The 72,089-nt window shown below is 41.6% G+C and overlaps 1 protein-coding gene across 2 annotated transcripts; it reads right to left on the minus strand.

Annotated features, from left to right (window-relative positions):
- Nucleotides 1–14,161: 14,161 nt before the first annotated feature.
- Nucleotides 14,162–47,105, minus strand: LOC103301768 (phospholipid scramblase 4-like). Of its 2 annotated transcripts, XM_054726516.1 has the most exons (8): nucleotides 47,077–47,105; nucleotides 45,527–45,637; nucleotides 25,048–25,283; nucleotides 21,402–21,444; nucleotides 20,271–20,497; nucleotides 16,791–16,952; nucleotides 15,524–15,682; nucleotides 14,162–14,305 (listed from the first exon to the last, which is right to left on the minus strand). In XM_054726516.1, the coding sequence occupies exons 1-8, from the start codon at nucleotides 47,081–47,083 to the stop codon at nucleotides 14,258–14,260; spliced, it is 993 nt and encodes a 330-aa protein (XP_054582491.1). In that variant the 5' UTR covers nucleotides 47,084–47,105; the 3' UTR covers nucleotides 14,162–14,257. The 2 variants fall into 2 exon arrangements, with proteins under 2 accessions (XP_054582491.1, XP_054582492.1); XM_054726517.1 differs by lacking the exon at nucleotides 15,524–15,682.
- Between the last annotated feature and the right edge of the window lie 24,984 nt (nucleotides 47,106–72,089).

Genomic DNA, 72,089 nt, shown 5'->3' on the forward strand with positions numbered 1-72,089 from the left:
TCCTCCACCTGGTTCCCACCCTGCCCCAGCCTTCACCCTGCTAATCTCTGTGATCATAGGTAAAATCTTTGGTTAATCTCTTCCCGCTCCGCTTCCCTCTGAGATTCATTGGTTTGTTCCATACTCCATGCCTCTGATTCTATTTTATTCACCAGTTTTTTTGGCTCATTAGATTTCTTGTTTATTTTGATGTTTAGATGCAATTGTAGATAGATATGTATTTATTGCCTTTTTATTGTTTATATATTTCTTCTTCTTCTCCCCATCCTCCTCCTCCTCCTCTTCCTCCTCCTCTTCCTCCTCCTCTTCCTCCTCCTTTTCCTCCTCCTCCTCTTCTTCCTCCTCCTTCTCCTCCTTCTTCTTTTTCCTCTTTTCTTCAAGAATACTCTTCAACGTTTCATGTAATACTGGCTTGGTGGCGATGAATTCCTTTAGCTTTTTCTCGTTTGTGAAGCTCTTTATCTGACCTTCAATTCTAAATGAAAGCTTTGTTGGGTAGAGTAATCCTGGTTGTAGGTCCTTGCTATTCATCACTTTGAATATTTCTTGCCACTCCCTTCTCGTCTGCAAAGTTTCTGTTGAGCAATCAGCTGACATTTGCATGAGTGCTCCCTTGTAGTTTACTAACTGCTTTTCTCTTGCTGCTTTTAAGATTCTCTCTTTGTCTTTAACCCTTGGCATTTTAATTATGATGTGTCTTGGCGTGGGCCTCTTTGGTTCCTCTTGTTTGGGACCTTCTGAGCTTCCTGAACATGTAAATCTATTTCTTTCACCAGGTGCGGCGAGTTTTCTGTCATTATTTCTTCAAATAGGTTTTCAATATCTTGCTCTTTCTCTTCTTCTGGCACTCCAATAATGTGACTGTTGGTACGCTTGAAGTTGTCCCAGAGGCTCCTTACACTTTCTTCATATTTTTGGATTCTTTTTTCATTTTGCTCTTCTAATTGAGTGTTTTTTGCTTCCTCATATTCCACCTCATTATTTGATTAGCAGAATCCTCCACTCTACTGTTAAATCCCTGTAAATTATTCTTTATTGCAGATAGTGTATGCTTAATCTTTGACTGGTCCTTTTCCATGTCTTTGACTTTCTCCCTAAGATCCTTGAAAGTCTCATGAAGATCCTTGAGTAACCTTATAACCATGGTTTTGAACTGCGTATCCAAAAGTTTGCTTGCTTTCATTTCTTCCATTTTGGCTGCTTCCTTGTGTTTGTGTCTATGTACTAGGTAGAGCTGCTATGTCTCCTGGAATTGGTAGTGTGGCCTTGTGTAGTAGGTGTTCTGTAGGGCCCAGTGGCTCAGCCTCCCCAGTCACCTGAGCTGGGCACTCTAGGTGCAACCCTGTGTAGGCTATGTGCACAGTCTTGTAGTTAAGCCTTGACTGCTGTGTCACTGGGAGAAATTAATCTCTGGGCCAATTGGCTGTGAGGACCAGCTGCAGCTACTGTGGGAGAGCTTCTGTGCAGGAAATACCATATGGAACAGGATTTTATTCAGGGGGCTTTGGTGCTCACTGAGTCTCCCTCTTGAGTGTGCCACTTATGAATGTGTAGAATTGCAATCTGATATGGTCTGAAGCTGTCTACTGGGTGCCCTGGCTCTAGGGTCTCTGGGGAGGTGCAAAGTCAGCTACTGCCTGCGGCCATCCTGCAGGAGCTATTTGTATTGGGCTTGAAGATGCCCATGCGAGGCCCAGCTGTGAAGCACAGAAAGCTTATGCTAGTGCAGAGTCTTAGGCCTCTTTTTGATAGGTTTGGGGCACACCAACCCAGCTGCAGCTTGTTTGAGAGATTTTAGCCTGAGCAAGGACAGGCCATTCATCTGCAAAAGCTGCTGCAAACAGGTTGGATGGGGCTGAAAATTAAATTGGGTGGGATCTCAGGGAGTCATCAGGGCAGAGTAAACAGATATGGCTGCCAGTCAGCCCTGTGACAGAGGAGGTCCCAGCCCAGGAACAATGACTCTTGCGAGCACCTCAGTCTCTGAGAAAGCCACTCCTGAGTTCCTGACCCGATGTCAGGTAATTCAATTCCTCCTTGGATGTGTCTGGGTACCCTAGCCTAGCCCTGGGACTGGAGCTCAGAGGAAGCTGGGCCATGTAAGTCTGTGCATGGGCCCTTTAAGAGGAACACCTGGGTCTCCGGCAGCCTCTGAGTATCTCAGCTACAATTTCCTCTGGTATTTATAGTCCATGGTCATGGGAACTTCTTTTCCCAGCTCTGGGAGCCTGGGCTGGGGGTCTGGTATAGGGCTGGGATCCCTTGATCCTCATGGGTGGCCTTCGCAGAGATGATTGCCCTCCTGTTTAAAAAAAGTAGCAAATGTGGGTGCTGGTCCAGCCTGGTCTGCACCTTTGCCCCTCTTACCAATCTCAATGTGCTTTCTTATTTACTTCTCTAGTTGTATGACTTCCATTCAGCCAGCTTTCAGGTGGTTCTGAATTATGGTTGTTCTGTGTTTTAGTTGCAATTTTGATGTGGTTGTGGGAGGCAGTGAGTATAGGCATTTACCTGCCCCGCCATCTTGATTATCTCCTTCACCACACTATTGTCTTTGTCCATTGGTTACACATATCCTATCTAATAGAAGAGTAATATGCGAATTAACCATCACTCCGTGACAAAATGGCGGCACCCATAGCCACAAGATGGTGGTGCTCAGTGCTCTCAGCCCCGCTGGAGTCCCCCAGTCTGGCTGGGAGGCACTTGTACCCCCACACACCTATCCCCACTGCCAGCGGAGGCAGCCAGGGTGTCCGGCTGGGAGGCACCAGGTCCCCACACACTGATCCCCGCCGCCAGCAGAGGCAGCCCGGGGTGTCAGGCTGGGAGGTGCCTGGATTGTCCGGCCAGGGGTTGCGTGGGATGGGCCCACTCAGTAGCAGATCACGCCTGGCTGCTCTGCTGCCTCTGGAGTGTCTGGGGCTGAGCAGCGAGGCTGGAATGTTTGGGCCTATGGGCCTGGTCAGGGGTCGCGGGGACCAAGTGGACAGGTGGGATCTGCCCACTCCAGTGGCAGATCCAGCCTCACTGCTCCCCAGCCTCTGGCATATCTGGGCCTGTCAGCCCCTCCATGAGGCTGGATGCTGCATCCAGGGGATACACAAGTGGGAGGGGAGTTGACTCTGGGTCTTCTGGCACAGGGGGACTTGATGCTGTGTCCCAGTTTGTGCTGGCCCAGACTCTGACAGCAGGAAGTCCCACCCCCACAGAATCAGCCAGAATCAGCCACTGGTCAGACAGCTCTCAGTGGCCTGACAACCATCTGACAGCAGGGAGGAGGAAGTCCCACCCCTAGAGAGTTGGCCATTGGTCAGACAGCTCTCTGCCACCTGACAGCCAGGACTCTCATTCACCTGACAGCAGGGAGGTGGCACTACATCTAAACATCTACTATTGATACAAGGTAGCTCCGCAGCCGAAAGAAGCCGGCGTTATCGACAGAAAATGTCTGAAGACCAACGTGATTCTGATCTTGAAAGAAGGCAGCACCTGTGACAGAATGTATCTGAAGAGCAGCTATTGGAAAATGGTTGCTCTGAAGCCGAAAGAAGCCGGTGTCATCAACAGAAAATGTCTAAAGATCAACATGCCTCTGAACTTGAAAGAAGGTGGCAGTGTTGACAGAATATGTCCAAAGAACAGTCATCAACAAGTACTACCAATACTGGTAGGAACTGCCTTCTCAGCGAAAATGGAGTACATGAGGATGCAATTCTCGAACATAGTTGTGGTGGAATAACTGTTAGATGTCAATTTTGCCTATCACTAAATTTTTCTGATGAAAAACCATCTGATGGAAAATTTACTCGATGTTGTAGCAAAGGTAAAGTCTGTCCAAATGATATACATTTTCCAGAATACCCAGCATATTTAAAAAGATTAATGACAAACGAAGATTCTGACAGTAAAATTTTCTGGAAAATATTCGTTTCATAAATAGTTCTTTTGCTTTTGCTTCCATGGGTGCAAATATTGCATCACCATCAGGATATGGGCCATACTGTTTTAGAATACACGGACAAGTTTATCACTGTACTGGAACTTTACATCCTTCGGATGGTGTTTCTTGGAAGTTTGCTCAACTCTATATTTTGGATACAGCTGAAGTGACAAGTAAAAGATTAGCAATGCCAGAAAACCAGGGCGGCTCAGAACAACTCATGATCAATATCAACAACCTCAAGCATGAAATAAATGAATTAACAAAATTGTACCAGATGTTACATGAGGTAGAAAAGGAAGCCCAATCTGAAGCAGTAGCAAAAAGTATAGCTCACACGGAAGTAACTATGGCAATTAAATATGATCGTAACAGTGACCCAGGGAGATATAATTCTCCCCGTGTAACTGAGGTTGCTGTCATATTCAGAAACAAGGATGGAGAACCTCCTTTTGAAAGGGACTTGCTCATTCACTGTAAACCAGATCCCAGTAATCCAAATGCCACTAAAATGAAACAAATCAGTATCCTGTTTCCTACATTAGATGCAATGACATATCCTATTCTTTTTCCACATGGTGAAAAAGGCTGGGGAACAGATATTGCATTAAGACTCAGAGCCAACAGTGTACTCAACAATAATACTAGACAAAATGTAAGGACACGAGTCACACAAATGCAGTATTATGGATTTCATCTCTCTGTGAGGGACACGTTCAATCATATTTTAAATGCAGGAAAGTTAACTCAACAATTTATTGTGGATTCATATTAAAAAATGGAGGCCAATTAGATAAATTTTATTAAAGCAAACCAATCTAAGTTGAGAGTTGAAAAATATAGTGGTTTGATGGATTATCTCAAATCTAGATCTGAAAATGACAATGTGCTGAAAGGTAAAATGATAATACTTCCATCATCTTTTGAGGGTAGTCCCAGAAATATGCAGCAGCGACATCAGGATGCTATGGCAATTGTAACAAAGTATGGCAAGCCCAATAAATTCATAACCATGACATGCAACCCAAAATGGGCAGATATTACAAACAATTTACAAAGCTGGCAAAAAGTTGAAAACAGACCTGACTTGGTAGCCAGAGCTTTTAATATTAAGTTGAATGCTCTTTTAAATGATGTATGTAAGTTCCATTTATTTGGCAAAGTAATAGCTAAAATTCATGTCATTGAATTTCAGATACGTGGACTGCCTCATGCTCACATATTATTGATATTAGATAGTGAGTCCAAATTATGAACGGAAGATGACATTGACCGTATAGTTAAGGCAAAAATTCCGGATGAAGACCAGTATCCTCGACTTTTTCAAATTATAAAATCAAATATGGTACATGGACCATGTGGAATACAAAATCCAAATAGTCCATATATGGAAAATGGAAAATGTTCAAAGGGATATCCGAAAGAATTTCAAAATGCGACCATTGGAAATATTGACGGATATCCCAAATACAAACGAAGATCTGGTAGCACCATGTCTATTGGAAACAAAGTTGTCGATAACACTTGGATTGTCCCTTATAAGCCATATTTGTGCCTTAAATATAACTGTCATATAAATGTTGAAGTCTGTGCATCAATTAAAAGTGTCAAATATTTATTTAAATACACCAATAAAGGGCCCGATTGTGCAAATATTCAAATTTCTGAAAAAAATATTATCAATCATGACGAAGTACAGGACTTCATTGACTCCAGGTATGTGAGTGCTCCTGAGGCTGTTTGGAGACTTTTTGCAATGCGAATGCATGACCAATCTCATGCAATCACAAGATTAGCTATTCATTTGCCAAATGAACAAAATTTGTATTTTCATGCCAATGATTTTGCTGCAGTTTTAGATAGGGCTAAAAGGCATAACTCGACTTTGATGGCTTGGTTCTTATTGAATAGAGAAGATTCTGATGCTCATAATTATTATTATTGGGAGATTCCACAGCGTTATGTGTTTAATAATTCTTTGTGGACAAAACGCCAAAAGGGTGGGAATAAAGTATTAGGTAGACTGTTCACTGTGAGCTTTAGAGAACCAGAACGATATTACCTTAGACTTTTGCTTCTGCATGTAAAAGGTGCGATAAGTTTTGAGGATCTGCGAACTGTAGGAGGTGTAACTTATGATACATTTCATGAAGCTGCTAAACACCGAGGATTATTACTTGACGACACTATCTGGAAAGATGCGATTGACGATGCAATCATCCTTAATATGCCCAAACAACTATGGCAACTTGTTGCATACATATGTGTGTTTGGATGTCCTGCTGCAGACAAATTATGGGATGAGAATAAATCTCATTTTATTAAAGATTTCTGTTGGAAATTGCACTGAAGAGAAGGTGCCTGTGTGAACTGTGAAATGCATGCCCTTAACAAAATTCAGGAGGTATTCACATTGCATAGAATGAAATGTTCACATTTCAAACTTCCGGACTACCCTTTATTAATGAATGCAAATACATGTGTTGAATCGTAGGAGTGACAACAGGTAGCCTTTCAGACTATAACTTCAGCCATCGAAGATCAAACTGTACACTCCAAATGCTTTTTCTTGGGTGGTCCAGGTGGTAGTGGAAAAACATATCTGTATAAAGTTTTAATACATTATATTAGAGGTCATAGTGGTACTGTTTTACCCACAGTATCTACAGGAATTGCTGCAAATTTACTTCTTGGTGGAAGAACCTTTCATTCCCAATATAAATTACCAATTCCATTAAATGAAACTTCAATTTCTAGACTCGATATAAAGAGCGAAGTTGCTAAAACCACTAAAAAGGCCCAACTTCTTATTATTGACTAGAGGCCTGGTGCACAAAATTCGTGCATGGAAGGGTCGTGTCCCTCAGCCCAGCACGCACCCTCTCCAATCTGGGACCCCTCGAGGGATGTCCAACTACCCGTTTAAATGGGCAATCAGACATCCCTCTCACAATCCAGGACTGCTGGCTCCCAACTGCTCGCCTGCCTGCCTTCCTGATTGCCCCTAACCACTTCTGCCTGCCAGCCTGATCACCCCCTAACTGCTCCCCTGCCAGCCTGTTTGCCCCTAACTGCCATCCCCTGCAGGCCTGGTCACCCCTAACTGCCCTCCCCTGCAGTCCTAGTCCCCCCCCAACTGCTCTCCACTTCAGGCCTGGGTCCCCCCACAACTGGGTCCCCCCCTGCTTCCCTGCAGGCCTGGTTGTCCCCAACTTCCCTCCTCTGCCGGTCTGGACACCCCTAACTGCCCTTCCCTGCAGGCTTGATTGCCCCCAACTGCCCTCCCTTGCAGGCCTGGTCCCTCCCAACTGCCCTTGCCTCCTGGCCATCTTGTGTCCACATGGGGGCAGGATCTTTGACCACATGGGGGCAGCCATCTTGTGTTTTGGAGTGATGGTCAATCTGCATATTACTCTTTTATTAGATAGGATAAAGGCCTGGTGCATGGGTGAGGGCCAGCTGGTTTGCCCTGAAGGGTGTCCCAGATCAGGGTGGGGGTTCCCTTGGGGTGTGGGGCGGCCTGGGCGAGGGGCCTGTGGTGGTTTGCAGGCCGGCCACGCCCCTCTGTGACCCAAGCAGAGGCCCTGATATCTGGGATTTATTTATCTTCTACAATTGAAACTTTGTAGCCTGGAGTGGAGCCAAGCCTTCTGCTTGCTCCATGGTGGCAGCCATTTCTGTTGGGATTTATGTATCTTCTATAATTGAATCTTTGTAGCCTTGAGTGGAGGCCTAGGCCAGCAATGGCAGGTGGAAAGCTTGGCTTCCTCCATCGCCGGGGAAACCCAAGTCTCCCTCCTGCTCTCTGTGGCTGTAGCCATCTTGGTTGGGTTTATTTGCACATTCACTCCTGATTGGCTGGTGGGCGTGGCTTGTGGTGTAGCAGAGGTATGGTCAATTTGCATATTACTCTTTTGTTAGATAGGATGAACGTACCATGGCATCCAGTCATGCTATAAACACCATAGACAGATTACTAAGAGAAATTATGAATTTGAATGTTGTATTTGATGGGAAAATTCTCCTTCTTGGAGGGGATTTTTGACAATGTTTCAGTATTGTGCCACATGCTATGCGATCAGCCATAGTACAGATGAGTTTAAAGTACTGTAATATTTGGGGATGTTTCAGAAAGTTGTCTCTTAAAACAAATATGAGATCAGAGGATCCTGCTTATAGCGAATGGTTAATAAAACTTGGAGATGGCAAACTTGATAGCAGTTTTCATTTAGGAATGGATATTATTGAAATCCCCCATGAAATGATTTGTAATGGATCTGTTATTGAAGCTACCTTTGGAAATAGTATATCTATAGGTAATATTAAAAATATATCTAAACATGCAATTCTTTGTCCAAAAAATGAGCACGTTCAAAAATTAAATGAAGAAATTTTGGATATACTTGATGGAGATTTTCACACATATTTGAGTGATGATTCCATTGACTCAACAGATGATGCTAAAAAGGAAAATTTTCCCATTGAGTTTCTTAATAGTATTACTCCTTCAGGAATGCTCTGTCATAAATTAAAATTGAAAGTTGGTGCAATCATCATGCTTTTGAGAAATCTTAATAGTAAATGGGGTCTTTGTAATGGTACCAGATTTATTATCAAAAGATTGCGACCTAACATAATCGAAGCTGAAGTATTAACAGGATCTGCAGAGGGAGAGGGTGTTCTGATTCCAAGAATTGATTTGTCCTCATCTGACACTGGCCTCCCATTTAAATTAATTCGACGACAGTTTCCCATGATGCCAGCATTTGTGATGACCACTAATAAATCACAAGGACAAACTCTAGACAGAGTAGGAATATTCCTACCTGAACCCATTTTTGCACATGGTCAATTATATGTTGCTTTCTCTCGAGTTAGAAGAGCATGTGACGTTAAAAGTTAAAGTTGTAAATACTTCATCCCAAGGGAAATTAGTCAAGCACTCTGAAAGTGTTTTCACTGTTAATGTAGTATACAGGGAGATATTAGAATAAGTTTAATCAGTTTATCAGTCATAGTTTGCATCCATGTTGTTTTTATATCATATTTTTGCTATTTTCATGATGTTTTTATTTTTATGTCTTTGTTGTTCTTGTATCATTTTGTTATTGTTTATTAATAAATTCATATATTATTTTCATATACATTTTACTCATTTCCTTTCATCTATCATACTTCTATTATAGAGAAAGGGCAAATAGCAATAATAACATATTTCTTCTAATTAATTCCCTTTTAACCTTTTGCACTCGATGTCAAGTGTGACTCGACACAGTTAGCATCGGTAGCAGCTCGTATGTCGTATTGAATGTATCAATAATTTGAAATATAAAAAATATCCAAATAAATAAGTTTGTATGAAAAAAAAACTCCAGTTTTTTATTCTACTGCCGTGCTTTGTAAAATCTGGGGTATTTAAAAAATTAAATCCCGAGTAGAATAAAGGAATCGAGAAAAATGCAAGCAAGTGCAAAGGGTTAATGTACACAAATTTCATGCACCAGGCCACTGTGGGATCCCTGTGGGATCAGGCCTAAACAGGCAGTCGGACATCCCCCAAAGGGTCCCAGATTGGAGAGGGTGCAGGTTGGGCTGAGGGACCCTCCCTCCCCCAGTGCACGAATTTTGTGCACTGGGTCTCTAGTATGTATATAAATTCTTTGGTTAATCTCTATCTCTCCCCCCTCCGCTCCACACACATACCTCCCCTCTGGAATGTCAGTTTGTTCCATGCCTCCATAGCTCTGGACCTATTTTGTTGTTATATCCTTTGAAAATGACATTGATGGTTACCTCATGATGCAGTTGGGGGAGTTAATATACATTTGAAACAAAATAATTTTTACTTTATGCACTAATTCTTTAGTTTTGTGCTGCAATTACATACTTACTTGCTTTAGCCTTACTGAGGGATAGAGGATATCTTTTCATTTGTGTTCTTGAACACTTAGTGCAATGTCATACACATAGAAATGTTGTCATTCATTCCACAAATGTTGGTTGAGCACTGTTCATGTACCACTCTCCTGGGTTCTATGTTTACTATCCCAACTTGGCTTGATAAAATTTTGCTAAATTGACCCTCCAATTGTATTTACTATGCATTCAACTTTCAGATAAGCCTGAAAAATGCATCTTATTCCCCTTTAGTAGTGCCTGGAGGTTTACCTGGGCCTAGATTGTGTGATTAAATAGGACAGAATTATATTATACAGCACATGAGATGGTGCTAGTGACCCTGTTGTCCTACAATAGTGGCCTCTATTGTCCTACATTCCATTGAATACACATGTCCATTGTGGTCCTCAAAGATGTGTATTTTGTTTATTTTAAAGTGTGTCTCATTCATTAGTCTGAGAATCCCTGAGAATAGCAGCTATGTATTTTTTACCTTTGCTTTCCCCTCTGTCTTCAGAAATACTTCAGCAATGAATTAATGAATGCTCAATAAAGTAATTATTGATAAGGGGAAATAGTGGAGATGAGGGCAAAATTGACACCATTGTAATGAACTCAGTTATTAATTAAGTAACAGAAAAGGAGCAAAGGAAAGGCCAGATAATACAGGCATGCCATTTGTGCTAGGAAGCATTTGACAGTCTACAGGTCTGTTTGCCACAGATCCCAAGGGAAGGGATGGACAAAGAAAGAGTAGATGCATGCCCAATAAGTTCTAAATGATGAAGGGAAGGTGATTATCTGTCAGTCACACGTGGGAGCAGGTCATTGGCCAGAATAGGCTTGGCCACTGCAAGGGTGGGAAATCTGAGATACATAAGCTCCTAAGAAAGGGAGTTCTCTCTCTTGGCCCTCTTGTTGTAGGTGGTGTGCTCCCCTGCATTCATCCACATGGCCCACAGCCATGTGGACCCCACACACAAGAGACTGATGAACTAAAATTAGTCTGATACCCTCCTGGACTCAATTCCACCATAGAATGGAAACATTGGACATTGGCTTTGCTTTTAGCTCTGCTGAATCCCCAGCTGCACATTTTCCAGATCTGATAGGAAATGGGACTTTGAAAATCAAGGGATATAATTCCATACAAATAAAACTTTCTACCATGTATCATCCTCATGTGAGTATTTTTTATAGCAGCACCTCCCTTCTCAGCACCAAATTACTATCTTAATCCATTTGGGCTGCTGTTACAAAACTACTATAGACTGGTGGCTTAAACAACAAACTTTTATTTCTCACAGTTCTGGAGGCTAGTAAGCCCAAGATCAAGGTGCTGGCCTATCCCTCCTCCAAAGGGCCTATCTCCAAATACCATCACATTAGGGTAATTAATTCATAAATTTTGGAGGGAATATAAACATTCAGTTTATAGCAAAGACTTAATCACAAGTCCAAAAATAAGCTACTAGTGGCCCGGTGCACGAAATTTGTGCATGGGAGGGTGTGTCCCTCAGCCTGGCCTATACCTTCTCCAATCTGGGGCCCCTCAGAGGATGTCTGACTGCGGGTTTAGGCCTGATCCCACAACCGGCAGCCAAACATCCCTCTCACAATCCGGGACCGCTGGCTCCTTACCGCTCACTGCCTGCCTGATCCCCCTAACTGCTCTGCCTGCCGGCCTGCTCACCCCCAATTGCCCCCCTGCTGGCCTGCTTGCCCAGAACTGCCCACCCCACCCAGCTCCCAACTTCCCCCTGCCAGCTTGATCACTCCCAACTGCCCTCCCCTCCTGGCCTGATCGCCCCTAACTGCCTCTGCCTCAGCCCCGCCACCATGGCTTTGTCCGAAGGACGTCTGGAAGGTCTCCTGGTCTAATTAGCATATTACCCTTTTATTAGTATAGGTTATATTCATTTAAAAATCAAAAACAATATGAAGAAAACACACATTTCAGAAAATACTCTTCAAAATTAATCTGACCTATTTTACACAATAAAATATCATTAAGAAAGATAGAAATAATAATATGAACTGTAGTATAAAATATGACATTCTTTCTTAAAGAAAGAGGAATTATAGTAACTGTAAGATACAAGTTAATACCACAAAAACTTAGAACAAAAATTTAAAATGTCATATGGTAAAATTTTTTTATTTTTTATTATTTTTTTTAGTATTATACAGCAGGTCCTGCAATGGGGTATAAGCAAGTAAAAATGAAAAGTTTATATAAATTTTCTGAATACAATTTTATTTTCTACAGAAAATGTTAGACATTATTATAAGGAACAATATATATGTGTAAGAGTACAACTGCATTTTCAAATACAAGGTAATTAGTATTTTAGAAAGCAGAAGTTTTTCCATTTTTTTAAAAAGCTAGCAGTCATGCATAAAAATGAACATTACAAGAAAATGAGTAGACAATTTTTGCCATGAAAAGATGAATATAATTAAAAACGTAGTCAGCTTTCTTTCACTTCAGTAAGAATTGTGGATAAAGGCCCTAATATCAGAATAACCAATCCTAAGAGCGCTCGGCTTATTATTATTACTAGAGGCCAGGTGCACAAAATTTGTGCACGGGGGGAGGTGTGTCCCTCAGCCCAGCCTGCACCCTATCCAATCTGGGACCCCTCGAAGGATGTCCGACTGCCCAGGCCTAAACGGGCAGTCGGACATCCCTCTCACAATCCAGGACTGCTGGCTCCCAAAAGCTTACCTGCCTGCCTTCCTGATTGCCCCTAACCACTTCTGCCTGCCAGCCTGATCATCCCCTAACCACTCCCCTGCCAGCCTGATTGATGCCTAACTGCTCCCCTACCAGCCCAATTGCCCCTAACTGCACTTCCCTGCAGGCCTGGTCACCCCTAACTGCCCTCCCCTGCAGGCCTGGGTCTCCCCCAACTACCCTTCCCTGTAGGCCAGGTCGCCCACAACTTCCCTCCTCTGCTGGCCTGGTCACCCCTAACTGCCCTCCTCTGCTGGCCTGATTGCCCACAACTGCCCTCCCTTGCAGACGTGGTCCCTCTCCTGCTGGCCATCCTGTGGTGGCCATCTTGTGCCCACATGGGGGCAGCCATCTTGTGTGTTGGAGTGATGGTCAATTTGCATATTACTCTTTTATTAGATAGGATTTTTTTTAATAAGAAGCAGAAGAACACATTCCATTCTATGTACTGGCTGTGTTCAAAAGATACACAGTACATGTCCAGATAGGCTGCTAAAGTGCAATAAAAGCAAGTTGATGTATCACAGTGTAGTCATTGACATAGCATGTTGTTAATTAGTTAATACAGAGAAGTACAACTTATACTTTAACTACATTGACCTTATATAATCTGTACTTATCCTATATAATCTATAGAAAGTTTATTGTTTTATTATCTTTGCATAGATACAAATTTATCTATTACTTAAAAAGCAGCAAAGCAATAGTAAGCAGTGTCAAAATTTATAGTTTTTGTTTTTACAAAGTGCTACTCAGACTGTCACATTTTAAAATTTGAAAACAAAACTCCAACTCTTGCCATTTAAACAGCACATTTTTTTTATCAGGGATCTTCTTGAAAGAAAAAAGTTATCTCCTCCGTGTTACATCAAAGGAGATACAAAGGTTCAATAGGCAATCTTAGAGATTTGGCTGAGAATATTTTATATATGAGGCATCTGTAACCAAAAGAGGTTAAATGTATTAAATACAATCTTTTTATAAGGGCACTGATGTCTCTAAGTTGCTAAGAGATCTAGAGTAGCTGTGGCCCTGCTCACCTTTTTTCCTGATAGTCTGACCTTGTCTTCATATATAAGGCAGTTCCTGACTGTCCATGAACAAGGGGACAGGCATGGAAAACATAAACCTTACGATAAAAAAAAGTTTTATTTGGTAATAAAATCAAGTTTTCCATTTAAACTTTTATAAATTTTGCAAAATGAGGCATTGATACATGTGCACAGGTAAAATGTTCCTTATACAACATAATAGAATACTTCTGCCTGCCTTCCTTTTTGTTTCTTTTTAAAGATGAAGAATAGCGTTCTTTTCACCTCAAGTCAAATTTGTTGTTGGTGAGAGATTATGTTGATGACCATTACCTATTAATGTGAGAACTCTGGGATTCATTTTCCCCTATCTTATATTAAAGTGATTTTCAGCTCATCATATCTACATTTGCTTGGTTAATGAGTCAAAGCTTTTTCAGGATGAACTCCTAGTATACCAAGTAGACAACGAGACAGATTCTCAACTGAAATGCACATTAGACTGTGTTCTTACACTCTCAGGCTGCCTGTCAGAGCTAACATGAAATAAAAGTAATCTGCAAAAGCAAATAATTGAGGGTTGACTGTAAGCCCAATACAACTTTTCTAACTTTTTAAAAATCGTAACTGCTGATTTTCTGTGTCCCTCTATCTTGATGAACGTTGTTGTGGTGATCTTTCATAATACATGAAGTCCTGAAGTTGGAAAAAGAGAGAGAGAGAGAGAGGGAAAGAATTATGTATATAAATACATAAATAATTTGATGTAATGCATAAAATATTATCCTTTATAATTTACCTGGAAATCCTCCCGGACTAGTTAAGAAATCTGATAAATCTTTATAAAGAAGACTTACTATAAAGAGCAGCAATTACATATTTAAAACTGTTGGTAGCCAATACGTTCTCCATTTGGGATACTAATTAAATTTTTATTGTTAAAGGAAGAAAAACTTAATAATCAACATTAAATATGCTAAATATACCAATTGCAATATATTAGTGAGATATTTTGGGTAAATATTATTAATTTTATTTCTATGCTTTACTTATGACTATTAACCACTAATTAGTCAGAAACACAGCAAGGGGACTGCACCTAATAAATCTAAGGATAGTGTAACACCAAGCAGTACACTGACAGAGAGACAGCGAGGTAGAGGAAAAGGACATCAGCTTTAGAGTTATTTTATTTCATTAAGAAGTCACAGGATAGGCTTTCAAAAATATCTATTTATAATAATAAAAGCATCCTTCCGGACGACCTGCCGGAAGAAGTTGGGGCTGCGAGGGAAGCCTGGGTCCCGGGTGCCAGAGGGAAGCCAGCGCTGGCAGCTGGGGGAAGGAAGGCCTATCTTGCACGAATTTCATGCATCGGGCCTCTAGTATATATATATATTGATTTCAGTGAGGGAGGGAGAGGGAGATAGAAATACCAATGATGAGAGAGAATCACTGATTAGCTGCCTCCTGCACAACCCACACTAGGGATCGAGCCTGCAACCTGGGCATGTGCCCTTGACCAGAATTGAACCTGGGACCCTTTAGTCCCCAGGCTGACACTCTATCCACTGAGCCAAACCAGCTAGGGCAGATAGGGTTTTTTAAGTAGTAAAAATAATCAATAACATGCCATGTTGATCCCAGGGGATGCCTAATGCCTTCCAAGCACTCCCTTGCCCCTTTATTTATATGGTAGTTAACATTTATAACCTTGAAAATATAAGTCTTTTTATCTCTATTTGATAGATGAGGAGACTGAGGCTTGCAAGTGCTAAACACTTTACAAAACATGTAACTAGTAAGTGGTAGAGACAGAACTTGGTCTAGTTTCAAAGCTATTGCCTTTCTACTACACTGCTTCTTATCAGAAAGAATAATTCTCTCAAGGTAACTCAAAAGCAAAAGGCTTACAATGAGGAAGCAAGCTCCGAAAATCATAGCTTTCATCTTCACGTCCAGGTCTACTGGGAAGTGAATGTCAAAGTGGTCAGCCTGGCCCGCGACTGACATTAAACCATGCCACTTCCTAACAATGCTGCCGACGTTGGAGACACCATCGATGGCTTTGACCTAGGAAGATAAGAATGAGACTTTATGGTAACTAATACTGTATATCTTACACTTCTCAGGCCAGTGCTCTTTCTTCATCCTCAAATGAGTTATTAGGGAGGTATGACTTGAACTGATTTTGAAGTTCTCCATATAGCAAAGGGTGGGAATTAGGGATTAGAAGGGAATTTCTTCTAGTCCAGGGAGGATGGTTCTGTGCACTTCACAAACTCCATATGATCACTCAGAATTATGTGTGCCAAACAAACCAATCTTCTCAGATTATGCCAGGTCCCAAGGGCTTCCGTTTCTGTAAGGGGAATGCTGGCACTGGCCAGAGGGAAAACAGCCAGCCACTGGCTTTCGGTGATCAGAATGATCCCACACTTCCTACCCTGAAATCTGGCTTTCTGTATTTTCTATTTCTCCACATGGCCTGTTAAAAATAAGCAATGCTTGATGACATGGTAGGATAAACTGAGAACTAAGGGAAGTGTATTGGGTATCATGGACAATACTAGAAAGAGCAATTTTAGATGATGAGCCTTGCTGAATTACAAGGCATTCGGAAAGAATTCCAAGCTCAGGAAATATTTCTAGGCATCTCCTTTGTCAGATTCATAGGATTATAAGCAATCATTTTGTATCCACAGAGATAAAAGAAAAAACAAAAGGATTTTTCTTTTTCCTGAGAAAATGTTATAGCTAAGAGTTTTATCTATGTTATCAGCATTGTCCTGTTTCCTGAGGACACAGACTTCTATTCTGCAAATAAGCAACGTGCATAGCCTTGGATATTTTCTGATCCTGGAAATCTTTGGTAAAAAACAGTTAATTAAATACAACCAAGAATAAAATATATTTATGCCAGGCTACTTACTCACTGGATTAATGTTTTAATGGTTTCTCTTATCTTTACAAAACACTAAAGTAATTTTTAAAAAATCTTACATTTTAGAAAACATTAAGCAACCCATTAGCAATAATTTGAAAGTCACATAATGTCAACCAGTTAACAGCTCATACTAATTTACTGATTCACATGAAAAATGATCTAAACCAAATCATTCTTAAATCTGTTAGTACACGCAGAAAAAATGGGAGAAACATTATTTTTATATTTGTTTACCTCAAACACAGAATCTGAGCCACAGCCACAGGTTGAGCATGGCCCGCGGATGCTCAGCACTTTTTCTTTCTTCTCGTTTTGGATGCTGTACACCACCCGGCACAGGTTCCAGTGGTCCCTAACAAAGCCAATGGTGTTGCCTGGAGGACACTGCACCTCCAGCTGCAAGGGAAGCATGACAGAGGGGAGGGTGTTATATATGTACACATACACATACACAAAACCCAGATGTACCCTTGATCCATGTGCGGACTGGGGAATTGTTACTCCGAAACTGTCTTGCACTTTGCCTGGCTATTTCTCAGGCTTGTATTTCAATGAACAGCCTTGAGAAATGGGGTCATGGCTCCCTCTGAGACAAAGTTACTGACTGTGTAATGGCCAGTTCTCCAAGCTTGGTGTCCTCAGCTGTACACGTAGCATCTCTCTGGGCTGCTCCGAGTCAACCCCGCAGACTTGGGGACAAGGGGACCTGCATAAATGCGCTAACGCTCATGCTGCTTTCTGTGCTTTGACAAAGACCATGTGTTTTATCCAGGTGTCTTACATCTCATGGCAAAATACACAGAAACAGTAACAAATCGACTTCTTAAGATTTACATGTCAGACATAACAACTATAGGAGAAAACAAACCAGAAAAGAAGCATTCTGAACACTGTATGTTGGGAAAGCAACAGCATGTGGTATGGGTATATAAAAACACTTTAAAAAGAGTTTTAAATGTTGTCCAATACTCTCTTCCAGCTAATTATCTTTACAGTATTCCTTTGGGAAGAACTAAGATCTTCTTATTTAATAATATCAAGATTCACAAAATTAAATTATCTGTTAAAGGACCAAAGAAAATGTTCTGATGATTTTCCTGGTGTTTTACATACTTTCCTGCATCTCATCATAGGGCAAGACTACACACCTTCATGAATTGCCAAATTGAGATATTATTGTTCACATATATAAAATCACACACATATACAAACATATATTTGAAAGCTTCCTGGGAGCGAGCTCTCATATAAGTTTAGTCTTGAGATAAAAAAAAAATTGTATACAAATAAATTAGTTTCATAAGAATCCATATCATTCAACCATAAAAAGGAATGAACTATTGATACATGTCACAACTTGTATGAACCTCAAGGTAAATTATGTTGAAAAAAGTCAGTCCTAAAAGGTTCCATATGGTATGAATCTATTTCTATGATATTCTTGAAGTGACAGTTATAGAGATGGAGAACAGATTAGTGGTTGCTAGGGTTGGGGATGAAGAGAAGAGAGGGAGGTAGGTGTGGTTATGAAGAGTTTTTTATGGTAATAAAGCTTTCGTATTTGAATTGTGGTGGTGGATACAGGAATCTACATAGCTGATAAAACACACACACACATGCACATGTCAAACTGGAGAAATCAGAAAAAAATCTAGATAATGCTGTGGGACAAAAATTCCATCCACTGGACTAAGGCTGTAATACTGATTGTTTTACTCTATCCTGGGTAACTATTCTCTGGAAAGGCTGCCCCTTTAGGCTTTGATTTACAAAGCCCAACTCATAAATACATACACAGAAAAAGCAACAATGCTTACTAAACAAACGCATCAAGGATAAGAGATGGAAATTCAACTCAAATATACGGACACACACAAATAAACATGACAAATGATAAAAAGTAAGATATCTGACAACAACAGATAATATCCATTGAGCACTATAATAATTGTTAGGCACTGTGCTAAGAAAATGACGTTTACTTACTACTTAATCCACAAAGCAATCATCCCGTGAGATAGGTGCTATTTTTAAAAATATATTTTATTGATTTTTTACAGAGAGGAAGGGAGAGGGAGAGGGATAGAGAGTTAGAAACATTGATGAGAGAGAAACATCGATTCAGCTGCCTCCTGCACACCCCCTACTGGGAATGTGCCTGCAACCAAGGTACATGCCCTTGACTGGAATCGAACCTGGGACCCTTCAGTCTGCAGGCCGACGCTCTATCCACTGAGCCAAACTGGTCAGGACAAGAGATAGGTGCTATTAATATCTCCATTTTAAAGGTGAATAAGTCAAAGCACAGAAAGGGCTGTATGTCAAGTACTATAGTAAATGCTGTACTTATCATTTAAATACCCCAGTAATCGAGGGGCTGTTGTTCTGCCCAGTGTAAAACACTGAGGCTCAAAGACGTTAAATTGTCCAAACTTAAGTAGGTGGCATATCTGAAATTCAAGTTCTCTTGGCCCTCTCTCTAAAACTGCTTTTATTTCCCTGTAGCAAACAACTTTCCTAAACTAAATAGGTTGTAGAACAGTAACCAAACTAACTCAGAACATCTGCTTTTCAGTTCCAGCACCACCGTCCACCATGTGCAACACCATTAGCAGGCACATCAGCAGGTGCAGGTTGTGATGGGCAGAGTAAAAGTATCTAAAGGCGCTTCCAATTCTAAAAGTACTAGAGGCCCGGTGCATGAATTCATGCACGGGTGGGGTCCCTTGGCCTGGCCGGCGATCAAGGTCTATTGATCGGGGGTGGGGGGCTGGCCAGCAGGGGGAGGACCATAGGAGGTTGGCCAGCTGGAGGGACTGTGGGAAATTGGCCAGCCAGCTGGAGGGCATGGAGAGGGCCACGGGAGGTTGGCCAGCTGGCCTGGGGAAAGAGCTGTGGGAGGTTGGCCGGCCTGGGGCAGGGGCCATGGGCGGTTGGCTGTGAGAATGCACTGACCACCAGGGGGCAGCTCCTGCATTGGGCGTCTGCCCCCTGGTGGTCAGTGCATGTCATACCAACTGGTCAACCAGTCGTTCTGGTCATTTGGTTGTAATGTTGCTTAGGCTTTTATATAAATACTAGTAGCCCTGTGCATGAATCCATGCTCCAGTTGCTTGCCAGTAGCTTGCTGCCGCCCTCCAGTAGCTCTCCGCCCGCTGCCCCGCCCTCCTGTAGCTCCCACCCCCCCTACCTTATAGTTTGCTGCGCTGCTCCCTCCTGTAGCTCTCCGCCACCCACTTGTAGCTCGCTGCCCCACCCTCCTGCCATTCCGTGATCCGGTCGTTACGCGGTTGGTTGTTACACTTCACGGCGTAACGACCTTTTGCATATTACATCTTTATTATTTAGGACTAGTAGATATGTTTACATTTAGCATACCTTATCTGGAAACATTTAAGTGATAGGTAAACTTCTAATTCAGTAGACACAGCTCATAGAATTGTGGTCACTGAATAAATAATTTTGCTTGACCCACCGACTAGCACTAAAGAGCATAAATCCACAGAAAAAGCCCTTTGTTATTTGCCTGAGGTGAGCCAATCTGGCTTCCTTCCTTCTCACTGTACTGCTGCTGCATTCTGACCGGCAGGGCCAGTGACACCCGCCGCCCCCCCACAAAACCCCCCCCCAGCCCATGCAGTTTTGGAAAGAGCACAGCCATGTGTGAACAGCTGGATCAGAAAGAAATAATGGATTAGACTTCCATTCTCTAACCTCTTGCCTGGTGGAGGGACAACAGAAGCAACAGCAGGTGCATCTGCAGGGTCTCTGCATTGTCATGATTTCTCGGCCCATAGAGTCAGTGACCCGGAGGACAAAGGGCCTTAGTGTCCGGTAAGCATTCCTGGTAAAGTCGTCTGTGTCTTCAGTTACAATGTACACCATCTGGTCCAGGTTGTTTTTAACATCATATTTATTATTCATTTCAAAACGTGTTATCACTGAAAAATAAAATGAGGAAACTGTCTTACATTAGAAATAGTTAAAGTGGGTCTCAAAAAGGGGAATAAGAGATATAAACCTCCGATTATTAAAAACAAAAGAAGTTATAGAGATGTAACATACAGTATAGGAAATAGTCAATAATATCCTAATAACTTTGTATGGTGACAGAAGATGACTAGATTTATTCTGGTGATCACATTATAAGAAATATAAATGTTGAATCACTATGTTGTACAACTGAAACTAATATAATATTACATGTCAACTATACTTTAATAAAATGTAAGTCCTTTTAGGGGCTTAAAGCAGAATAGCTTTGATAAAATTTCAGGTAAAATATGTATAATTGATTAGAATGTTAAAATAATTTGTACACCTTATAAGTATTTAAGTAATTTTAAAAATTTGAAACATTTATTTTAAGAAGTTCAGTGTAAAGTGATTTTTAAACCTTTTCCACATGAGCAAAGATTGAAACAATATTCCTAGAGTACTTGAATTCAGAAAATAATTAACAACCATATAAGTGAATAAGACACTGGGCTAGAACTTAGCAGAGTTGCAGCTCTGCCACTGATTAGCTAACTATGATGCCCCTAATTTAGATTCTGGCTCCTTCTTTTTCTCATCCATGAGAAGTTAACATGGAGGAGCTGGGATGGGTAAAGGTAGGGCAGTTGTTCAGATAAAATGTAAATCTTTGCAAAGTCTAAAACTTACATATGATCTATAAATCTATAAAATTATCCAATACTTCCATTACTTTCCTGAGAAGAGGCTATCCTTTTCTCTTTGAGTCACTAAAAAGTGGTCAATATAAATAAGGAAATAGACATTGGATAATGGGCATTTAAACCTGGTTCAAATACTGCCAATCTCTACCGAATTAATTATACATACTTTCCAGAGGTTCAAAATGCTGAAAAACGTGTATGTTGTCCAACTGTTGGGATAAAAAAAACAATTAGGAGAGCTAGAAATAACAGAATTAAATAAAATCAGCATTAGAAATTAAACTGATAAGATGGGTATTAAAATAGATCAATTGATACCAAAATATATTTTTGAAATAGAATGGAATAAAAAACATTTTGATCAAGTGGAATCAGCTTATGTACACCTAACCAGGTGGTTACTAGAGCTATGGAGATAGGAAAAACACTTTTCTCCAGTTCCACTGTAAAAGACTGGTACACTTGTCTAAAATATCAGAAAACCACCTCCCACCACAGTAACAGCATTAGAAGCAGCTGAGCTGATAGGTTGTCCCTAGCTCAGTTCCTACTCAGTGGTCTCTCTAGCATACCACTCAGACTAGAGGTGCGCAGGAACTTCAGGAACTTTAAAAATGTTTAAAAAATATCAAAAGTGGCCACTAAGGCAGGTGATGGCCGCTTTAAAAATCTAGAAAGTTTCCCTAATGGTTTGGCTCAGTGGATAGAGCATCAGCCTGCAGACTGAAGGGTCCCAGGTTCGATTCCGGTCAAGGCCATGTACCTTGGTTGCAGGCACATCGCCAGTAGGGGGTGTGCAGGAGGCAGCTGCTCGATGTTTCTCTCTCATCGATGTTTCTAACACTCTATCCCTCTCCTTTCCTCTCTGTAAAAAAACAACAACACTAGAAAGTTAAAATCTAGGATTAAGTTAAAATATTCACTGTATGATAAAAGCATCCACTGTTGAACAAAATTTTCTAAGGACATGACATCCATTAATGTGGAAGAAGTGTGGCCAATAAGATAGTATGGCTGTTAAGAAACAGCTCTCTAACAAACTGGTGGACTCATGGGCTACGCCAATACTCTAGAAATAACATAATCCTGCTACTTTAAGTGCTACAATCTTGATAGTCCTGATAAAGATTCATGTGATCTGCATATAAGATGGCAGAAAGGGTAGGATAAATAAAATAATAAAGAAGATGATGGGACAAACACAAATACAAAAATAAAATAATAAAACAAACTAACAAAACCAACCAACCAACCAAACCAGAAGATGAATGGCTCTATGTCTTCTGCTCACATACAAGGTATTTAACTAATAAATCCACACAGCTGTCATCTGCTGGGTGGGCCCTGTGTGCCCAAAACATTAGGCACATTACAAACCTATTCAAGGTTGTGGAGTGAGGGGGGAGCAGAGCTAGAACTAAAATCTAGGTTTGTCTGGCTCTGACCCTGTTTTGTTTCTTTTTACTCAAAATATTCCTGAAAGGAAAAACAGAATTCATGAAATATGTCAATGTAACGTTAGTCAGAGTAATAGAAGAAAAAGTTTATTTTAATTTAAGTTCTTTCTTGTTTAAAGTATTATATGAGTCTCCTTTTCCCCCCCATTGACCTCTCCCCGGCCACTCCCACCCCCCAGCACATGCCCTCACCCCCCTTAGTGTCTGTGTCCATTGGTTACGCTCATATGCATGCATACAGTCTTTTGGTTGATCTCTTACTCACTCACCCCCACCTTTCCTCAAGAGGTTGGACAGTCTGTTTGATGCTTCTATGTCTCTGGTTCTATTTTTGTTCATCAGTTTATGTTGTTCATTAGATTCCACAAATGAGTGAGATCATGTGATATTTATCTTTCTCTGACTGGCTTATTTTGCTTAGCATAATGCTCTCCAGTTCCATCCAATTCTTGCAAATGGTAAGAATTCCTTCTTTTTCACAGCAGTGTAGTATTCCATTGTGTAGATGTACCAGTTTTCTAATCCACTCATCTGTTGAAACTTTTGTTTTGTTTTTATATATATTTAAAGTGAACAATATTGAAGCTATACATTTTCAAAAGAGAAATGACTCCAGATCTATGATTTCCAAGGACAATTTGAGTTAATTATCCTATCTAATAAAAGAGTAATATGCAGATTGACCATCACTCCAACACACAAGATCATGATAGCTGCCCCATGTGATCAAAGATCCTGCCCCCATGTGGACACAAGATGGCCACCACCAGATGGCCAGCAGGGGAGAGCAGTTGAGAGGGACCAGGCCTGCAAGGGAGGGCAGTTGAGAGGGACCAGGCCTACAAGGGAGGGCAGTTGGAGGTGATCAACCCTGCAGGGGAGGGCAGTTAGGGGTGACCAGGCCAGCAGAGGAGGGAAGTTGGGGGCAAACAGGCTGACAGGGGAGCAGTTAGACATCAATCAGGCTGGCAGCGGAGTGGTTAGGGGGTGATCAGGCTGGCAGGCAGAAGCAGTTAGAGGCAATCAGGAAGGCAGGCAGGCAAGCAGTTGGGAGCCAGCAGTCCTGGATTGTGAGAGGGATGTCCGACTGCCTATTTAGGTCTAAACGGGCAGTCGTACATCCCTCGAGGGGTCCCAGATTGGAGAGGGTGCAGGCTGGGCAGAGGGACACCCTCCCCCCCTCCGTGCACAAATTTCGTGCACCAGGCCTCTAGTCTTTTATAATAAAAGACTTTCCAAAATTGAGTAACTTATACACATTTTATAAGCTTCTAAAATAATACAGAGGTAGTTTAATCTACCACTTTACCTGAATGACTAGCTTTGCATTTTATCATTATTTTGCCAAAACAACAATTTAATAAAAATTTTGGCTCATGTAAAATCCAATTTTTCCTGATCCCACTCTACTGACTTGCAAGAATCAATAATATTACATTGTAGCTATGGTTTCAATGCAGAGGATTATCAAGGTCTTTCTCATTATATAAAATTGAAAAGAAAACATACCAACTTAAAGGAGTATTTGGATGACTATATGGGAAGACAAGTATTGAACAGGCAATTTCCTTACTTGTAATGCATTTCAATACTTCCTTTTTCTAAAAGTAAAACATGACTCAGTTGTTTCTAAGAGACTTCCAAAAACTAGCTTCATCTTATTTTCACTAAGCAACCCTTTTTAGTTTCTGACATGGGTTTTGAAACACAACATTTAGTACAGCAACCTGGCAAACTGCCGTTTCTGATCTGGACATCCGGGTAGCTCCAGAATGTCTACATAAAGGAAATCAGAGAGTCCCTGTGCTATGAGGAGTGGTTCTTCGGAATCTGGCCTGAAGCCATGTCTTTGGGAGGTCCCCTATCTTTATTTACATTGCATGTTTTTTTTGGCGGAAGAGGCATGGATGATGGAAGCTATGGGTGGTGAGAAAAGGCAATGGGCTAAGGCACTCAGTAACTCATTCACTGTCTACTGTGTTGTTCTTTTTTACCAGTATGTTGCTTTTCTTCATGTTAACTCTACTTCTTTGCAAATGACATCCCAATTAGGGTCTTTGTTAGTTTTTCTTATATTCATTTCCTATATTTTAAACTGCCTTTGACAGGGCATCATGAATGTCTTAAAATTCAACATATATCCTTTAGAAAAACCACACTCATCCCACCAAAAACACGCTTACCCTCTCTGACCTCCTTCACATTTCTGAAATTAGTACCTCACTCTTAGTCTCACAAATTAGATATCTGTCATCACTAGCCTGTTACTTTACCCACTCAAATTTAGCCTTTTGTGTCTTACTGAATCCCCAGTCATACTTCATTAGAAAATATAAATTGGATTTGGTTAAGTACCTGGGTTAAGTATTCCAGACCAGGAGGGCAGTCTGGCATAGGAGTTGGCCCTGGCATCCATATCATTGGAGCAGACTGATTTGGCACTGGATAGTTGCCAGGCTGGTACTGGACAGGATAGGCACTACTAGTTGGCTGGCAGAACGGGAAGGCACTGGGCTGCCGTGGATTATAATATCCCACAGGCAAGCCTCCTGGGTAGCCTGCAGGCGGACGAACAGGTGCTCCAGGGGGCCCTGTGTTAAAAAACAAAGGAAAGTGTTACATACCATTAACACTGCAATATATTGGAAGTTAGCATGGCTTTTTACATGAAGATGTTATGGATCACATAACATCCACTTAGAAATAACAAGATGCTCTAACTTCCCAGTATGTACTATTGTACCAACACTGTTCTAACGGTATTGCATATCAATGTATTTACTAGCAGTCCTCTTAAATTTTATGATATAATTAGATGCCTGGTGCACGAAATTCATGCACTGGTGGCAGTTGGGGGTGGGGTGGGAGGAAACAGGGGGTGTCCTTCAGCCCGGCCTACACCCTCTCGCAGTCCGGAGCCCCTCGCTCCTTACCGCCCACATGCAGTGGAGGTGGTGGGAGAGAATAGGCACTCGCCAGCTGTAAGCCTCGCTTCTGGCTGAGCGGCTCTGTCCCTGTGGGAGTGCACTGACCACCAGGGGGCAGCTCTGCATTGAACATCTGCCCCCTGGTGGTCAGTGTATATCATAGCGACTGGTCTTTCTGCTGTTTGGTCAATTTGCATATTAGGGTTTTATTATATAGGATTGTTCCCATTTCAGAGGTGTAGAAATAAGGCTGAAACAAGAAGTAACATGTTAAACTCTCTATGCATTAGGTTTGTTCCTCCTCTGAAGAAATCATATACCTACTTCATTAGGCTGTAGTGGGATTACCACAAGACTAGCACATAACTAGCACTGTAAATTTCTGTTAAACCTCACAAAGATAGTAAGGTCTACTTTAAAGGAGTACTTTTAATGACTGCTAGCTAATTCCAGAAAGGCTTCACCACCCATTCCTATTAGCAGTCTTCTCCATCCCCTCGTCCCTTCCTCAGTTCCTGGAAACAACTGTCTCTACAGACTTGCCTAATCTAGATATTTCATATAAATGAAATCATATATCTAGCCTTTGTGACTGGTTTCTTTCACTTAGTACCCATGTTGTAGCATTCTTTTTACCGTACTCTTTTTGATATTCAAGTAATTTTGGATTTATTGTAATGCTCTTTCTCGTTTATTGAGAAATAATTTACATATAGTAAAAGTCACCCTTTTTTGGTGTACAGTTGATGAATTTTCACAAACTTATGCAGTCAGGCAATTGCCTCCGAAATCAAGATACAGAATGTTTCCAGGACCCCAAAAGTTTCCTTCAAACTGCTTTGTAGATCATCCCTTTTAAAAAAATGCTTTTTGTTTTAATTTTTATAGGCAACTGATATTTCACTGCATGGATATATCGCATTTTATATATCCATTAATCATTTGATGGACATTTGGATTGTTTCTACTTTCTGGCTATTATTTTAAGTAACACTGCAGTGAACATTGGTGTACAATATTAGAATTGGCGAATGGTAACTCCATGTTCAACTTTTTGAGGAACTGTCAAACTATTTTCGAAAGTGGCTTCACACTTCCATCAGAAGTGTACAAGTGTTCTAATTTCTCCACATCCTCACTAATACTTATTATATCTTATTTTAGTTATTTTACTGAGTGTGAAGTGGTATCTATTGTGTTTTCTTTAAAAATCTGTTTTTATTGATTTTAGAGAGAGAGGAAGATAGAGGGAGAGAGAAACATCGAGGAGAGAGGAACATCGATTGGTTGCCTCCTGCATGCCCTCTATTGGGGATTGAGCCTGCAACCTGGGCATGTGCCGACTGGGAATTGAATAGGTGACCTTTTGGTGCAGGGGTCAATGCTCAACCACTGAGCCATGCCAGCGGGCTCCTATTGTTATTTTCCTGATGACTAATGATGATGAGAACCATTATATGTACTTACTGGACATCTGTGTATCTTCTTTCGAAAAATGTCTATTCAAATCCTTTCTTAGCCCACTTTAAAACTGAATTTCTTATTTTTTTGTTGTTGCATTGTAAGTACTGTTTACATATTTAGCATAAAAATCTCTTGCCTGATGATTTATAAATGTTTTCTCATTCTGTTAACTGCCTTTTCTCTTTAATAGTATTGTTTGACACACAAGTTTTTAGTTTTTATGAAATTCAATTTATTTTTCTTTGGTTGACTATGCTTTAGGTCTCATATATAAGAAATCACTGCTTAGTCATAGGTTATGAATACTTATACCTGTATTTTATACTAAAAGTTTTATACTTATCACACTCTTGCATGTATGTTTTTTATCCATTTTTAGTTTCTTTTTTTTTATACCAGTATAGTGTGATATAGGGTTCAAATCCATTCATTTGTGTGTTCATATTCAGTTATCTCAGTACTATTTGTTGGAAAGAAATTTGTCGCAAGGAATTGTTTTGGCACCTTTGTCAAAAATCAGTTGGTCAGAGATGTTTGGATTTGTTTCTGGACTTTCAATTCTATCCTGTTGGTCTACATGGCAATCATTATGCCAGTACTATATGGTCTTAACTTTGCTAGCTTTGTAGTAAGTTTGGAAATTGGGAGTTCAGTCTTCCAAATTTGTTTTTCCCCATCAAGGGTTACTCTGAGTGCTTTTTATTTCCATATGTACTTGAAGATTAGCTTGCCAATTTCTTTAAAAAAAAAAAAAAAAGCCTACTGGGAAATTGTTTAAGAATTGTGTTGAAACTGCAGATCAATTTGGGGAGAGTTGGGAGAGTTGCCATTTAATAATATTTACTTTTCAAATCTATATGGGATATCTTTCCATTTGTCTTCTTTAATTTCTTTCAACAAGTTTTTAAAAAATTATATTTTTATTGATTTCAGAGAGGGAGGAAAAGGGAGAGATAGAATCAATGATGAGAGAATTATTGATTGGCTGCCTCTTGCACAACCCATACTATGGATTGAACCTGCAACTTGGGCATATGCCCTTGACCAGACTTGAACCCAGCACCCTACAGTCTGCAGGCTGACGCTATAACCAATGAGCCAAACCAGCTAGGGCCAATAGTTTATTTTCAGTGTACAAATCTCCTAAGTATTTTATTCTTTGTTTAACGTAATTATAGGTAGAATTATACTATTACTTTCTTTGGGCTTGTTCAAATTGCTCGCACACAGAAATAGCAGGGGATTTTTGTATACTGATCTTGTATCCTACTACATTGATGAACTCATTTATTAGTGCTATCTACATGTGTTTGTGTGCATTTCTTAGGATTTTTTGTATATAAGATCATCTCATCTGCAAATAGAGATAGTTTGCTTCTGTATTTCCAATCCAGATGACTTTTATTTCTTTTTCTTGCTTAATTACCCTGGCTAGAACCTGAAGTAAAATGTTGAAAAGAAGTGGCATGAGAAGACATCCTCTGTTCTTGATTGTAGGGGGAACATATTCTACTTTTATTAAGTACTAGAGGCCCGGTGCATGAAATTCATGCATGAGGGGTATGTGTGTGTCCCTCAGCCCAGCCTGCACCCTCTCCAATCTGGGACCCCTCGAGGGATGTCCGACTGCTTGTTTAGGCCTGATCCTGGTGGGTTTGAGCCTAACTGAGCAGTCGGACATCCCTCTCACAATCCAGGACTGCTGGCTCCCAACCGCTCATCTGTCTGCCTTCCTGATTGCCCCTAACCGCTTCTGCCTGCCAGCCTGATCACACGCTAAACACGCCCCTGCCATCCTGATCAATGCCTAACTACTCCCCTGCCAGCCCAATTGCCCCTAACTGCCCTCCCCTGCTGGCCTGGTCACTCCTAACTGCCCTCCCCTGCAGGCCTGGGTCCCCCACCCTCAACTGCCCTCCCCTACCGGTCATCTTGTGTCCACATGGGGGCAACCATCTTTGACCACATGGGGGCAGCCATCTTGTGTGTTGGAGTGAAAGTCAATTTGCATATTACTCTTTTATTAGATAGGATAATGTCAGCTGTGGGATTTTTTTTTATTTTTTTAAACTCTTTTATTATTATTATTAAGGTATTATATGTGTACATATCTTACCATTGTCCCCCCCACCCAACACCCATACATGCCCTCACCCCCCAGAGTTTTGCGTCCATTGGTTATGCTTATATGCATGCATACAAGTCCTTCGGTTGATCTATTATCTCCACCACCTCTCCCTAACCTACCCGCTGTAATTTGACAGTCTGTTTGATGCTTTACTGTCTCTGCATCTATTTTTTTGTTCATCAGTTTATAATGTTCTTTATTATCCATAAATGAGTTAGATCATGTGGTATTTTTCTTTCATTGACTGGCTTATTTCACTTAGCATAATGTTCTCCAATTCCATCCAGGTTGCTGCAAATGATGAGAATTCCTTCTTTTTTTATGGCAGCATAGTATTCCATTGTGTAGATATACCACAGTTTTCTGATCCAGTCATCTGCTGACGGGCACCTAGGCTGTTTCCAAATCTTAGCTATTGTAAATTGTGCTGCTATGAACATAGAGGTGCATATATCCTTTCTGATTGTTGTTTCTAGTCTCTTCGGATATATTCCCAGGAGTGGGATTACTGGGTCAAATGGGAGTTCCATTTTCAGTTTTTTGAGGAAACTCCATACTGTTCTCCACAGTGGCTGCACCAGTCTGCATTCCCACCAGCAGTGCACAAGGGTTCCTTTTTCTCCGCATCCTCGCCAACACTTGTCGTTTGTTGATTTGTAGATGTTAGCCATTCTGACAGATGTGAGATGGTACCGCATTGTTGTTTTGATTTGCATCTCTTGGATAATTAGTGACGTTGAGCATGTTTTCATGTGTCTCTTGGCCTTCCTTCTGTCTTCTTTTGAAAATATTCTATTTAGGTCCATTGCCCATTTTTTATTGGATCATTTGTCTTCCTTTTATTAAGTTGCATAAGCTGCCTGTAGATGTTGGAGATTAAACCTTTATCAGTGATAGCATTTGCAAATATGTTCTCCCATGCAGTGGGCTTTCTTGTTGTTTTGTTGATGGTTTCTTTTGCTGTAAAAAAGCTTTTTATTTTGATGTAGTCCCATTTGTTAATTTTCTATTTAGTTTCCATTGCCCTAGGCGTATTGTCAGTGAAGAAGTTCTTTTGGCATATGTCTGAGATTTTGTTGCCTGTGGATTCCTCTAGTATTTTTATGGTTTTCCATCTTATGTTTAAGTCCTGTATCCATTTTGAGTTTATTTTTGTTTATGGTGGAAGTTGGCGATCTAGTTTCATTTTTTTGCATGTATCTGTCCAATTTTCCCAACACTATTTATTGAAAAGACTGTCTTGACTCCATTGTATGTTCATGCCTCCTTTGTCAAATATTAATTGAGCATAGTGATTTGAGTCGATATCTGGATTCTCTATTCTATTCCATTGATCTATATGTCTGTTCTTGTGTCAGTACCAGGCTGTTTTGAGAATAGTGGCTTTGTAATACAGCTTGAAATCTGGTATTGTGATCCCTCTTACTTTATTCTTCTTTCTCAGGATTTCTGTGGCTATTGGGGATCTTTTTTTATTCCAGATGAATTTTTAGAGAGTTCTTTCTAGGTCTGTAAAATATGCTGTTGGTATGTTGATGGAGAGTGCATTGAATCTGTAGATTGCTTTGAGTAGTATGGACATTTTAATGATGTTGATTCTACCAATCCATGAACATGGTATGTTCTTCCATCTGTTTACGTCTTCCTCTATCTCTTTTTTCAGTGTCCTGTAGTTTTCTGCGTATAGGTCTTTTACCTCCTTAGTTAAGTTTATTCCTAGGAATCTAATTTTTTGGTGTGATGGTAAATGGGATTGCTTTTTTAGTCTCTCTTTCTGTAAGTTCACTATTGATGTATAGAAAGGCCATAGATTTCTTGGTGTTAATTTTGTATCCTGCTACATTGCCGAATTCATTTATTAAGTCTATTAGTTTTTTGATGGAGTCTTTTGGGTTTTTTATGTACAATATCATGTCATCTGCAAATAAGGACAGCTTTACTTCTTCTTTTCCAATTTGGATGCCTCTTATTTCTTCTTCTTGTCTAATTGCAATGGCTAATACTTCTAGTACTATGTCGAACAGGAGAGGTGAGAGTGGGCATCCCTGTCTTGTTCCTGTTCTTAGGGGAAATGGTTTTAGTTTTTGCCCATTGAGTATGATGTTTGCTGTGGGTTTATCATATATAGCTTTTATTATGTTGAGGTATGATCCTTCTATTCCCACCTTGTTGAGAGTTTTTATCAAGAAGGGTGTTGGATTTTTGTCAAATGCTTTTTCTGCATCTATTGATGTGACTATGTGATTTTTATCTCTCAATTTGTTTATGTGATGTATCATGTTTATTGATTTGCGGATATTGTACTATCCTTGCATTCCTGGGATAAATCATACTTGGTCATGGTGTATGATATTTCTGATGTACTGCTGGAGCCAATTTCCTAGAATTTTGTTGAGGATTTTGGCATCTATGTTTATGAGGGATATTGGTCTGTAATTCTCTTTCATTGTGTTGTCTTTATCTGGTTTTGGTATTAGGGTGATGATGGCTTCATAGAAGGAGCCTGGAAGTGTTCCTTCCTCTTGAATTTTTTGGAATAGTCTGAGGATAGGTTTTAGTTCTTCCTTGAATGTTTGGTAAAACTCTCCTGTGAAGCCGTCAGGCCCCGGGCTTTTGTTTGCCGGAAGCTTTTTGATGACTGCTTCAATTTCTTCCATAGTTACTGGCCTGTTGAGCTGTTTAGATTCTTCCTGATCGATTTTTTGAAGGTTATATTTTTCTAGGAATATGTCCATTTCCTCCAGGTTGTCCAGTTTGTTAGAATAGAGTTGTTCATAGTATTTTGTAACAATCCTTTATATTTCGGCAGGGTCTGTTGTTATTTGACCTCTTTCATTTCTGATTTTGTTTATTTGGGTCCTCTCTCTTTGCTTCTTGGTGAGCTGGCTAGAGGTTTATCAATCTTGTTTATCCTTTCAAAGAACCAGCTCTTGGTTTTGTTGATCTTTTGTATTGTTTCTTTGGTCTCTATGTCATTTATCTCTGCTCTGATCTTTATTATTTCCTTCCTTCTGCTTACACTGGGCTTTTCTTGTTGCTCTCTCTCTAACTCTTTGAGTTGTTGGGTTAGGTAATTTATTACCATTGTTTCTTGTTTTTTGCAGTAGGCTTGTAGAGCTATGCACTTCCCTCTCAGGACTGCTTTTGCTGTGTCCCATAGATTTTGGATTGTTGTGTTTTCATTGTCATTTGTTGCCATGATGTTTTTTATTTCTTCCTTGATGTCTTTGGTAACCCAGTCATTGTTTAATAACATGTTGTTTAGTCTCCATGTGTTTTATTTCTTTGGATTGTTTTTATTGTAGTTCATTTCCAGTTTTATGCCACTGTGATCTGAGAAGATAATTGATATGATTTCTATCTTCTTGAATTTGGAGAGACTTTCCCTATATCCTAACATATGGTCTATCTTTGAAAATGACCCATGTGCACTTGAGAAGAATGTATATTCTGTGGCTTTGGGGTGAAATGTTCTGAAGATGTCAATGAATTCCATCTGGTCTAGTGAGTCATCTAGGATTGATGTTTCTTTGCTGATTTTTTGCTTAGAGGATTTGTCCAATGGTGATAGTGGGGTATTAAATTCTCCTACTATGATTGTATTGCTGTCAATCTCTCCTTTGATATCTTCCAGGAGTTTTTTTTAATGTATTTTGGTGCTCCTGTATTGGGTGCATATATGTTTACCAGAGTTATTTCTTCTTGTTGGACTGCTCCATTTAGTATTATGAAGTCGCCTTCGTTATCTCTTGTTATGTCCTTCACTTTGTGATCTAATTTGTCAAATATAAGTATTGCTACCCCAGCTTCTTTTTTTCATTTCCATTCGCCTGGAAAACCTTTTTCCATCCCTTCACTCTCAGTCTGTATGCGTCTTTTTTTCTGAGGTGGGTTTCCTGTAGACAGCAGATATATGGGTTTTGTTTTCTTATCCAATCCACTACCCTGTGTCTCTTGACTGGGGCATTCAATCCATTTACATTTAAAGTTATTATTGATGGGTACTTATTTGTCGCCATTTTTATTCTCTACCCATGTGTTCCTTCTTTGCTTCCTATTTCTTTTTTTTTTACAGCAGACCCTTTAGCATTTCTTGCATTGCTGGTTTGGTGGTGATAAACTCCCTGAGTCCTTTTTTGCCTGTGAAGCTCCTGATTTCACCTTCAATTTTGATTGATAGCCTTGCTGGGTACAGTATTCTTGGATTCAGACCCTTCCTTTGCATGACTTTGTATATTTCATTCCATTCCCTCTGGCCTGATGAGTTTCTGTTGAGAAATCAGTTGCTAGTCTGATGGGGTTTCCTTTGTATGTAACTGTCTGTCTCTCTCTGGCCGCTTTTAAGATTCTTACTTTGTTGTTGGTGTTTGCCAATTTAATTATAATGTGCCTTGTTGTCGGTCTTTTGGGGTTCATTTTGCTTGCGACTCTGTGAGCTTCTTGGATTTTTGTGGGTTTTTTCTTCCCTATATCAGGGAAGTTTTCTGTTATTATTTCTTCAAACAGGTTTTCTATTCCTTGCTCAGTTTCCTTTCCTTCTGGTATCCTTATTATTTGGATGTTGTTTGGTTTCGTGTTGTCTCGAAGATCCCTTAGGCTCTCCTCATGCTTTCTAATTTTTTTTTCTAGAAGCTGTTGTAATTGGGTATTTTTTTCCATCTTGTCTTCTAGCTCACTGATGCGGTCCTCTGCTTCTTCTAGTCTACTCTTGATGCTTTCTATTGAGTTCTTTACAGCAGTGATGTCATTTTTCATTTCTTCTTGGTTCTTCTTCATTTCCTCTTGGTTCTTACTCATATTATCAAATTTGTCTTCCATTATTTTCAGCCACCTTATGACCATTTCTCTGAATTCTTTCTCTGATAGGTTGCTTGCCTTTAATTCGTTTACTTCCTTTTCTGGTGATGCCTGCTTTTCTTTCCTATGGGGGCTGTTTCTTTCTCTCCCCATGGTCTCTCTTCTCCGGATGTCTGGTTATGTAGTTCTCTCTCTCCTTATCCCAGGCGAAATGTGAGCTTTCCTTGGTGCAGTGAAGAGTTCCTTTGCATCCGCGAGTTTACGCTGATTGTGGACCGGTGTTCTGGTGCTCACAGCTGTTCAGTGTTCGCCATTGTTGTGGAAAATCAGGCCTCCGATAAAATCCTCCTTCCCTTGCAAGATGGCAAGGTTTCCCCCTTTGACAGCTGTGGGATTTTTATAGATGCCTTTTCTGAGGTTCAGAAGGTTTCTTCTCATTCCTAATTTGTTGAGTGTTTTTATTATGAAGATGGTTCATTTGGTCAAATGCCTTTTCTGTATCTATTGATGTGATCATGTGGTTTTTGTCTTATATGATATATATAACAACTTTTTAAAAAAATTAAATTTATTGGGGTAACAAAGGTCAATAACATAAATTTTAGGTGTACAACTATATAATATATCATCTCTATATTCCACTGTATGCTCATTGCCCAAAGTCTAGTCTCCTTCAGTTACCATATATGTGACCCCCTTTACCCTCTTCATCCTTCCCCCACCCTCTTTCCCCTCTTATAACCACCAAAATCTGGTCTGTGTCTATGAGTTTGTTTTGTTTATTTGTTGCTTTTTGTTGTAGACGCCACATGAGTGAAATCAGATGGTTCTTGTCCTTTGTTGTCTGCCTTATTTTTATTCATATCAATTAAATTTCATATGACAAACCAACCTTTCATTCTTGGGAAAAACATCACTTGGTCATGCTGTACAGCCCTTATTATATGTTGCTGTATTTGGTTGGCTAGTATTTTGTTGAGCATTTTTGGATATTTGTCGGTAGTTTTCATTTCTTATGATGCCTTTGTTTGTTTTTGCTAATAGGGTATTACTTGCCTCATAGAATGAGTGGGAAAGTATCCACTATTCTTACTTCTTTTTAAGAGTTTGAAAAAGTTTAGTATTCAAATCTTCATTGCACCAACAGATTACCAGTTCGATTCCTAGTCAGGACACATGCCTGGCATGATCCCCAGCAGGGGGTGTGCAGGAGGCAGATGTTGATGTTTCTCTCTCACTCATGTTTTTCTCTCTCTTTCCCTCTCCTTTCCTCTCCAAAATAAAATAAAAACATACTATTTTTTTTAAAAAGAAAATACATTAAAAATATCTTCATTGAGCATTTGGTAGAATTCCCTAAGGTGGCCATCTGGGCCTTAGCTATATTTTGTCAGAAATTTTGAATTATTAATTCAGTCTTTTTACCTGTTACATATGTCTATTCAGGTTTTCCATTTCCTCTTGAGTCCGTTTCAGTGTTTTCAACTTTCTAGGAATTTATCTACTTCCCCTAGGTTTTCTACTTTGTTGGCATACAATTATTCATAGTATTCCCTTATAGTACTTTTTAATTTCTGTCAAGTTGTTAGCAATGTTCCTATTTTCATTCCTGATTTTAATATTTGTGTATTATTTTCTTGGTCAGTTTGGCTTAAGTTTTTTCAATGTTGTTGATCTCTTCAAAGAACCAATTTTTGGTTTTGTTGAGTTTGTCTATTGTTGTTTTTTTTTTCTCTATTTCATTGACTTCTGCTCAAATGTTTAAGATTTCCTCCTGCTTTCTTTGGATTTGGTTTATTTCTAAGGTGGAAAGTTGGATTACTTGAGATTTATTATTTTTTGTAGATGTTTAGAGCTATAAATTTCCTTCTAGGTACTGTTTTAGCTGAATCCCATAAACTTTGGTATATTGTGTTTTTGTTTTTTCATCTCAAAGTTTTTTCTAGTTTCTCTTGCGATTTCCTTTTGCTCCTTTGATTATTTAGAATTGTGCTATTTAATTTCCTGATATTTGTGATTTCCCAAATTTCCTTCTACTGTTACTGATTTCTAATTTTATTTCATGTAGTAGAATATAGTTTGCATGATTTGAGTTGTTTTAAACTTATTGAGGCTTGTTTATGGCGTAACCAGGAGGTGTAGCCTACAGAAAGTCATATGTGCACTTGAGAAAAATGTGTATCTGCTATTGTTTGGTAGAGCATTGTATACATACATGTCTGTTTTATAGGGTTATTTGTGGCTTTTATTTCCTTTCTAATTGTGTACCTACTTGTTTACCTATTACTTTAAGTGAGGAACCACATTTCCCAACTATTATTTATTGAATTGTCTAAAAGTATTATGTACAAATTTGTGTAACCAAATTATTTACTTATAAATACATATTAACCAGAAAGGTTATGAGAAATGAAAAAAAAATGACAAATTATATGTGGAAAACTGGCATTTTATACTCCCTTTTGAGCTCTAAAATTGCCATTAAAGTTTCTGTTTCATTCTGCAGGAAAACAAAGCAAAACATGTTTAACTTTGTACAAGTAGAGTATCCCACACTTATTTAAAGAAAGAAGTTATAATTTAGAATCGAAGGACAGAAAAAGAGCTTTCCAGACAAGAAAAAATTAACGGAGTTCATGAATCACCACCAAATCAGTGTTACAAGAAATATCAAAGGGTCTTCTTTAATAAGAAAAAAATAATAAAAAATATGAATAATAAAATGGCAATACCAAATGAAAATGGATTAAATGCTCCAATAAAAAGACACAAGGTAGCTGAGTAGATAACAAAAGAAGACCCTTCCTTACATATGATGTCTACAAGAGGTTCACTTCAGACCAAAAGACACAGACTGAAAGTAAAGGGATGAAAAAAGAGATTTCATGAAAATGAAAAACAAAAACAAAAAATAAAAGCTCAAGTCGCAATACTTTTACCAGAAAAAACAGACTTTAAAACAAAGGGTGTATAATAAGAGAAAAAGAAGGACCCAACATTTCTACTTCTGGGTATTTACTCAAAGAAATGCCCAACATGAATCAAAGTGACACACGCATCCACATGTTCATTTTGGTGTTATTGACAGTAGTGAAGATATGGAAGCAATCTAAGTGTCTGTCAATAGATGAACAGATAGAGAAGTGGTGCATAGACACATTGGACTATGACAGCCATAAAAAAAAAAGAATGAAATTTTGTCATCTAGACATCATGGATGAAGTAGAGTATTGTGCTGAGTGCAATAAGTCAGACAGAGGAAGACAAATGCAATATGGTTTCACTTATATGTGGAATCTGAAAAACAAAATAAACAAGAAGGACAGAAACAGTCTCACAGATACAGAGAAGATTCTGACAGGTGCCAGAAGGTAGGAGGTTTGGGGGGATGGATGAACAAGGTGAAGGCATTAAAAGTACAAATTGGTAGTTAAAGAATAGTCATGGGGATGTAAAGTACAGCATTGAGAATATCCTAAATAATCCCATATAATAAAAGCCTAATATGATAAGTGTCTGGTCGTCCATTCAACCAACCAAAGTGTAATATGCTAATGATATGCTAAGTCTGCTCAACCGCTCACTATGATGTGCACTGACCAACAGGGAGCAGAGTCAACCAGTTGACCAGTCGTTATGACATGCACTGACCACCAGGGGGCAGACGCTCCAACAGGTAGGTTAGCTTGCTGCTGGTGTCTAGCTGATCGTGACTGAGCAAGACAGGCTAGACATGCCCTGGAGCCCTTCTGCAGTCCCTCCCCAGCTGGCCAACCTCCTGCATCCCTACCTGGCCCCGATTGTGCACCGGTGGGGTCCCTCAGCCTAGCTTGTGCCCTCTCATAATCCAGGACACCACAGGGAATGTTGGAGAGCCAGTTTCGGCCTGATGGCAGAACGACCAGTCACTATGGTGCACACTGACCACCAGGGGAGTGCTGCTCAGCCAGGAGCTGGGCTCACGGCTGGTGAGTGCAGGAGGGGTGCCGGGAGCCTCTCCCACCTCTGTGGCAGCGCTAAGGATGTTTGACTAATAGCTTAGGCCAGCTCCCCATGGGAGTTGGATATCCCCCGAGGGCTTCTGGACTGCAAGAGGGAGCAGGCTGGGCTGGGGGACCCCCCTGAGTGCACGATTTTGTGCACCGGGCCTCTAGTAGTCAGTAATATTGTGATAACATGTATGGTGTCAGATGGGTACTTGGTTTATTGGGATGACCACTTAGTAAGTTATATAAGGTCTAATCACTGGGTTGTATACCTGAAACTAATATAATATTGTATGTCAACTGTAATGGAAAAATAAAAATTATTTAAAGTAAGAAGAAAGATGAATGAGTTCTGATCATGGTAACTATCTATACTAACAATAGCCTAAGTGGCGTCACTCCCTCACATTTTCAAAAGATGGTCGTCAGAAGATGGCTGCGCGCACAGCAGAGGTGGGGCCTGGCAGCAGCTTCACACAGTGAGGCGTGTGGGTCCCATGGCTCTGTGTGGCGTGGAGGATGCTGGTCCTGGCATCTCTGCTGCCTTGTGTGAAGGAGGCGGGTTGCGGTAGTGGAGGACAGATGTGGGTAATCGGGCCGGTAGGGGAGGGAGGGCCGTTGGGGGTGATCATGCCAGCAGGGGAGGGCAGCTGTGAGGAATCAGACTGGCAGGGGAGCGGTTAGGAGGCGATTAGGCTGGCAGGCAGAAGTGGTTAGGGGCAATCAGGCAGGCAAGCAGTTAGGAGCCAGCGGTCCTGGATTGTGAAAGGGATGTCCGGGCCTCTGGTAGTTAATAATAATGTTTTGTATATTTACTAAGGCAGTAGATCTAAAGTGTTCTTAGCATTAAAAAGTTAAAATTTAACTGTGAAAAAAAAAAGTCTGTCCTACCAATATCAGTGTGAGAAATACTGCCTTGTGGGATTTGTGCTGTTAGTTATTTTGAATATTATCCTTTTTTTGTTGCAAGAAATTATGTCATTTTCACTTTAAATAGACTACATAAAACTAAGGTTTCTTTATTAAGTATTATTTCAAACATACATAAAACAACATAATTTTGGGAAAGAATACATATCCGATATTATAATGCAAATGGAAATTTTGTAATTGAATTAAGTCAAATACTTTAAGTATAGTATTTCAAGTTCCTTAATGTGAATCACAGGGACTAATCTGTATTACCATAAGAAAGTACATAGTTCAGCCACTAAGGGGTGGTCACAGAAAACTTGTTACTATTTCATAACAAAATTCATTAGTTGTATGCTCTGCATCATAATGTATTTCAACTTATCTAGTCATTTAATTAGAAGGATGTCTCCTACACTCTTGTCAATTTTTTGATATACTGAAGAATAAACACTTTCCTCGATGACCAGAATATGATTGATAATCAGTGTTTACATCTTAGAAATGGTGAAACGTCTGTTCTAGTGGAATCTAGATGCTAGGATAGTGATTGGTGAAAATAAGATTGATTATGTAGAACAACAGTAAAATAAATTACAGAGAAATGATGAACTACAGTAAGATTATAATTTCAGATTGTCAAAACCACAGATTTAGCAGGGAAAGCAGGGTCAGAGCCACATAATGTGCATACACATGAGGTAAACGGAAAAAGAAAGCCCTGCTGTTTATAGAAAACACTGCAGGGGCAAAGGCTACCTGAGTTCTAAAGAACATACATCTAGGTCAAAACAACTTCTCTGCCATTATCCTGTGGACACTGAGGTTTCTTCTAACCTTTCACAGCTTAACGCAATAGTCTCCACCTCTAACATATACATAAATATATATTTCAATAAATATTGCTATAATCTTACCTATCATTTTCTAAATCATTAAAATGAATCTATATGTATAAAAGTCCAGTGGTCGTTATGGCAGGACAACCAGAACATCTGGAATGATCAGAATAACTGGTTGCCATGATGCACACTGACCACCAGGGAGCAGACGCTCAACACATGAGCTTCCCCCTGGTGGTCAGTGCACTGCCATAGTGGGAGCGCTGCTCAGCCAGAAGCCAAGCTCCGGGCTGGAGAGCTCAGCAGCGGTGGCAGGATCCTCTCCCGCCTCCACAGCAGCACTGAGGAGTGGCAAGCCAAGAGCTAAGGAGCAAGCAGGTAGGCGATAAGGAGCGGCGAGCCAAGCGGTAAGGAGCGAGTAGGTGGGCAGTTAGGAGGGAGCAGGCGGGCATTTAGGAGCGAGGGTTCCCGAATTGCGAAAGGGCCAAAGACGGGCTGAGGGACACACACCCCCATGCACAAATTTCGTGCAATTGGCCTCTAGTCCTACCTAATAAAAGAGTAATATGCAAATTGACCGTACCTTTGCTACGCCCAAGCCACGCCCACCAACCAATCAGGGCGAGTATGCAAATTAACCCAACCAAGATGGCAGTTAATTTGCATATCAAGACAGCGTAGAAAGAAGCCACGAAGCTGTGGAGAAGCAAGCAGGCAGGGCCAGCAGAGAAGGGAGGCAAGCAGGCAGGGCCAGCGGAGAAGGGAGGCAAGCAGGCGGGGCCTGTGGAGAGTGCAGCAGGAAGCCCTATTGCAGGAATACACCACCAACAAGGTACCAGTTCATCGGGCCAGGGAGGGGGGGTGGGGTGGGCAGCACTAGACGCCACCTGAGGGGTCTAGGTCCATCACAGGCCCCGGGAGGGGCAGTGGCCTGCCTAGTCACGCCTGTGGGGCCCTGGGAACATCACAGCCCCGGGGAGGAGCGGCTGGGCCTGCTTAGCTGCTCCCATGGGGCTCCAGGAACATCGCCGCCCCAGGAAGGCATGGCCAGTCGGCCTAGCCACTCCCGTGGGCTCCAGGAACATCGCAGCCCAGGGGAGGCATGGCCGGCCGCCTAGCCACTCCCGTGAGGCCCCATGAACATCGCAGCCCAGGGGAGGCATGGCTGGCTGCCTAGCCACTCCCGTGGGGCCCCATGAACATCGCAGCCCAGGGGAGGCATGGCTGGCCGCCTAGCCACTCCCGTGGGGCCCCATGAACATCGCAGCCCAGGGGAGGCATGGCTGGCTGCCTAGCCACTCCCATGAGGCCCCATGAATATCGCAGCCCAGGGGAGGCATGGCTGGCTGCCTAGCCACTCCCGTGAGGCCCTGGGAACATCGCTGCCCAGGGAGGCATGGCTGGCTGCCTAGCCACTCCCGTGAGGCCCTGGGAACATCGCTGCCCAGGGAGGCATGGCCGGGCCCTGGGAACATCGCAGACATGAGGTTGGTGAGACCCAGACTGGGCCTCTGGCCACAGATTCACAGCTTTGCGGAGACCAAGGGCAGGGATCTGCCTCAGTGCAGAGAGAGAGAGAGGTTCTGCAGTGCCCCCAAGACGTGGGTGGGCCAGGCCAGGGATCAAGGGGCATGGAAGGACTCCTGGCAGAGGGGCAAGGACCCGCAGCTCTGAGGCAGGGGTTGAGGGGCGGTGCCACCTCAGTGGAGGGGTGCTGCACTGCAGGTTACCGGACTGACTGATGTGATTCAGAGAAGCTCCCAGTGCTAACTGGCCTCGCCCAGGCGGCCTTCACACTTCAGAGGCGGCAACTCCTGCTTCCACCTTGACCCAAAAGCAAGCTCATGTCACCCTGCCCCACGGCAGAGCATGCCTTGGCGGTGAGTGTGAAGCCTTCTACTTGCTCCAGAGACCTGGGGGCGGGGAGTTACTGAGTCAAATTCCACAGCCAACTGGAATTGGCCTCAATGTCCTGGTCTGTAAAATGGATTAAGCGTGTCCCAGTGCCTTCACTGAGCTTTGATGGCCAATTGAGATACTATATAAGGAAAGTGATGAAGAAGTGAGAAAGAAAAGGAAAGGCGAACAACACAAAAGAAAGACTGGAAGGAACCTGTAAACCCATTGTCACTTAAATAGGGAATATAGTCAATAGTGTTGTAATGATGGTATGATGCCAGGTGGGTACTAGAAATATCGGAGAACACTTTGTAAAGTATATGATTGTCTAACCACTATTCTGTAACTAATATAAAACCTGAAACCAATACAAAATAATGTTGAATGTAAAGAAATGAAAATTGGAGTGAAATTTTTATAAATTTCAAAGTTTAAATAAAGACTATAAAGGAAGGAAGGGGGAGAATTAAAAAAAAAGTGTTTTTCATTTTACCACTTTATTGTCTTTTCAGTACATGAAAAGGACAGTTGTCTTTATATGGTGCTTTTATATTTTTCTAAGTCATTATCTCATTTTAATTTCAGGGCAACTTAAAGACAAGATAATTATTCCCTCCACTATTCAAAGAAAGGAAATCTTGGTGTCTGGATCCAATGATTCAATTGTCAAGCCCTTATTGTAAAGCAGGGTTAGTAAAATTTTCTGTGAAGGGTTATAGCTATACTAATAAAAGCCTGGGGGGTGATCAGGCCAGCAGGGGAGAGTAGTTGGGGGCAATCAGGCTGGCAGAGGAGCAGTTAGGGGGCAATCAGGCAGGCAGGTGAGCGGTTAGAAGCCAGTGGTCCCAGATTGTGAGAGGGACGTCCGACTTCAGGTTTGGGATCGGGCCTAAACCTGAAGTCGGACATTCCCCAAGGGGTCCCCGATTGGAGAGGGTGCAGGCTGGGCTGAGGGACACCCTCCCCAGTGCACGAATTTCGTGCACCGGGCCTCTAGTTTGAATATAATTCTGGTGAAAAAGTTTCTTTAGAAAAATATTTTTAATATAAAAATTTTACTCATTGCAAAATCACTTCCTTTTATTTTTATAAAAAACGAGAGGCCCGGTGCATGGAATTAATGCATGGGGGGTGGGGGGGTGGTACCCCTCAGCATTGCCTGCATGCTCTCCAATCTGAGACCCCTTGGGGGTTGTCTGACTGCAGGAATTGGGCCTAAACCGGCAGTCAGACCTCCCTTTCACAATTTGGGACTGCTGGCTCCTAATTGCTCGCCTGCCTGCCTACCTGACCACCCCCTAACCACTCCCCTGCCAGCCTGATTGATGTCTAACTGCTCCCCTGCTGGCCTGCTGGCCCCCAACTGCCCTCACCTGCCGGCCTGATTGCCCCCAACTGCCCTCTCCTGCCAGCCTGATTGCCCCCAAGGTCCTTTCCCCATTTTTTTTAGTTGGATTGTTTGTCTTATTTTGTTAAGTTGCACGAGTTCCTTATATATTTTGGATATTAACCCTTTATCAGATGTATCATTGCCAAATATGTTCTCCCATACAGTGGGCTCCCTTTTCGTTTGGTTGATGGTTTATTTTGCTGTGCAGAAGCTTTTTATTTTGATGTAGTCCCATTTCTTTATTTTTCTCCTTAGTTTCCTTTGTCCTAGTAGATCTACCATAAACATATTGGTACAAGACATGTCTGAGATTTTGCTTGCCTATGGTTTCTTCTAGGATTTTTATGATTTCCTACTTATAATTGTTTTATTCATTTTTCATATGTCTCTTGGCCTTCTGTATGTCCTCTTTCAGAGAGTGTCTATTTAGGTCCTCTGCCCATTTTTTGATTAGATTGTTTATCTTCCTTTAGGTAAGTTGTATGAGTTCCCTATAAATTTTGGAGATTATACCCTTATCTGTGATAGCATTGGAAAATATATTCTCCCATGCAGTGGGCTTTTTTGTGGTTTTGCCAATGGTTTCTTTTGCTGTGCAAAGCTATTTATTTTGAGGTAGTCTCCTTAATATTTTTATTGCCCTAGGATCTGAATCAGGAAAAATACTGCAAGGACATACGGCTGATATTTTGCTGCCTATGAATTCTTCTAAAATTTTTATGGTTTCCCATCTTACATTTATGCCTTTTATCCATTTTGAGTTTATTCTTGTGAATGGTGTAAGTTGGTGGTCTAGTTTCATTTTTTTGCATGTATCTGTCTAATTTTTGCAGCATCATTTATTGAAGAGACTGTCTTGACTGCATTGTATGCTCTTGTCTCCTTTGTCAAATATTAATTGAGCATACTGGCTTGGGTCCATTTCTGGGTTATCTGTTCTGTTCCACTGGTCTATCTCTGTTCTTGTGCCAGTACCAGGCAGTTTTGAGAACAATGGCTTTGTAGGGATCTGGAATTGTGACCCCTCCAACTTTGTTCTTCTCAAGATTCCTACAGCTCTTTGGGTCTTTCTTTATTCCAGATGAATTGTTGGAGAGTTTGTTCTAGGTCTTTGAAATATGCCATTGGTATTTTAATCGGGATTGCATTTAACCTATAAATTGCTTTGGGTAGTATGGACATTTTGATAATGTTGATTTTACCAATCCATGAACACGGTATATTCTTCCATTTGTTAATGTCTTTCTCTATCTCTTTTTTTCAGGTCCTGTAATTTTCTGAGTACAGGTCCTTTATCTCTTGGTTAAATTTATTCCAAGGTATCTTAATTTTTTTGTTGCAATGGTAAATGCGATTGTTTTTTCAGTTGCTCTTTCTAGGAGTTCATTATTGGTGCATAAAAAATATTTCTGGGTGTTAATTTTGTATCCTGCAACATTGCCGAATTCATTTATTAGGTCTAACAGCATTTTGGTGGAGTCTTTAGGGTTTTCTATGTATAATATCACATCAAGAATAATGAGTTTTATTTCTTTTCCAATTTGGAAGCCTTTTATTTTTTCTTCTTGTCTGATCGCTATGGCTAGTACTTCCAGTACTATGTTGAAAAGGAGTGGTGAAAGTGGGCATCCCGGTCTTGTTCTTGTTCTTAGGAGAAATGGTTTTAGTTTTTGCCCATTGAGTATGACTGGCTGTAGGTTTGTTATATAAGGCTTTTGTTATGTTGAAGTATGATCCCTCTACTCCCACCTTGCTGAGAGTTTTTATTTTGTCAAATGCCTTTTCTGCAGTAATTGGTATGATTATGTCATTTTTGTCTCTCAATTTTTTTATGTGATATACCACATTTATTGATTTGCAGATATTGTACCAGCCTTGCATCCCTGGAATAAATCCTACTTGGTCATGGTGTATGATCTTTCTAATGTAATGCTAGATCTGGTTTGCTAGAATTTTGTTAAGGATTTTAGCATCTATGTTCATTAGGGATATTGGCCTATAATTCTCTTTCTTTGCAGTGTCTTTAACTGGTTTTTGGATTAGGGTGATGCTGGCCTCATATAAAGAGCTTGGAAGTGTGCCTTCCTCTTGAATTTTTTGGAATAGCCTGAGGAGGATAGGTTTTAGTTATTCTTTGAATGTTTGGATATTCTTTGAATGAATTTTTATTGATTTCAGATAGGAAGAGAGAGAGAAACATCAATGCTGAGAATCATTGTTCGGTGCCTCATGCACACCCAGCCTGTAATTTGGCATATGCCCTACCGGGAATTGAACTGTGTCCTCCTGATTCATAGGTCAAAGCTCATCCACAGAGCCTCGCTGGCTAGGCAGTATTATTGTTTTTATTTTATTTGTTCCACCACCATTTATCCCCTCTTTGGCTGCTTCCACCTCCACCCACTATCCTAATTATTTTTAAAAGCAATTTTAAATATTAGTATCATTGTCTGGAGAGAGGAAAAAGCCCTTCTGAATACTTAATGTACCTGGTACCAAATGGGAATCATAGTCTGGAGGGACATCAGGCCTTGGATCCGCTGACTTTAACTGGTTTCCCATTTCATCTGTAGGCTGCTCAGGGGCTGTGGGGCCTACACCTTTGGGGAGAGATAGGGCACATGATTTGCAATGGAAATGATAATATGATAATAGAATATATTCATTTATTTCTTGTTGGCATGCACCATTGCATATAACCAATAAGAAATACACTCATATTTCACACAGAAAACATAATTCATAAGTATATTAGACATCAACCTATTATAATATTTGATAGATTTTCAGGCTGAAGATGGATTAAAACAGAAAAGATTAAACCATTGTGCTACAATCAAAGCAAGGAACTCTCATGCTACCAGCTTCAGCTGTTCTGATGCTGATTCCTATCTACACAAACTTCCTTCACATTGTCAAAAATTCTTTTTCATAATATGTAAAGTCATATATAGAGTGAATCCGATTTTTCATTAATCCATTTTGGAAAATTGCTGTTTAGATAAATTCAAAACATAACAGGCTAAGTACTTAGTAAATTCAAAACAGAGCATGATGAATACTAAATGGTTTAAAAGCCAGTGGTGACAGATGCAGTTCAATTAGAGGTGGTTTAGTCTACATTTCCAGGGATTCACACTCTGCCCTATTCATCCTGAAAGACCTGTCACCCTGACTGCTTCAAGGGAGTATTGAAGTCACTTTTCCTCTTGTTGAAATCAGCGAACCTTTTATTTAGACTCACTATAAGGAAAAGTTCTGACTCCCTTAACTGACTTTTATCTAAAAACAATCAAACACACACACACACACACACACACACACACACACACACACACACCCACCCCATAAACCGTGTTTCTTTCCTTGTATCATGTCCTGCATTGCTTGATAATGCAGGGCTACTTTTGAGCCCTCCTCTCTGAAGACAGGCTGCTGTCACAGGCTTTTCATTATTACCTCTCTTTGCAGACTTACTTTCCTTCCTGTATTTTTCTTTACCCAAATTTTCCCACAGACTTTAGAGATCTTTCTACACAGGTATGTCAATGTAAATCCTTTTTAACTCTTTTTGTTAAAGATAGAAAGGAATGCTCATATGTATAAATAAGCATATATACATGAATACATACTCTCCAAATACTTAATAAAAAAAAACCAACCACTTCAAAATGAAATAAACTTCAACAAAATCCTCACCAAGGATACATTTTTATTTTTTTAATTATTATTATTTTCTAATTCTCACCTGAGGATATTTTCCCATTGATTTTTTTAGAGCAAGTGGAAGGAAAAGGGGGAGAAAGAGACACATCAGTTGGTTTCCTCCTGTGTGGTCCCGACTGGGAGCGAGGAACAAGCCTGCAACCAAGGTATGTGCCTTTGACCGGAATCAAACCTGGAGCCCTTTAATCCAAGGTCCAACACTCTATCCAGTGAGCTTTACAGGCCAGGGCAAAATCTACAATTTTTAGGGGAAGCAATCACAAAATTCACATTTGAAAATAAAGCATATTAAAACTTATTCACAAAAACTTACCTGGCATTTTGAAGAATTCCAATTAATCCTGAAAAATAAAACATTTCATACTTTAATAAATAGTTACTATTACTACTACTTAGTAATACATGTAACAAGTTCAGTGATTCTTCTAGCCTCCAGTTACCCTTCACTCATACCTTCATTAATTCAACCAAGGTTTGAGCACCTATTACGTACCAGGTACTATTACAGATTGTGAAAATACAGCAGTAAACCAGATGGACGCCCTGCTGGACATTACATTCTAGTGGTATGAGATTTAAGAACATGTCAACAAATATTTAAGATTAAATTTAGATAGTACAGTTAGGAAGTAAAAAGTTTAAGAAAAACATGAGAGTCAGGGTACCCCTCTCTCAGAAGATGACTTTTGAACTATTTGAACTATGAATGGAGACACTAAACCAAAAATATGGGAGGAGAGATTCAGAAAGACAGAAAAGTAAGGACAAAGGCCCTGGTGTGCCATTGGGTTTGGAATACTCAAGGGAGAGAAAGAAGTCATGTTTGGCTGGGACACAGTGAATGAAAAAAACAACAAAAAACAAGGCAACAAATGAAGACAGAGGTCTGATCAGACCTAAAGACCATAGCAAAATGTTTGGAATTTGTTCTAATTGCAGTGGAATGATCAGATCTGACTCATATTTTACCTTTCTTTTATTTTTTCCATCACCTTTTATCACCCTCATACCCTCTTCCACCTCCACCCACCCTTCTACACCCCACAACCACCACACTGTTGTCCATGAGTTCTCTTTCTTTTTGCTCAATCCCTCCAATCCCCTGCATACCTCCCTCCACCCCTACCCTGACCAGAGTGGTCTGCCTGTTCTCTATCTATGAGTCTGTCTGTCTTTTTTGCTTGGTAGTTCAGTTTGCTCATTATATTCCACATATGAGTGAAATCATATGGTACTTGTCTTTCTCTGACTGGCTTATTTCACTTAGCATAATGTTCTCCAGGTCCATCCATGCTGTCGCAAAAGGCACATTTTTCTTTTTTACCACAGAGTAGCTTTCCATTGTGTAAATGTACTACTGCTTTTTTATTTTTTTAAATAATGGTTGTTTTTAAAATAGATTTTTAATGGTTTCAGAGAGGAAGGGAGAGGGAGAGAGAGATAGAAACATCAATGATGAGAGAGAATCATTGATGGACTGTCTCCTGAAAGCCCCACAGTGGGGACTGAGCCCGTAACCTGGGTATATGCTCTGACCTGGAATTGAACCACAGCCTCCTGGTACACAGGTCAGTCTAGCTGGTCCCACTGCTATTTTATCCATTCATCTACTGATGGACACTCGGCCAGCGTGGCTTTTGGGTTCAAAGGCTTGGAGAAAGAGCTGACACACAAATTAAAACACAAGACAAGAAATAATAATTTTGAAATTTTGTGGGGAGGCCAGGGAAAACTTAGCTGTAGTAGTCAAGTTCCACTGAGTCTCCATTCCCAGCTGCTTTTATTTACTAGAATACACAATTGCCTTTTAGGAATGCAAACTGACATATCAATGGTCATGTTTAGTAAACAGTAAGATGATCAGGTTGTGGGGAGTTTGCTTTAGGCCATTCAGTCAGAAGTAGGTAATAAAATGCAAATATTCACCCTGTGAATATCAAAGGAGCCCAGGTCAGCCTTCCGATGGACGTCTTGAATTTATATTAATTACTGTTGATCGTGGTTTCCTGCAGACATTTGGGCTGCTTCCAAGTCTTGTCCATTGTACATAACGCTGCAATGAACATAGGGGTACATATTTTCTTTTGATTTAGTGTTTTGGGTTTCTTTGGATAAATCCCAGAAGAGTAATCACTGGGTCATAATGCAGTTCCATTTTTTAATTTTTTAATTTTGGTAATTAACTCCATACTGTTTTCCATAGCAGCTGCACCAAACTGCATTCTCACCAGCAGTGAACTAGTGTAACCTTTTCTCCACAATCTCACCAACACTTGTTGTTTGATGATTTGTTGATGACAGACATTCTGACAGCTGTGAGGTGATATCTCATTATGGTTTTAATGTGCATTTCTCTGATGATTAGTGACGTTGAGCAACTTTAATATATTTATTGACCATCTGTATGTCCTCTTTGGAGAAATGTCTATTCAGGTCTTTTGTCCATTTTTTAAATTGGTTTAAATGTTTTTTTGGTGTTGAGTTTTATCAGTTCTTTATAAATTTTGGATATTAAGCTTTTATCAGATGTATCACTTGCAGGTGTGTCCTATTCAGTGGTTTGTCTTTACATTTTGTTGATGGTTTCCTTTGCGGTGCAAGAACTCTTTAATTTGATGTAGTCCAATCTGATTATTTTGTTTGTTTCCCTTGCCTGAGGCAATATATCAGAAAAAACTTTGCTAGGAGAAATGCCCAAGACTTTACTGCCTATGCTTTCTTTAAGGATTTTTATGGTTTCTAGTCTAAAATTTAAGTTTTTAATCCATTTTGAGTTTATTCTTGTGTGTTGTGTAAGGTGGCCTAGTTCATTTTTTACACATATCTATTCAATTTTCCATCACCATTTATTGAATAGACTCTCTTCAGTCCATTGTATGTTTCTGCCTACTTTGTCAAATGTCAATGAACTATACAGGTGTGGATTTCTTTCTGTTCTGTTCCATTGATCTATACGTATGTTTTTATGCTAGTACCATGCTGATTTGATTAGTATAGTTTGATATCAGGTAGGGTGATTCCTCCAACTTTGTTCTTCTTTCTCAAGATTACTGTTGCTATTCACGGTCTTTTCTGGTTCCATACACATTTTTGAAACACCTGTTCTAAGTTTGTAGAAATATTCCATTGGTATTTTCATAGGAATTGAATTCAATCTGTAGATTGCTTTGGGCAGTATGTATAACTTAATGATGTTAATTCTTCCTATGCATGAACAGGATATATGCTTCCACTTATTTGTACCTTCCTCAATTTGTTTCTTCAGTGTCTCATAATTTTCTGAGTACAGGTCTTTTACATCCTTGGTTAAATTTATCCCCAGGTATTTTATTATTTTTTTTTAAGGAGATTTTTTTCTTTTCTTTTTTTTTTTTTAGTTTATCTTTCTGATAGTTCATTATTGGTATATAAAAATGTAATTGATTTCTGGATATTTGTTTTATATCCTGCTACTTTACTGAATTCATTTAAGTTTTAGATTGTTGGTGGAATTTTTAGAGTTCTTTATATACAGTATCATGTCATCAGCAAATAATGACAGTTTTAATTCTTATGTAGCTAAAATTTCCAGTACTATGTTGAATAAGAGTGGTGAAAGTGGATACCTCTTTCTTGTGCCTTAAGAGAAGCACTTTTATTTATTGCCCATTAAGACATTGGCTGTAGGTTTGTCATACATGACCTTTATTATGTTGAGATATATTCCCTATATTACCACTGTGCTGAGTTTATATCATAAATGGGTACTAGATTTTATCAAATGCTTTTTTGTATCTATTGGTATGATCATGTTATTTTTATCCTTCATTTTGTTTATGTGGTGAATCATGTTTATTGATTTGCATATATTATACCAACTTTGCTTCCCCAGATAAAAAGCCCACTAGATTGGTATATGATCTTTTTAATGTACTGCTGGATCTGGTTTACTAATATTTTGTTGTAAGCTTTAGTATCTATGCTTATCAGGGACATTGTCCTATAATTTCCTTTCTCTGTAGTGTCAATATTTGGTTTTGGAATTAGGATAATGCACACCCTGTAAGATGACCTTGGGAGTCTTCCTTCCTCTTGAATTATTTTGAATAGTGTGAGAACAGGTGTTAGTTCTTTCATTATTTGGCAAAATTCACCTGTGAAGGCATCCAGTTCAGGACTTTTGTTTGTTGGGAGTTTGTTTGTTTTAATTACTGCTTCAGTATCATTAGTTGTAATTGGTCTAATCAGATTTCTTCATGATTCAGTTTCAGAAGATTGGATGTTTCTAGAAATTTATCCATTTCTTCCAGATTGTCTAATTTGCTGGTATATAGTTTTTCATAATATTTTCTTACAATCCCTTGTATTTCTGTAGTCAATTGTCACTTCTCTTTCATTTCTGATTTTACTTATTTAGGCCATCTCTTTTTTTTCCTTGATAACTCTGGTTAAAGGTTTGTCATTCTTGTTTATCTTTTCAAAGAACCAGCTCTTGGTTTCACTGACCCTTTGTACCGATTTTTTCTTTTCTCTTTTAGATGCTATTTCTTTTACTTGTGCTTTGATCTTAATTATTTCCTTCCTTCTCCTTAATTTGAACTTTGCTTGTTCTTCTTTTTCTAGTTTCTTTCAGTATAAAATTAGATTGTTTATTTGAAATTTTTCTTGTTTCTTGAGGTATGAACACAACACTATGAATTTCCCTCTTAGGACTGCTTTTGCTGTGTCACATAGATTTTGGGTTGTTGTATTTTCATTTTCATTCATTTCAAGGTATCTTGTGATTACTTCCTTTATCTCATTGTAAACCCATTCATTGTTTAGTAAAAAGTTATTTAGCTTCCATGTCCTTGTGTGTTTTTCAGTTTTCCTCCTGTGATTGATTTCTACTTTTATACCATTATGGTCATTGAAGCTGCTTGATATGATTTCAATCTTCTGAAATTTATTAAGACTTATTTTGTGTCCTATCATCTTGTCTATCTTAGAAGATGTTTCCATGTGCATTTGAAAACAATGTATATTCGGCTGCTTTGGAGTAAAATGCTCTAAAGATATCAATTAAATCCATTTGACCTAGTGTGCCATTTTAGGTTGCTCTTTGTTAAAATGATATTGATTACATTTCAGTTCATATGACTTTATTCTCTTTTTTGGCTGCACCACAATTTATATAACTCTGTATAATGATGAAAATTTAAATTGTTTCTGAATATATGCTATTACAAACAATGCTAAAATGAACCAATATGTATTTCTTTGAGTACCTGTGTATTAAGTTCTTGGAACTAGAATTACTGGATCAAAGTTTTATGCATATTTATTTTGCTATACATTGCAAAACTATACTATAAAATGTTTAAATCAATTTAAATACCAGAAAAATGTGTTACATTACTAATGTGATGATTTATCAAATCTTTTCTCATTGCCCATCTGAAAGGTACATTTAAATTTTACTTTTCTTATCTTAAGTGAAAACGGGAATTTTTATTCTAAGTTTAAAAGTCATTTGTCTGCCCAGGCTTCACACCCAGGCAGCACTCAGGCCAGGATGCAGGATCATCACAGGAAGGAGCATGTTGTTTTGTCCAGAGGAGAATCTGCTCCCTTGTCTGTAGAGGTAAATACTCAAAGACAATTTATTCTTCAAAAATCTTCAGACTCTCAACTTCTGCTGACTGCTAATTGACATCAGAGGAATGGCAGTGTGAGCGATCTCCTTGGTATCTCCCCTTGAAGTTTCAACTATTTCAATAGCTATAATTCAACAAAGGATTCCCTGTTCATGTATAAATATACCATGCATTGAAACAGTTAAAGGAGGGCAAGTGGGAGCAAACTGGGGAGGCAAGAATGTAGAAACACTGAAAGGAGCTACGGCTGCACCCTGGAGCTGGGGGCTTAAGGAGAAGCTGAACCCAATGAGGGGAAGAATCTGGTTGTAAATGACACCCTCTTCAGCCAGGAGGAGCAAAGAGATTTAGAGAGGATTCTTGCAAAAGTGGGCAGTATGAGCTAAAGCTGAGCCCAGTGACCTTGGCAGGGACACATCACAGAGGTGAAACACAATTGTCTCGTACTGGGCACTTTCAGACAGAGATACAAAGCCAAGGAGCCTGACAGCTCCTTAGCCACCCAGATCCCGTCTCCTTGCACACCTGCTGTTGTGTTGTAGAGAATATTATCTGCAGGAAACAGAGACATGGCAGACAGAACAGTAGAGAGGGGTCTTAAATCAGGCCCCATGGGACACTAAAACTCAGCTTAAGAGAATGACACTTCACTACTTCACTGTTGTATTTTTTATCTTTTACTTAAGAAATTAGATTTTCCCTTTTATTTTATTTTTAATTTTTATTATCATTAATTTTTATTTATTTAATCCTTTATTTTTTTTGAATTAGTGTTCTACATTCTATTTTTACTTTTTTATATTTATCTCATTTTCCTTTTTGCCAACCTTTTCTTCCTCACTTCTCTCTTTTTCATCCGGTTTCTCATCTCATGTTCCTGCTTTGGTTTTTCTCTCTTATCTTTTTACTCCTTGTTAAAAATTAATCTTCTTTATCTGCATATTGACACATTACTATTACAGTAGTGTCTGTTGGCCTATTCATATATTGAATTTCCTCTCCCCTGCTCCTAGTCCATGCACCCTCTTCTTTTCTCTTTGGGAATAGCCAATTTTCTTCTTTTTTTGAAGTGGCTTGTTTATTTTTTTGTTTTTATTTTATGCTTTTGTTTTTTCTCTCATCACTTGCTCTCTTCTTCTACTAATAGCTTAATTAGTTTCACTCACCAAACTCAGGCCTATCTGCTCTATATTCTTTTGCAAAAATAGATGAATATATAGATAGATAGGTTAAACAAAGGGGAAAATTTATTTCTTATGTATACATTTTAAAATAAATATGTGTTTTTTATTGAGTATTTTGTTTCTTACCTTTTTTTTTTATACACTCATTCCCTTTCTACCTCCTCTATACTGAATAGTGGCCATTACCCCATTCACTCAAATCCTTGACTTTACCTTCTGGAAATAAGCTCTGCCTCCTCAGATTCAGTTTCCCCCCTTTTTTTCTGGGTGTTTGTTGTTTGTATTTTTTGGTTATTTTGTTGTTTTTTCCCCCCATATACATACTTTTTTCTCCTTTTCTTTCTTCTTTTTCTTTCTCTCTTACCTTTTTTTCCTTTTCTCAATATCATTTTCGCACTCTTTCCTCTCCCCTAATTCTCTTTTCTCTGGTAGTCACCTTTACTTGGGGTTATCAGTGTTGTGAATACACTCGAGTTTTGTTCCTTCTGTGTCGTGTCTTGTTGAGTTGTATTTGTGCAACATAACCCAGACACTTGGAGAGGAGCAAAAATGGGGAGACAAAGTAGAAATCACTGGAACAAGGAAGTAAACAAAACATACAAAACAAAGTAGAAATCACTGGAAAAGGAAGTAAACAAAATGGAGGCAAGCAATATGTCAGGGAAAGAATTCAGGGAATTGGTCATAAGGATGCTGAAAAGGATGCAAGACAAATTCAACAATATGTGTAAGGACTAAAAGGAAATGAAATGAAAAATGACATTGCTGCAATGAAGATCACAATAGAAAGCGTCAATAGTAGAGTAGAAGAAGCTAAGGACCACATCAGCAAACTATAAGTAAAGGTAGGAAAAAACACCCAAGCAGAGCAGCAACAGGAAAAAACTTAAAAAGCAGGAAGAGAGCCTAAGGAAGCTTTGGGACAACAAAAAATGAAAAAACATCTGCATAATAGGGGTACCAGAAGGACAGGAAACTGAGCAAGGATTAGAAAACCTGTTTGAAGAAATAATGACATAAAACTTCACTGATATTGGGAAGAAAAAACTCACACAAGTTCAAGAAGCACACAGTCTCAAACAGGATGAACCTAAAAAGACCAATACCAAGACACATAATAATTAAATTGGCAAACTCCAATGACAAAGTAAGAATATTAAAAGCGGCCAGAGAGAAACAGAAAGTTACCTACAAAGGATCCCCCATCAGATTAGAGACTGATTTCTCAACAAAACACATCAGGTCAGAAGGAAATGGAATGAAATATACAAAGTCATGCAAAGGAAGGGCCTGAATCCAAGAATACTGTACCCAGCAAGGCTATCAATCAAAATCGAGGGTGAAATCAGGAGCTTCACAGACAAAAACAGACTAAGGGAGTTTATTCCCACCAAGTCAGCAGTGCAAGAAATGCAAAAAGGACTGCTGTAAAAAGAAGGAATAGGAAGGGAAGAAGGAACACAGGGGCAAATAATTAAAATGGTGACAAACAAGTACCTATCAATAATAAGCTTAAATGTAAATGTCTTCAATGCCTCAATCAAAAGACATAGGATAGCTGAATAAATAAGAAAATATGACCCATATATTTGCTGTCTACAAGAGACCAATCTCAGAACAGAGGACTCACACAGACTGATAGTGAAGGGATAAAAAAATTTTTTTCAGGCAAGCCACTTCATAATACTAAAAGGATCAATACAACAAGAGGATATAACCCTGGTAAACATATATAAACCCAATACAGGAGTGCGCAAATACATAAAAAGCCTTCTGGAAGGTATCAAAGGACACACTGATAGGAATACAGTCATAGTTGGGTACTTTAATACCCCATTGACATGACTAGATAAATGCTCTAAACAAAAAATAAGCAAGGAAAGAGTAATCCTAAATGACTCACTAGATCAGATGGAATTAATTGACATCTTCAGAATATTTCACCCCAAAGCCACAGAATATACATTCTTCTCAAGTGCACATGGGTCATTTTCAAAAATAGACCACATATTGAGACACAGGCAAAGCCTATTCAAATTCAAGAAGACAGAAATCATATCAAGCATATTCTCTGGTTGCAATGGCATAAAAGTAGAAATCAACTACAGTAAAAACAATAAAAAATCAAACACTTGGAGGCTAAATAGCATGCTATTAAACAATGATTGGCTTACCAAAGAGATCAAAGAAGAAATAAAAAGCATCCTGGTAACAAATGACAATGAAAACACAACAATCCCAAACCTATGGGACACAGTGAGAGCAGTCTTGAGAGGGAAGTTCATAGCTCTACAGGCCTACCTCGAAAAAACAAGAAAAATCGGTAATAAATTATCTAACCCTACAACTCAAAGAGTTAGAAAGAGAGCAACAAGAAAAGCCCAGTGTAAGCATTAGGAAGGTAATAATAAAGATCAGAGCAGAAATAAACAACATAGAGAAAAAGAATACAAAAGATCAACAAAACCAAGAGTTGGTTCTTTGAAAGGATAAACAAGATTGATGAGCCTCTACCCAGGCTCACCAAGAAGCAAAGAGAGAGTACCCAAATAAACAATATCAGAAATGAAAGAGGTGAAGTAAGAACCAATCCCACATGAATACAAAGGATTATGAAAAAACTAAAGGCCCAGTGCATGAAAACTCATGCACTGGAGGGGGGTTCCCTCAGCCTGGTCTGCCCCCTCTCACAGTCTGGGAACCCTCAGGGCGGGAGGCAACCCAGTGATCAGGGGAAGGTGACACCCCCATCACACCTCTGCTGCTGCCACAGCCGGCAGCGAAAACCTCGGCCGGCCCTGGTTACCTGAGCCTTGTGCGGCCCTTGGAGGCTGGGCTACCACCATCCGAGGCTTGCCTGCTCCTCGGAGAGGCCCTGGGTGGCTGGGAAGCCAACAGCCGAGGCTTGCTTGCGCCTGGGTGTCAGCTGGGAAGCCGCCATTCCAGGCTTGCCTGCACCTTGGGCTGCGCTGGCAGGGCCGAGAGGACTGGGTGCCGCCAGCCTGTGGCTGTGTGTGCGGCCATCTTTGAGGACGTGGCAATCAATTAGCATATTCCCTCCTTATTGTCTGTGGTCACCACCATCTTTGCAACAGCATGAGGGTCAATTAGCATATTCCCTCTTTATTAGATAGGATACTATGAACAACTCTATTCCAACAAAATGGACAACATAGATGAAATGGGCTTATTCTTAGAAAATAACAAACTCCCAAAACTCAATCAGGAAGAATCAGAAAACCTGAATAGGCCCATAATTACTGAAGAAATTGAAGCAATGATCAAAAATCTTCCAGTAAGCAAAAGAGTTCTTCCAAACACTGAAAGAGGAACTAAAACCTATTCTCCTCAGGCTATTCTAAAAAATTCAAGAGGAAGGCAAACTTCCAAGCTCTTTATATGAAGCCAACATCACCCTAATTTCAAAACCAGATAAATACACCACCAAAAAAGAGAAATACAGGCCAATATCCTTGATGAACATAGATGCTAAAATCCTCAACAAAATTTTAGCAAATTGGATCCAGCATTACATTAGAAAGATCATACACCATGACCAAGTGGGCTTTATTTCGGGGATTCAAGGATGATACAATATCTGCAAATCAATAAACGTGATACATCACATAAACAAATTGAGAGACAAAAATCACATATTCATATCAATTGATGCAGAAAAGGCATTTGACAAAATCCAACACCCTTTCTTCATAAAAACTCTCAGCAAAGTGGGAACAGAGAGATCATACCTCAACATAATAAAAGCCTTATATGACAAACCAGTCAACATCAAACTCAATGGGCAAAAACTAAATCCGTTTCCTCTAAGAACAGGAACAAGACAGGGATGCCCACTTTCTCCACTCCTGTTCAATATATTTACTGAAGTGTTAACCACGGCAATCAGATAAGAAGAAGAAATAAAAGGCATCCAAATTGGAAAAGAAGTAAAATTGTCCTTATTCACAGATGAATGATACTGTACATAAAAAAACCCCAAAGACTCCATAAAAAACTACTAGACCTAATAAATGAATTCAGCAATGTTTCAGGGTACAAAATTAACACCCAGAAATCTATGGCCTTTTTATACACTAATAATGAACTCACAGAAAGAGAAATGAAAAAAAATCCCATTTTCTATTGCATCAAAAAATTAAGATACCTAGGAATAAATTTAACTAAGGAGGTAAAAGACCTTTACTCGGAAAACTACAGGACATTAAAAAAAAGAGATAGAGAAAGACATAAACAAATAGAAGAACATACTATGTTCATGGATTGCTAGAATCAACATCATTAAAGTTTCCATACTACCCAAAGCAATCTACAGATTCAATGTAATCCCCATTAAAATACCAATGGCATATTTCAAAGATAGAGAACAAACTCTCCAGAAATTAATCTGGAATAATAAAAGACCCCAATTGCCATCCTTTTATTCAATTTGGGATACACCTATAGCCCTGAGAAAGAGAACAAAGTTAAAGGGATCTCAATACCAGATATCAAACTATATTACAAAGCCACTGTTCTCAAAACTGCCTGGTATTGGCACAAGAAGACATATAGACCAATGGAACAGAACAGAGAACCCAGAAATTGACCCAAGCCATTATGTTCAATTAATATTTGACAAAGGAGGCAAGAGCATGCAATGGAATCAAGACAGTCTCTTCAATAAATGGTGTTGGGAAAATTGGACAGATACATGCAAAAAAAAAAAAAAATGAAACTAGATCACCAACTTACACCATACACAAAAATAAACTCAAAATGGTTGAAGGACTTAAATGTAAGATGGGAAACCATAAAAATATTGTAAGATTCCATAGGTGCTGGAGGCTAAGACCAGCAGGTCTTAATAAATGTAAGAAGTCCTCAGAAGGCTGATGGACTTTGATATTCAGCAGGGCTGAGAATCAGAATTGTATTACCCTGTTGTTGGCTGAATAGCTGAAGGTAATCCCCTATCCTGATAATCCTTTATTGTTTACCAAACCTTACCATTGATGTCTGTTTGCTTTGCTAAAGGGCAAATGTATATTCTAGTAAATAAAAAGCTAGGGGTCCGGACATTCAGAGAGCCACTCCACTAGAGAGTAGGTCTCCTCCTGGTTCCCCCAATGATTTCTAAACTTATATTTCTTGTCTAGTATATCTGTTTATGTCGCAGTCCCTTCTCCAGATTCCTGAACCCTCGCTGCAAAAGGTTGCGGCACATAAGCAGCAAAATATCAGACATATGTCTTATCAATATCTTTACCAATACAGCTCCTAGGGCAATGGAGACTAAGGAGAAAATAAGCAAATGGGACTACCTCAAAATAAAAAGCTTCGCACAGCAAAAGAAACCATCAACAAAACAACAAGAAAGCCCACTGCATGGGAGAACATATTTGCCAATGCTATCACAGATAAGGGCATAATCTCCTAAATTTATAGGGAACTCATAGAACTTAACAAAAGGAAGGTAAGCAATGCATTAAAAAAATAGGCAAAGGACCTAAATAGACACTTTTCGAAAGAGGACATACAGAACCCAGAGACACATGAAAACATGCCCAAAGTCACTAATCATCCGAGAGATGCAAATCAAAATGACAATGCGGTGCCATCTCAGACCTGTCAGAATGGCTATCATCAACAAATCAACAAACGACAAGTGTTGGCGAGGATGCGGAGAAAAAGGAACCCTCGTGCACTGCTGGTGGGAATGCAGGCTGGTGCAGCCACTGTGGAGAACAGCATGGAGTTTCCTCAAAAAACTGAAAATGGAACTGCCATTTGACCCAGTGATCCCACTTCTAGGAATATATCCCAAGAAACATGAAACACCAATAAGAAAGGATACATACACCCCTATGTTCATAGCAGCACAATTCACCGTAGCTAAGATTTGGAAACAGCCTAGGTGCCCATCAGCAGATGAGTGGATTAAAACAGTGTGTACATTTACCAGGCAGTATGCGGGCCACATGCGGGTGTTTTTGCCGTTTTGTTTTTTTACTTCAAAATAAGGTACGTGCAGTGTGCATAGGAATTTGTTCATAGTTTTTTTTAAACTATAGTCCGGCCCTCCAATGGTCTGAGGGACAGTGAACTGGACCCCTGTTTAAAAAGTTTGAGGACCCCTGAATTCTACACAATGGAATACTATCCTACCCTATAATAGAGAAACATGCAAATTGACCGCACCTCCGCTATACCCATGATTGGGCCTGCGAGAGGCTGGGGGCGGGACTCTGGGTGGCCTATCCGGCGTTGAGAAGAGCAAGATGGCGGCGCCCAATCCTCTTATTTCCGAGGGTCCGGGGGCGTTCACCACCCTGGGGGGGCGTGGTCGGGCCGAGCCAGGCGCTCCCCGGGGGTCCCGGGGGTGATCGCCACCCTGGGGGGGCGTGGCCGGGCCCAGCCAGCCGCTCCCGGGGTCCCCGGGGAGATAGCCACCCTGGGGTGGGCGTGGCCGGGCCCAGCCAGCCGCTCCTGGGGGTCCCTGGGGCGATCGCCACCCTGGGGGGGCGTGGCCGGGCCCAGCCAGCCGCTCCCGGTGGTCCCCGGGGAGATAGCCACTCTGGGGTGGGCGTGGCAGGACTCGCCCAGCCGCTCCCGGGGTCCCCGGGGAGATCGCCACCCTGGGGTGGGCGTGGCAGGACCCGCCCAGCCCCTCCCAGGGTCCCTGGGAACATTGCAGGCATGTGGTTGCTGAGACCCAGACCAGGCCTCTGGCCACAGATTCATAGCTTTGTGGAGACCTAGGGCAGGGATCTGCCTCATCTGCAGAGAGACAGAGGTTCTGCAGTGCCCCCAAGACGTGGGTGGACCCAGCCAGGGATCAAGGGGCATGGAAGGACTCCTGGCAGAGGGGCAAGGACCCTCACCCCTGAGGCGGGGGTTGAGGGGTGGAGCCACCTCAGTGAAGGGGTGCTGCACTGCAGGGTACTGGACTGACTGACGTGATTCAGAGAAGCTCCCAGTGCTAATGGGCCTCGCTCAGGCGGCCTTCACACTTCAGAGGCAGTGACTACTGCTCCTGCCTTCACCCAAAAGCAAGCTCGCTACACCCTGCCCCATAGCAGAGCATGCCTAGGCAGTGAGTGGGAAGCCTTCCACCTGCTTCAGAGAAGGGGGGGGGGCAGTAAAGAATGGGGGGAGAGGAAAGAATGTGGAGCATCCGCAATGAAGAGGTGCTTGAGAAAGAGGCTCGGAAGCCTGACTGGAAGGTTTGTTCTGTTTGCTGGGCCGCTGCCCCTTAGGAAGCACAAAGAGCATGGCTCTGAGGGCTTCCTGTGTGCTGAGTCAAGTTCCACAGCCAACTGGAACTGGCCTCAGTTTCCTGGTCTGTAAAATGGATGAAGCGTGTCCCAGTGCCTTCACTGAGCTTTGATGGCCAATTGAGATACTATATAAAGAAAATGAGGGAAGAAGTGAGAAAGAAAAGGAAGGACAAGAAACACAAAAGAAAGACTGAAAGGAACCTGTAAACTCATTGTCACTTAAATAGGGAATATAGTCAATAGTGTTGTAATGATGGTATGATGCCAGGTGGGTACTGGAAATATCGGGGAACACTTTGTAAAGTATATGATTGTCTAACCACTATTCTGTAACTAATATAAAACCTGAAACCAATACAAAATAATGTTGAATGTAAAGAAATGAAAATTGGAGTGAAATTTTTATAAATTTCAAAGTTTAAATAAAAGCTGTAAAGGAAGGAAGGGGAGAATAAAAAGTGTTTTTCATTTTGCCACTTCATTAAAAAGACAGTTGTCTTTATATGGTGCTTTTATACTTTTCTAAGTCATTATCTCATTTTAATTTCCGGGCAACTTAAAGACAAGATAAGTATTCCCTCCACTATTCAAAGAAAGGAAATCTTGGTGTCTGGTCCTAATGATTCAATCGTCAAGCCCTTATTGTAAAGCAGGGTTAGTAAAATTTTCTGTGCAGGGTCATATCTATACTAATAAAAGCCTTGGGGGTGATCAGGCCAGCAGCGGAGGGTATTTGGGGGCAATCAGGCCAGCAAGGAAGCAGTTAGGGGGCAATTAGGCAGGTAGGTGAGCGGTTAGGAGCCAGCGGTCCCGGATTGTGAGAGGGATGTCCAACTGCAGGATTAGGCCCGATTCCTGTGGACATCCCCCGAGGGGTCCCATATTAGAGAGGGTGCAAGCTGGGCTGAGGGACACCCTCCCCAGTGCACGAATTTCGTGCACCGGGCTTCTAGTGCTGCTATAAAAAAGAAGGAACTTTTACCATTTGCAACAGCATGGATGGAACTGGAAAACATTTTGCTAAGTGAAATAAGAGAGTCGCAGAAAGATAAATATCACATGATCTCACTCATATGTGGGTATAATGAACATAATCTGATGAACAAAAATAGATCCAGCAACAAGGTAACACTGAACATACCATCCAACCTAGGATAGAAGGCAGTGGAGGGGTGGGAGGAGGGGTTAGAGAGCAATCCAAGGACTGTATGCGTGCATATTAGCATAACCAATGGACACACACTGAGGTGGTGGGAGCCTGTCCTGGAGGGTGAGAGTGGCAGGAGGGAGGGTCAATCGGGGAAAAAGGAGACATGTGAATGACCCACATCCCGCATGGTTCAGGGTTCGGGCTCTGTAAGAGGGGTCGCATGCAAATGAAAGAGAGGAGACAAGAAATAATAATTTGGAAATATTGGGGGACCAGGCTGGAGCCCAACTCACGAGGAAGGACTCTGCTTGGATTCAGGCCTTGCCATCCTTTTATTCAATTTGGGATACACATATAGCCCTTAGGCAGGCAATTTCCAGTAACAGGCAGACTATCTTATCTGTAAGGATTTACATGTCTGTCAGGTGGGGAAGTTGCTTCAGCTACCATTGTCTCAACTAAACAGTGAGTGCATAGCTCTGACCTTTGCTAAGGCTCAAGGGTCACCAGCATTCCGGGATCCTTGTCCATGCCTCTCTGCTAGTGAAGACAATAGGCAGTTTCCCACAGAGACATATGTAGTACTTTAAAAAATAAAATTAAAAAAAGGGCAGAAAACCTGAATATACATTTCTCCAAAGAGGACGTACAAATGGCAAGGGACACATAAAAAAATGCTCAGTGTCATTAATTATCAGAGAAATGCAAATTAAAACCACAACGAGATATCACCTCACAGCTGCCGAATGTCTATCATCAAAAAAATCAACAAACAATCCTGGTGAGGGCGTGGAGAAAAGGGAAGACTAGTTCATTCCTGGTGGGAATGCATATTGTTGCAGCCACTATGGAAAACAGTACAGTTCTTCCTCAAAAAATTTAAAATGGAACTTCCATTAAACCCAGTGATCCCACATCTGGGAATATATCCTAAAATCCCCAAAACACCAATCAGAAAGAATGTATGCACCCCTATGTTCATAGCAGCATTATTTCAATAGTTAAGATCTGGAAACAGCCCAAATGCCCATCAGTAGATGAGTGGATAAAAAAGCTGTGGGACATTTACACTGTGGCAGACTATGCAGCGGTAAAAAAGAGGGATCTCTTACCCTTTGGGACAGCATGGAGGGACCTGGAAAATATTATGCTAAGTGAAATAAGGCAAACTGAGTACAACAAATATCACATGATCTCACTTATTTGTAGAATCTAATGAACAAAATGAACTGACCAACGAAATGACACCTGAATCAGGGAGGGATGGAACAGACTGACATACCTTCACATGGGGTTGAGGGGACGAGAAGAAATCAACCAGAGAACTTATATTTATACTAGAGGCCCAGGGTACGGATTGCAACAGGGCAGAGGCCAGGCCAAGGGACCCCACGGGAGGGACCACGGGAGGGCTCCAGGGTGTTTCTGGTCAGTCTCGCCCAGTCCCAATCAGCCGGACCCCAGCAGCAAGCTAACCTACTGTTCAGAGCATCTGCCCCCTGGTGGTCAGTGCACGTCATAGCTACTAGTCAACCTATCAGACTGATACTCAGCATATTAGGCTTTTATATAGAGAGATGCCTCGCCCCTGGATACAGGCAATAGGGTAGTGAAGACCTGGGAGGGTAGGTATGGGCTGGGAGGAGGGGGGAAATGGGAGGGAATGGAAGATATCTGTAATGCTATCAACAATAAAAAACATATTAAAAAATAAAATATATGGTTATCAAATATCAGCTTTACTTTTATTCTTAAATCTGTCTCTTCAGTTTCATTGATTTCATCCCTCTTTCTTTCATTACTTTTTAATCACTATAGCTAGCTTTACAATACTTTTTATTATGTATTAAAGTCTCCACATATATGTAAATTTTCTTTTAATTGAAATCTTTCCACATGAGCTAAATAGTTGTTTTAAAACAAACAAAAAATTCAGTTTGAAATTTAATTTATACATCTTTAGAGAAATGCTATGTTTACTTATAAAGATCGCATTTATACCTATACACTCTTATATACTTAATGCATTTTCACATGTGCCTAGAGTTTTATATCTTTAAACAGGTTTTTCAATTTTGTGTTAGCTCATGCCAAACTGAATGGTTTATTTGTCCTATTGTATTTTCTAATTTATAAACATCACTCCCAGTGAGAACTGTGAGTCCACACTGGTTAGTAAATTCTTGGATTTTTTCTAGGAGATTTTCAGTTGTTTTCCTGTAGACATTCAACCACATTAGGTGTAAAAAGTATTAATTCTGTCTTTTTTGCTAACCAGAAGGTCAATATGCTCTTCTGCTTAATGCCACTGGCCTATAAAATTCACAGAACGTGATGAGCAGATTTGGCTTTCCCAAATTTAATGGAAATGATTTTACTATTTCACAATAACCATGGGAGATACATAGATGGAGATTATATTTTTATTCCAACTATCACAACACCCAGCTTAAAAGTACTGAATCCATACGCTTTTAAATAGGTGGGAAATCAATTTCACTGCGTCATAGTTTTAGTGGCTACATTTCAAATGTGCGCTGTAAATTAAAAATTCACTTAAATTGTACATCCTAAGATAAACAAAACCATAAAATAAACGAAAGGAAAACCCAAGTCCTGAAATATATGTTTTACTTTATGGAAACAACGCACATTCAGCCGGAAGGAATCCCCTCTCCCCTTTTGCTCGCATTGCTAACGGGAGACAGGGGTCTCCCCTAACAGGTCCCTCCGCCCGGGTGTAAAGTGGCCATCCCTCTGACCTGCCTGTCCGCCGGGTCCCTCTGCGCAGAGGGCGGCAGAGGGGATGCCTCGTGCAGGAGGGGTGCCCCCCGTGCAGGCGGAGTGCCCCCGTACAGGCGGAGTGCCCCCCCCCCCCGTGCAGGCGGGGTGCCCCCCGTACAGGCGGAGTGCCCCGTGCAGGCGGAGTGCCCCCCGTGCAGGCGGAGTGCCCCCCGTGCAGGCGGAGTGCCCCCCGTGCAGGCGGAGTGCCCCCTGTGCAGGCGGGGTCTGTCGCAGGGTGGCCTGCGGGAGCCACCCAACGGGGACAAGGCGGCCGGGCGCGCAGCCAACTCTCCGGAGCGCGTCCCCCCCGGGCCCCACGGGCTCCCCAGCAGGCAGCCTTCCTCCCCACCCCGAACCCCCGTGCCAGCCTCGTGGGGCGCCCGCCCGCTCACTCACCGCTGCTTGCTGCGCACTAGCTCAGTCGGCCGGGACCTAACTTTCCCAGAGAAAGGAGTGAGGGCCGGGAAGCAACAGGAAGAGGAGGGTGTTTCCTGCAAAACAACCAGGGCGGGCGGGGGGAGGCCTGGAGGGTGGACACTCCCTGCGGGGACTCGGACTCCGCCCCACGCGGGGAGCCCCAAGGGTCGGATTGGCCTCCAATTACACGCCCAGGGGCGGGGAAGGGAAGAAAAAGGAATGGCATCCGCTGCACCGGGTGGCGATTGGAAGACACAAGCAAGTTCGGGGCGGCCACTGGCCAGGGACAGGCAGGTTCCAGAGCTCTAACCCAGGGGTCGGCAAACTCATTAGTCAACAGAGCCAGACATCAACAGTGCGCTTGAAATTTCTTTTGAGAGCCGATTTTTTAAACTTAAACTTCTAACGCCACTTCTTCAAATAGACTTGCCCAGGCCGTGGTATTTTGTGAAGAGCCACACACAAGGGGCCAAAGAGTCGCATGTGGCTCGCGAGCCGCAGTTTGCTGACCACGGCTCTAAGGGAAGGGCTCTGCTAGGGGCTTACTGAGCTCCAAAGGACTCAGAGAAACCACTGTCCCTGGCATCTGCTCAGACCACACGCCCTTGGCTGTGCGGCCCAGGCTCCCCCCCCCCCCCCCCCCCCCCCCCCTTCCGCCGCAGGACTGAAGGAGGCCAGCTGGCTGTGGAGGGGAGGCCTGGGCAGAGGGAAGAGAGCAGGATGCCTGTGTTTTTTTGACATTTGGTGCAAAATGCCATTCGGCAATTGCCCTCCTTAGGCACAAAACCTTTTGCAAACTAATGGGGTTAGGTCTGTGGTGGTCCCTGGGCGGGGGTGGGAGGTGGGGGAGCACAGGAACTGGGAGAAGGTTAATGTCCCTGACCTTATAAAGGATCCGGCTGGGCAGATGAGTAAGCAAGTTAGATTAAGCTCCGAGGAGTATTTGCAGGGCTCCACTATGGGAGACCTTTGGATAGGTCCGTGGTCGGCAAACTGCGGCTCTTTGGCCCCTTGAGTGTGGCTCTTGCACAAAATACCACGGCCTGGGCGAGTCTATTTTGAAAAAGTGGCGTTATAAGTTTAAAAAATTTGGCTCTCAAAAGAAATTTCCATCATTGTACTGTTGATATTTGGCTCTGTTGACTAATGAGTTTGCTGACCACTGGGATAGGTGAAAGCATGTAGGAGTGGAGTTCTGGAATGTTCTGTTTTCTTTTGTGTTATGACATTTGTTAGTATGCCTGTGAGAATAGATTTTTTAAAATTCATATTGTATTTTTCAGTAATAATTGCACAGAACATTACCCAAGTGGAGGGATAGTGTTACATTGAAAGCATAAAACAAACGTGTCAAAACGACAGCAAAATTGATACTAAATATTTAGTAGCTTTGTTTTTACTTCATAAGCATGATCAAGAATTTGAGCTCATGAATTCAAACATACACAATGTCCACATGAAAGATGACAAAAAGGTTCAAGAGCAAAATATATCTCTTGAAACATATTGCTTTGGGGAATAAGGAAATAATTGAAAGTATGCCATATGCCCAAATCATAAGGTTTGAAAGAAAGTAGAATTGTTTCCCCTTGCTTGTCTTTCTAAAATTCCCGATCTGAAATCATTTCAACTTGAATACTTCAGGGGATGACAAATTCACTATGTTTGTACCAATTCTATTGTTAGTTGCATCTCTTTGCAGTAATTTATTTTCACTGTTTTTCTTACATTACTACAGTTGGCTTAGAGTTAAGATTGTACCTTGTCATATAAAACAATAAATTTGCAAGAGCACTTTTTGGTTTTTCAATCCCATGTACCATTGCCATTGCTATGTTTCACATGCACAGAAATTATAAGCTATATAATAAAATATCATATTTTGCTGAAGCAGTCAGTTGTCTTTACTGATATGAAGAGAAGAAAAAATAGAGCTTTTATATTTGCCCAAATATGTACAATTATATGGCCTTTTTATTTTTTATTGTAGATAAAGTTTTATCCATTGTCACTTCCCTCAAGGTTAGAGAATTTCCTTTAGTATATTTTGTACTGTATTATAGCTGGAAATACATTCTATCAGCTTTTATTATCTGAAAATACTTTTTATTTTGTATGAATTTTTAAAATGGTGTCTTCACTATGTAAAGAATTTTGGGTGGACAGATTTTTCTTTTTCACCGTAAGTTTTGGCTTCCATTTTTATCTATGGGCTTCATAATACTGGTTTTAAGATTAAGTTTTTGTTAAAACATAGGTCCCCATTATTCCCCCATTGACCAGCTCCAGCCCACCTGCACACCCTGAGCCAGGCCTCTCACCTTGTTGTCTGTGTCCAGGGGTTATGCACATATGCATAGAAGTCCTTGGCTGATTACCTCCCACCCACCCATGCTTCCCCCCTTCCCTCTGAGATTCCGCACTCTGTTCCATGCTTCCACGTCTCTGGATCCATTCCGTTCATCAGTTTATTTGGTTAATTAGACTCCACATATGAATGAGACCATGTGATGCTTGTCTTTTTCTGACTGACTTATTTCACTTAGGATGATACTCTCCAGGTCCCTCCATACTGTCTCAAAGGGTAAGAGATTCTACTTTTTTAATGCTGCAGAGTATAAATGCCTTAAACCCACAGCTCCAGTGAGCAATGCTGAGATGACCTACACCCACGGAGCGTGGTGTCCGGGGAGCCCATCGTGTTGTCCCTGCGCCGGACGCCATTTCTTCTTCTTGGAGGTTGGTCCTCCCTTAGGGTATTTTTCCACTGATTATGATTAGGGAGAGAGAGAGAGAGAGAGAGAGAGAGAGAGAGAGAGAGAGAGAGAGAGAGAGAGAGAAGAGGAGAGGAGAGAGATTAGTTACTCCCCACTTGCACCCCGACTGGGTTGGGGATTGAACCTGCAACCCTTTGGTGCCCAGGCTGATGCTCCAACCACTGAGCCACATGGGCCAGGGCTCCATTTCTTCTTCTTCTTCTTTTTTTGAAAATACATTTTATTGATTTTTTTACAGAGAGGAAGGGAGAGGGAGAGAGAGTTAGAAACATCGATGAGAGAGAAACATTGATCAGCTGCCTCCTGCACACCTCCCGCTGGGGATGTCCCCGCAACCAAGGTACATGCCCTTGACCGGAATCGAACCTGGGACCCTTCAGTCCGCAGGCCGACGCTTTATCCACTGAGCCACATGGGCCAGGGCTCCATTTCTTCTTAAGGCTGAGGAATATTTCGTTGTATGGATGGACTACATTTTGTTTCTCCGTTCATTCATCGATTATTTCTGCCTGTTGTCCACTGTGAGTGATGAGGCTGTGAACACAGGGGTGTTCCTCTAGTGCTGGCCATTGCCTTTCCTAACGCACTGCTCGCCTAGGGATCCAGTGTCGCCTTCAGCCCCTTAAATACACACCTGCTGACCAGGAGCCCTGGCGCACCAGCCCCGCAGGCCTCCCCGTACCGGCTTTGCCCCGCTGTGCCTGGTGTGGCATGACCTCCATCTGTGCCCTTGCCGGGTCCCCCTCTCTGCTCCGGTGCCACCTGCTCTCTGGAACCCGGCTCGGCTCCGTCTCCAGGTCTGCACTTACCCCCTTGCTTCTACCAAGGAACTGCCTCTGGCTGCTCAGTGTGCCAGCGGAGGGGTGTCCCAGCGGAGGGGTGTCCCAGCGGAGGGGTGTCCCTGAGGCCGTGACTCAGCCCGCGTTTCTTCACAGCCGTCCAGACGACGACGACTGTGTTCATAGCACAGAGTTCAGTATTGAAATCAAGTGACACTTACAACAAAGCTAATCAGACATGAAATTCATTACATGCACCGTGCTTATTATGCCCCTGGGTAATTAGGCATGAATGATAAGCAGCTCATAAGTGACTATAATGAGCTTTATTATGATGGGGACCCCCCAAGCGTTTCTGGAGTGGCAATTGCCTGTGTGTGTGCATGTGCATGGGTGTGTGTGTGTGTGTGTGTGTCCGTGTGTGGACAGGAGCAGAGAAGATGGGAAAGGGTCATGAGGAGAGGTAGTGAGTCAAGGAGTAAGTGTGTGTGTGGGGGGACACTGTGACCCCAAGAGCAGGCCGGGGCAGATGTCCCTCATGAGGCCTCGGCCTGCCTTGCTCCTGATTGTACATCCCTGAGGCAATGTCCCACCCTCTTGCTTTCATTTTTCTGGCCCCCTCCCCTGACCTGGAGGGGAGCGGGTGGGCTGTGACAGGACCCGCTGAACGCTGTGAGCTGTGAGCGAGAAAAGACTTCCGGGGCAGAATTGCTCGGTGCGGCTGCCAGAGTTCCAGCCGCTGCCCAGCTGGCCAGCTCCTCCGCGGGGTGGCAGGGTGACGGAACTGCAAGCAGGTTATAGGACGCCTAAAGCAGCATTCCCCACTGCAGGCTGTGGAGTGACTGCGTGGGGTCCCGGCATTGTCCACGCGGAATAATTATCTTGCCTATACTTATGCAAATTTAAAAAACCACGCACAAGGATGCACGGAGATCAGAAAACCAACTCAAATACTTATTGAATCCATTATTGATCCTTGAAACGAGAGCAAGGAACCCCATTCCACAGCCTTGGGCCCCCCGTCCTCCCCCCCCCCCCGCCCAGGGTAGCTGCCACCTTATTTCTGATGGTTGTGTCAACACTTGTGCACTTGTCTTGGGAGTCCCTGGGGCCAGTTCTGAGGAAAAGGGTGAAATAAATGTGAAGGTGATGATGTGACAATAATTCTCATTGCACGCAGGACCCCGGGGCGGGGGAAGCAGATGCCCACTGTCTGTTCCCTGGAGGCCCGGCCACCGCAGCTCGTGGGCCTGGCCGAGTGGGCATCTGTCTGGTGTTGCCGGACTAGAGGCAAAGGGACAGGACACCAGGTAAGTGCCCAGTCACTGCTGTGTCTTCTGTCCAGGCAGCAGTGAGACCCTGTTGCTGTGATGTCCTATCGCCAGAAATGAGGGCAACCAGGTGGTCATCTCATCGTACTCTTTGCGATTTAAGTCACATCTGCTCAGCATTTTTCATCAGCTGGCTGCTACTTCAGTGCGAGAGACCCAGGACCCCCCGGGAACGGACTGAAGAGAGGGCTGAGGTCAGCACAGGCGGGCTCCCAGCCAGCAGCCGCCCTGCCCGGGAGCCGCCAGCTGTGCGACCTTGGACAGGTCATCGCACCCGCTGGGCCTCGTCCGTAAAAGAACCCATCATTTGGTGACTGCACGCTTCGTGCTATAGCTCCTGGCTGATTTCTATCTGCCTCTTTCAAACAAATGAGTGGAAGGAGCCAGACAGAGAGACACATCCGTATGATTTTACTTATACGTGGAACCTAAACCACAAAACAAACAAAACATAAGCAAGCACATAGGCAACAAGCTTACGGTTGCCAGATGGAAGGGGTGAGGGCTGGTGAAAAAGGGGAAGGGATGGAGAAGTACAAGTTGGTGGTTACAGAATAGTCACGGGGACTTAAAATACAGGTTAGGAGCCCTGACCGGTGCGGCTCAGTGGATAGAGCATCGGCCTGCAGACTGAAGGGTCCCAGGTTCGATTCCGGTCAAGGGCATGTACCTTGGTTGGGGGCACATCCCCAGTAGGGGGCGTTCAGGAGGCAGCTGATCGATGTTTCTCTCTCATCGATGTTTCTAACTCTCCATCCCTCTACCTTCCTCTCTGTAAAAAAATCAATAAAATATATTAAAAAAAATACAGCATAGGCAATATAGTCAATAATCCTATATAATAAAAGCGTAGTATGCAAATTGTCCCCTTGACCAGGAATTCTCCAGGAGTTTGACCAGGGGCTGGGGCCGGCGGGGGAAGGGAGAGAGTACCCGGCCGGCCACCGCCAGCCACTAGGGGCCCTACCAGGGCACTAATTTCATGCACGGGGCCTCTAGTGCTGTAATAAGTACGTGTGATGCCAGGTGGGGACTAGACTTATTGTGGGGATCACTTTGTAAGTGGAAGTCTAATCACTATCTGTGCACCTGAGCGAATATAATGTTGTGTCAACTGTCGTTGGGAAATAGCCAGCCCTTTCCGGTGTGACTCAGTTGGTTGAGTGTCATCCATGTACCAAGAGGTCACGGGTTCGGTTCCTGGTCAGGGCACATGCCAGGGTTTCAGGCTTGATCCCGGGAAGAGGGTGTGCAGGAGGCAGCCAATCAATGATTCTCTCACCCATATTTCTCTCTCTCTCAAAAATAAATAAGGCAAGTAATGAGCCACCTGAGTGAAAAAAGGCGTGGGAAGCGAGGAGAAGGAGGCGGGGTGTGTGTGGAGGACACCGGCCGTGACGTCACTCCTCAGCCACCGTGAGCTCCTCGCGCCCGTGAATAACAAGCACATTTCATGGGTGCGACCACAGCGAGTCCTGCTTCATTCTCACGCGTGGCTCAGTCCATGCTCATGGCCCCTGCGCAGGCGCTGTCCTCGCCACGCCCATAGGAGCTCAGTGCAGGGAGGGTAGGGGCCCCTGGTGTGTGTGTGTGGGGGGTGGGGGGGGGGTGAGAAAGAGCCCACAGAGGAAGACAGGAGAGTGGGGTTGGCGGGAGAGCCTCCACGCGTGTGGCTGCCTGGGCCTGGCCCTGGGCTGGGCTCTTTTCTGGGATGAAACGCCCGCTCCCTTTGTCCTGCCGTTGAGCGCAGGACACTCTCCTGGGAGAACTGGGCCTCGCCTGCCCCTGTGACTTCTCTCCTTCAGGGAAGCCCTTCCTGTTGGTGACAGTGAAGAGAATGGCGCCGGCGATCGGCCGTGGCTGTCGTCTGTACCTGGTGGCTTGCTCCCTCCACACCTTAGGTCTGTCCTGCAGGAGGGAGGGGACGGAGAGGGGGTGCACCTTAGGTCTGTCCTGCAGGGGGGAGGGGACATAGAGGGGGGTACACCTTAGGTCTGTCCTGCAGGGGGGAG

The sequence above is a fragment of the Eptesicus fuscus genome, chromosome 14 (assembly GCF_027574615.1).
Source record: "Eptesicus fuscus isolate TK198812 chromosome 14, DD_ASM_mEF_20220401, whole genome shotgun sequence".
NCBI classification, from domain to species: Eukaryota; Metazoa; Chordata; class Mammalia; order Chiroptera; family Vespertilionidae; genus Eptesicus; species Eptesicus fuscus.

What these genes read in the sequence shown, in the direction of transcription:
- LOC103301768 (XM_054726516.1), bottom strand. An exon ending in GTCCCTCCACCAGGCAAGAG is followed by an intron (nt 16,953 to 20,270) that starts GTTAGAGAATGG and finishes CTTCCCTTGCAG; the next exon opens with CTGGAGGTGCAGTGTCCTCC. An exon ending in GCTCAGATTCTGTGTTTGAG is followed by an intron (nt 15,683 to 16,790) that starts GTAAACAAATAT and finishes TTATCTTCCTAG; the next exon opens with GTCAAAGCCATCGATGGTGT.